General features: G+C 38.1%; 2 protein-coding genes across 3 annotated transcripts; one reads left to right on the forward strand and one right to left on the reverse strand.

The window, feature by feature from the left end:
• The first annotated feature begins 2,303 nt into the window (after positions 1 to 2,303).
• On the forward strand, positions 2,304 to 36,452 carry TSPAN13 (tetraspanin 13). 2 transcript variants are annotated; one of them, XM_058526663.1, is made up of 6 exons: positions 2,306 to 2,550; positions 22,743 to 22,910; positions 23,604 to 23,684; positions 24,339 to 24,452; positions 25,783 to 25,896; positions 35,348 to 36,452. In XM_058526663.1, the coding sequence occupies exons 1-6, from the start codon at positions 2,488 to 2,490 to the stop codon at positions 35,420 to 35,422; spliced, it is 615 nt and encodes a 204-aa protein (XP_058382646.1). In that variant the 5' UTR covers positions 2,306 to 2,487; the 3' UTR covers positions 35,423 to 36,452. The 2 variants fall into 2 exon arrangements, with proteins under 2 accessions (XP_058382655.1, XP_058382646.1); XM_058526672.1 differs by lacking the exon at positions 25,783 to 25,896 and having other exon boundaries at positions 2,304 to 2,550.
• A 6,164-nt stretch (positions 36,453 to 42,616) lies between these two features.
• AGR2 (anterior gradient 2, protein disulphide isomerase family member) lies at positions 42,617 to 51,319 on the reverse strand. Its single transcript, XM_058526684.1, has 8 exons — positions 51,250 to 51,319; positions 50,383 to 50,528; positions 50,060 to 50,123; positions 49,888 to 49,940; positions 48,413 to 48,486; positions 46,228 to 46,291; positions 44,131 to 44,214; positions 42,617 to 42,912 (listed from the first exon to the last, which is right to left on the reverse strand). The coding sequence occupies exons 2-8, from the start codon at positions 50,519 to 50,521 to the stop codon at positions 42,863 to 42,865; spliced, it is 528 nt and encodes a 175-aa protein (XP_058382667.1). The 5' UTR covers positions 50,522 to 50,528; positions 51,250 to 51,319; the 3' UTR covers positions 42,617 to 42,862.
• Positions 51,320 to 72,089: the final 20,770 nt, after the last annotated feature.

A 72,089-nucleotide genomic window follows, 5' to 3' on the forward strand; every position in this document is an offset into this window, starting at 1 on the left:
TAGTGATCTTTCCTGTCTGTCTTGATCTGATCCCAGCTTTTAGCTACTTTTTTTAATTAGGGAAGGCCTGTGAACCTTGAGATAGTTGGGGAGGGAGCACTCTTGTCTAATCACAGCCTTTGGAGCTTATAACCCTTGTACTAAGCGAAGGCCCATGAGTTAAAGCTGGCAAGTAGTTGTAGACTCACTCTGCGGCTGGGGCTCCTTGGATTATAAACTGTCACACTAGTCTACATATAGACATTAAAAGATGGTTAAATGGTCAACTAGTTTCCCTTTATTCTTCTCTATGGCAGTCTTCCTTCTATGGCCAATCCACAAGAGATAAAAGCAACTGTGGACCTTCCTAAGAATGTCTTGTTATTTCCTGAATTTTAATTCCTTTAGGTGTCTTTGGGTCCTCAGTTCTCTAATGGGTTTTTTAAAAAACGATGATTTTGTAGCTTATCCAGCTCATTCTTGTTAGGGTGGGACTAAATGGTCTTTTGTAAATTTCTGCATCAAAATCCTAAGGAGATATCCCACTATGTTCATTTGTTTTCTTTCCCAATTTGCAGTGTGTAGTTCCTCTGTTTTCTCTATTAAAGGCCACAGCTCCTATCAGACAACCCTCCTACAACTACAGCTCTTGCCTGGCTTCTGTAACTGTTCCCTTAAATTGTCCCTCACACTTAAGGGAAATCATAACTACCTGCTCTTACTAGGATTGAGCTGCTTCATCATCCTTTGTTGGCTTCTTTGAACCTTGTCCACACTTTTTAGAATAGTCCCTTTGTTAAACTTTTCTCAGTTATGCTATTCGAATGAGCCGTCTCCCTCCTGCTGGATCCCTGATTGATAGGTGGCATTTCTCTGAGAAAAAGAAAGAGAGTCAACCCACAGGGAGACAGTAGAGAGTATTATGAAGAAGGCAAAGAGAGAGTTGCCATAGTTGGTTGAGTAATGTTGAAGTGCAATGTTGTTGACACCCAGGAATGAGAAGAGGAAGAATAGATCTCCCTGCTAATACTTCTTCTTTAGTAAGCCTCTGGCTTTTAAAATGGAAAGCTGAGCACCAAAGTATTGTTTGGGTTTGAGGGTCATTTTCCAGACTGATTTTTGGAATACTTCTGGGTGTATACAAAAGGTTAAAGTGGAATACAAAGGCCAAAGAATCAATGGGGCTTTCTTGGTATGCTGAGGTTGGGGGAGGTAAGGAGAGGTTAGAAGACAGAGCAGAGAATTCCAACAAGACAAATTATTTTAATCAGCTGCAATGTTTTATTTAACATATATTTAGCATTTTCTATCACATAATTTACTCAACATGAACCCTTAGGTTCCATATAAGTATCTGAAAATTTCTTTATAAGAACGTCTTTTGGTAGAAGGTATTAAGAAATAACCAAACTTTTATTGGCTTAGCTTAGTGCCTGGAACACCATAGCTATTCAAAAACTATTAGATCTACTAATATTAGCTGACATTTATTGAGCATTTACCCTGTGCCAGGCACTGTTAATATTCCAATTTACACGTGAGGAGTCTGAGGATACAAGATGCATTTCTATAGCAGACATTCAGCGAACTGATAAATGAATTGACTGAAGTAAAGACTGTCATTTAAAAATTTTCACAGTTCTTATTTGTGGAAAAAAAGCTTATTGAAATTAAGGATTGGAAAACAAAAATAATCTCTCTTGATTTTCTTTTGCATGCACGTATTCATAAAGTTTATTAGTATTTTGCAAATCTCGGTAAGATAAACCTGACCTGACAAGAGTCACAATTACAGGCCATGTATCTTACCTATTTTCTAAGAGAAGGAGAGATTTCATTCTCTCCTTTTATTCTTTGACTTATATCCTTCCTTGCATTTTTCCCCACTTCCTTCTCTTCTTAAATCTTTCGCTTTCTTTCATTGCTTTATTTAGTCATCAAACCAAGCCAAGTGCTTAATTTTAAAATCTCATTCAAAATGGGACCACGTCATCCGCCGGGGCCACGAACCGAGAGGTGCTGTCATATTTCTCCCTGCCAGCGTGGATCTCCGTGGGGCCCGCCCTCTTCTCCTCACCTGCTTCCCAGGAAACGACAGCGAGCCCGCTGTCACACGCTCCGGCCTCGGGCTCCCTCCCCCACGGCCGCGGGCCCCCTCCCCCTCGCCTCGGGGCCGCCCCGCCCCTCCCGGATCCGGGCCTGCTGAGCGCAGTTATTTGCATATTTCTACCTTTGTTCCCTGCCGTTGGCCAATCAGCGTGCGGGGCGAGGCGGGGGTGCTGGGCGGGGCTCGGGCTCGGGCTCAGGCTGCGGCGGCCGCAGGTTCCAGAGTGGTTCCGAGCCGCCCCGGGGTCGCCTCGCGCTGCAGCCGTAGCCCGGGGCTCACCACCCGCATCCGCGTTTCCGCCTCGCCTCGGCCAGGCCCCAAAGGCAAGGACAAAGAGGCTGCCCGGGAGGCTCCGCCGGAGCCAGATTTACCTGCAGTTGCCAGGAACCACAGGCTCCAAGATGGTTTGCGGGGGCTTTGCGTGTTCCAAGAACTGCCTCTGCGCGCTCAACCTGCTCTACACCGTGAGTATCCCGTGCTTATTCCTCCAGATCTGGGGGCTTTGCACCTGCTCGGGTGCTTCTTAGCTACCCTGCTTGGCCAGCGACTCTCTTACTTCATCCGACGCCCCCTTCTCGTCTTCCCACGCTCTGCGCGCCCCCGGCCTCGCCATCAGTCCCCGGTGGGCACCAGGAGCCGGCGCTTGTCGCAGTCTCTTCCTTTTCCTCATTGTGAAGGCTCCGTCTTGCTGGCTCACTGGCGGCGTCTCTGCCACATTGCTCTACCCCGCCCCCTCACCCACCGCCTTGTTTTTCAGTCATTTGAGCAGACCTTGCCACTTTCCCATCCCTGTGCCTTCTGCTACTCTCTCCTGGCTTCCAAACCCCTCTGGGGCGGGTTTGGAGGCGGGAGAGCCGCCTTGGTTTTGAGAACAGTGTTGCAGAAATAGCGAGACCTGAAGCTGACAAGGCGGCATATGGATGGTGTGCGTCTGGTGAGCTCTGCGTGCTCTTGTGATTTTCATTGACGCCACCGAGTAGGTTCACAGGATATCCGCAGCTTCCGAAGTTTGTTTCGTGCTTACGAAAAGGGATGTCTTTTTTTTTTTTTTTTGGCCAGTTTTGCTCATACTTGATTCTTTTCCCATGTGTCTCTCCTCTTATGAATATCCTAACTCCATTTTAATCGAAATCCTCCAATAAATAAGCAAGCCTCCACCCAAGTCGTTTCTTATCCTGCAACCAGCTTGGGCCTTTTAGTTTTAACGCTGCAGTCTATCTTGGTGAATTTTGAGGTACAATTCTGGGTGAATGGGAGGATGGGAGAGCAGGTTGCCCTTTATTGATTGCCTACCACGTCCCAGGTTTTACATACATGATTTTCGTTCGTCATTGTGACAACCATCCGAGGCATGGGGCATTGTCTAAATTTTATACATAAGATAACAGACCAAAAAGGGTCTTAGTAAGTTTACATAGCTGACAGCTGGTGAGTCAGGAGTGAAACCCAGGCTGTGAAATCCACATCTTTCCACAGGCTTCTGTACCAGAAGGAAGAAACTTCCTCTTTGGTCATCATCTCGCCACCATAGTCTTGCTCTCTTCTATAAATACACCTGGCCCTTTGCAGCGCCCACCCTGAAAACAAACCCAGCTCCCCTGCATTAGCAGAGAGCTAGCCATCTGTGCAAGCTTAGGTTACATCTTTGGAATGGAGAGGCTGCCTTGTGGTCACCAACAAGAGAGAGAGGCTGGGTCATTTTACTACTACTGTTCCTTTGTATGTGAACATGATTGCAAAGCTTTAAAGGCAAAACAGAAACTGGAATAAAGTATGTTTTTCTGGCTAGTGAAGTAGGAATCTAATCAACATGGTCACTAATGGTAGGCTTGTGGAGAGAAACAATTCTAGAACACCTGGTGATACAGCTCCTTGTAATTGGATATCCATGTCAAGCTTCAGATCAAAATCCACCTTTGTCTCACCTAAAGTATGCCTATCACATCGGTTGTTTATTAGATAAATGCTGACCAATTCAGGTGTTTTCTTTTATTAGCATGAATGGTCTGCTTAGAACTTCAAATTCCCTGTTTTGTGCTCTGACTTCTGCGCCCACCCAATGATTTAATCATCTCTTCACCAGATACTTAACCTTATAGTGTCTGCTTACACACAGTAGAATGTCTGCCTTGCAGTTTACTTGACTGAGGGGGTCAGTATAGATTAATGTGCTATATATATATGTATAGGCAAGTTATTTTTAGATCTAGTTCTATTGCTTTCAAGATATATCATTTCTAGTTGTATTTACTGTGTATCGGGAAAGCAAGGAGAAAGGTGATTCTAAAGGAACATATTAAGACTTTAGTATCTCCTAAATTATTGATCTTCAGTGTATTCTATTGATTTTAATAGCTGTGCAGTAAAAATTAATTGGAAATTCACAGGACTATAAAAATGGTTAGCCCTTTTAAATCCTAGACTTTTTAGAGAAAGGTGTATTTCTTAAAATGATTCTTGTCTACTTCTTATACATTGCAAACAAGCTTAAATAAGTTCAGCAGTTTAAACTGGAGGTGAATGAAAGGTAAAAGTTGACCCAGGTCTTACATAGATGCTGAAGGTGTGTCACTGTATTATTTAGATTCTGTATTTTCCCTGGTCTCTCCCTCAACTTTTTAAGATGAAAAAATGGGAGGTGGTTGGGGGCTAGGTTGGGGTTGAAGACTTGGGATAGGTTTCTTTTGAAGGCAGGAATAGGAGGACCCTTTCTAAATTCTAATCCCGCCTGGGTCACTGCCTCTAAATATGCTCAAAGTTGCAGGATTAGGTCTGAGGTCATTTCTAAAAGTATTAGTAAATCCAGGATCGCAATTGGGAGCGGCAGGGGTAAAGGCCATGGCCTACTTTGTGTCATCTCTTGTGTTGAAGCATTTTCATGCGGAATTTAGGACTCTCCCAGCCCAACTGTCCACATACTCAGGTGCCTGCTAATGGCCTGAGATTAGAGCAGAATTCATCTTCAGTCCAGAAAGCATGTCATTAAAATAGGTTGGAAGAAACATCCCCCAAACTTGTCATGGACATTTCACCAACTAGCAGTTGATTGTTGTTGTTGTTGTTTATGGTTTGGTTGTTTTAATTAATAGGATCCCTAGTACTGAGCACCTTTAAGTTAGCATAGTAAATGTAAACATTTTATAGATATGGGAGGAAAGGGAGAAGCTAGTCTCTTCACGAACCTTCATGGTGTCACAAGAAGGAGAATGACTCGCTTCAGGACTTCTGACATTTAGAGAAACTGGACGTTTCTTCACTCAATAATATTTATTGGGTGTGTGCTATGTACTAAACTCTCTTCTCAGTCTGGGAATACAATAGTGAACCCAAATAGGCTTTAAAATCAATTTGCCTTTATGAAGCCTCTTTTTTATTTACTATCTTTTTTACATATGATCTCAAGAGCGTTAGTCAGTCAGTAAATATTTGCCAACTGTGTGCACTCTGCTGAGAACTGTGGGAAATAATAAACACATACGCAGGCAAGCACCTACTCTGTGAAGACAGGATCTAATTGGGATTCATGGAGTGGGGAAATCAAATGCTATATAAGGGAGGGACTGACTTTACATGCCATAACATTTAGGGCTAGGGGAGATATTTGGGGGTTAGAGAAGTCAGAGGAGTGAAGGTGTGATTGAATTAGGGAAATGTAGAAATGTAGAAATGGCGTGGGTCTTTTTGACCCACTTTTGCTTAGGGTAGAAATATAAATTGAAACCACTTTGGGAAAATGGTTTAGTTTATTTTTAATAGTTTATTTTAAAATAATTTGTTTGAAAATATTTTGACAAATAGTGAAAAACAACTTTTTAGAATTATACTTAGTGATTTGTGGGGAGTTTTAGGAAATATGAAATAAATGTTATATTACAATATTTAACATTTTGAAGGTTTATAATATATCTCCTTGTGCTTCTTAAGCAGAGAAGAAAAGACTTTTAGGAATTGCAGTGCTGGTATGTATATACTGTATACATATAGGAATATATATGAATAGTTGTTTTTTTTTTTTTGGGGAGGAAGATCAGCCCTGAGCTCATGTCCACGCTAATCCTCCTCTTTTTGCTGAGGAAGACGGGGTCTGAGCTAACATCTATTGCCAGTCCTCCTCCTTTTTCTCTCCAAAGCCCCAGTAGATAGTTGTACGTCATAGTTGCATATCCTGCTAGTTGCTGTATGTGGGACTCAGCCTCAGCATGGCCGGGGAAGCGGTGCGTCGGTGGGCGCCCGGGGTCCGAACCTGGGCCGCCAGTAGCGGAGCGCGCTCACTTAACCGCTAAGCCACGGGCTGGCCCTATATGAATAGTTTTAATTGAGAATGTAAGGAACAGAAAATAACTCCTGGTCTTAAAATAAGAAGGGTAATTTCAGAAGTTTCAGTTTTGTTTCTTTTTCTATATTCTTCTAAAATTTTTCCAAGTTTGTTTCTATTGATTTTTTTCCTTTGCAATTTTTTTCCTGTACCTTTGATTGCTTTGGGAAGAAGCCCCATGCAGCATCAAAAATTATACTTATTACATTCATTCTAAGACACATTATTGATTTACATTTTAATATCTCTGAAATTGGATTGTCTTAAAATAGGTAAAACATACCATGCTTATTTAAAAAATATATAGCTATGCAGCCTATGGGGAGAAAAAGCACTGAATTCAGGAAGAAAATTCAAGTTTGAGTACCAACTCTGCAACTGGCTTGGAATTTAACCTTGGCAAACAGCTTACTTTATTTTAGCTTCAGATTTTTTTTCATTTATAAACTGGTGAGGATATTTTTCACTCATCCCTCATGGGCGGTAGTGAGGATAAAATGACAGAATGTGGATAATCGCTTCAGATGCACTACAGAAAAAAAATTGTTGTTATAGCTTCAAGTGGAAAAAGTCAAATTATTTTAAATTTCTGAATTACAAACTTGCATGTTATAATGAAGAGATTTTCAAGCTATTGGGATTTCTAACACTTAATTCAATCAGGCCCTATGGAGGCAAGGTTTTATACCCTCAAAATAGTAATATTAATCTTTTCGTTGTAAGAAAAAATTGACTGAGGTATGGTAAGTGTAAATTTGGAATCATTTACCTGAACATTTTTTTTAAGTCCTATTCTGGTCACTAGAGTGCTAGAAAACTATAATTTTGTTCAGTCTCACCTCCAAAATAAATGAAAAACACTAGTACTTCAGCTAAAGAAAAATCTCTTTGCAATTGCTTTCACATTATTACATTTGCCATTTTTCAAAATTCTGATCATTTTTCACGTCATTTGATATTTTAATGTGTGCTTAGGTTTGTGTTATTTCTCTCTCTGCCCTTGTTCAAACTACTGAATGAATTTAAAATATTTAAGTGGTTGCTGAATATTTACTTGCCTTTTGAATTTAAAAATGATTCACTGTTTACAGAACCTGGAATTTTCACATGATGCAGTTATGCTGATATTTATAGTCCGCCTTTGTGCCAAATATGTTTGTAAAATTTCCCAAATTTTGATTTAAAAACACAGTAATAAAAATGTGCCATTCATGCCATTTCTCACTTGAAATGAAGTTATTGACTTTTACAAAATTTACATAATTAAGAGGCATTTACAAAGAAACAATTAATTTTGGGAAAAATTGTATTTCAACCCATATTTGAAAAGTGAAATTTGAACATCTCAGTGGCTTAAGTTTACATACAGTTTTAAGTGGTTTAAAAGTGGGCCGTGGTCACTTCAAACACATTTGAATTACTGGTGAAGGCAGGCTAGGTTTAGTTCCTCTTCCTTTTTGTCACATTTCACCTGGATTCATCCTCCAGACTATCTTACCACTGTAGAATGGATAATCCAAACCCACTTGTAATAATGGATGAAAAGTCTAGGAGAACAAACCCAAAATCCTTTAACGTGCTGTTCAAGATCTTTCACCATCTGCTCCTCCTGTCTGCATCCTTTTATATATATCAGCCACAGAGGATTCCTCACATATTTTGCCCTTTCGCTCTTTGCTGATCCTCTGCTGTCAATCTGTAATGCCTCGCTCTATCTTTGTAAAGTTACTCAAATAAACCCTCCTATTTCTTTAGTCAGAATGAATTGTTTCCTTAAATTTTCACTTGGGAATCTTAATACCTGAATGTCACCCCAGACTAATTCAGTCAGGATTCAGGGAGAGGGGGAGGGCACGTGATTTTTAAAAAAGCTTTCTTAAAGCTTCCTACCTAATTCTAAATTACAGTGAGGGCAGAGAGCCAGTGTTGTTAGGTTTTGTTTTACTTTGTCTTTGCCATTGACCACACCAGTGCTCCATATTGTGGATAGCTCTGTGCTTGCTTCAGCCCGGCGCCCCCCACCCCCAGCCACGGGCTAGACCATTTACCTTTTGTTGGCAAAGATCATAGTTTTCTCCTTGTTGCATCCTTCAGTGAGTGGCATTTTTTTTTTTTTTTAAACACAGAGCCTAAACTCTCTAAATACTTCTTGAATTGAATTTGCAGAATCAGCTCCCCCCTTTTCACCAGAGGTAAAACATACCTAATGAAAACATGCATAGAAATGATACTTTAATCAAAAGTAAATCTAGAAGACAGCCAAATATTGTAAAACATGAAAGTTAGAATTGGGTTAAAAAATAATAATAGGAATTACTTTTATCTATCTACTGTAGAATCTAATATTTTTCTTGGAATAGTCTTTTTTCTTTCATTGTTGGCCAGTCTTTCATACATTTCTGAGGTTTTCCTGTAATCTTTCCCGTGAACAAATCCACTTCCTGTAAGATTGTACTATAATTGTAGTTGGCTGGTGTTCTTTATACTATTAGATTAATATATGATTATTAGTCTAATATAAATGTATTATAAGATGAACCCAAATAATTTTCTTTTGTTCATTCCAGTAAATATTAATGGGGCATCAATAGCAGTGAACAAAATAAACCAAAACATCCTGCATTCATGGATATTACATTTATGGGAGAAGATAGAAGATAAGCAAATAAGCAAATAAATTATAAATCCTATTAGGAGATAAAAAAGTGCCAGGGAGAAAAATAGAGTAAGAAGAATGAAGAGTAGTGGGGCAGTGGGGTGGGTGGGGAGGATAAGTGCATAGTTTTACATATGGTGGTCAGATCAGCCAGCTTGGGAAGACAGCGTTGGAACAAGGACTTGGAAGGAGATATAGGACAGATGTTTGGGGAAAATGTTTCAAGTAGAGAGAATGGCCTTTGAAAAGATTCTGGCTGAGGACTGTTGCTGCTTTATGCAAGGGACAAAGAGGAGTCCAGTGTGCTAGGACAGAGTGAGCAAGGGGTGGATGGAGTGGTAGGAAATGAGGTCAGAGAAGTTATGGGACCCAGATGATGAAGGGCCTTGAGAGCACTGTAAGGACTTGAGCTTTTACACCAAGTGAGTTGGGGAGCCATTGGTGAGTTTGGGCCTGATTTTCATTTGAGAGAATGTCTGGCTACTGAATTGAGAGTCGATTATAGATGGAAAAAGTGGAAGCAGTGAGACCACTTAATAAGGCTATTGCAGTAATTTAGGCAAGAGATGATGGAGGCTTGGACTAGCATGATGACAATGAAAGTAAGAGAAATAGTCAAATTTTGAGTGTGATTGGAAGGTGTGGCCAACGTAATTTCCTGATTGATTACAACGGGATGAAAGAAAGACGAGTCACAGATTACTCATGATTTATGGCCTAAGCTACTGGCAGGATAGATTTGCTATTAATGGGAATGGGCAAGACTGTGGGTAGAGCCCAGGCTTTGGGAGGAAAATAAAGGATTCAGTATTAGATGTGATGCCAGTCGATACCCAGTGGAGATGTCAAGCAGTAATTAGACTAACAATGGCGTTCAGGGGAGAGGAATAGCTGAAGGTTTACATTCAGGGAGCCATCAACATAGAAAATGGTATTTAGAGCTGAGACTGGATGAAATCAACAAGTTAGTGAAGGTAGATTGAGAAGGGCAGTGGTCCATGCATTGAACCAAGGACACTCTTGTAAGAGTTTCAGGAGACAAGGAGGAGACAGCAAAGAAACCAGAGAAGGAATGGCCGGTCAGGTAAGAGGAAAACCTGGTAGAATTCCATGTCCTAGAAACCAAGTGCAAATTGTTTTAAGGAGACGGAATTGACAATCTGTGTCAAATGCTGCTAAGTAAGATGAGGACTAAGACTTGATTCTTGAATTGATCAATGACGAAGTCATTTTTTTCTTTTTGTGTGTGAGGAAGATCAGCCCTGCGCTACCATCCGATGCCAATCCTCCTCTTTTTGCTGAGGAAGATTGGCCCTGGGCTAACATCCGTGCCTATCTTCCTCTATTTTGTATGTGGGACGCCGCCACAGCATGACTTGACAGGCGGTGCATCGGTACGCGCCCGGGATCTGAACCTGCGAACCCCGGGCCACCACAGTGGAGCGTGCGCACTTAACTGCTGTGCCACTCGGCCAGCCCCTGACAAAGTCGTTGAAAAGAGCAATTGCCCTTTTGTTTTTCATATCATAGACTATATGCCCTTCAACAGTAAGGAGCATGTCCCAGTCACTCCTGCTTTCCTGAGTGCCTAGCACAGCCCTGGCATATGGTTGGCATTTAGTTAATTGAATGAAGGAATCAGTGCAGGGCTCTTCTGCCCATAACTCCACCTCTTGTCTCCTAGAACTGCTCCAAAGAAGGAAGAGGTAAAGTGGAGTTGGAACTTTGTTGGCAGCTATGTGTGCCACCTCAAACTAGTTATCTTTGGAAAATGACAAGTCAGCGTCCCTTATTTTGATTCCCTTTATATAATTTCTTCCCAGCAGAGATATCCTATGTATTTTGTGCTTAGAAAGTATAAAATAATCTACTTGGCACCATGGAGAACATCAAGAAGAAAAATATGTGGCAAGGGCACTTCAGGCTTCCTTGTGTCATCTGAAGAATGAAAATGAAGCAATTAAAGAACTTAGGTCTTGGCTTCAACACTAAACGTCTGGATATTGAGCAATATCTAGGTTATTTATAGAATTTTCAAGTTTCCAACCAGATGTTTGGCATTGTAGCGACACATGCTTGATCATCTCTAAAGTGCTATTCAGTTTTCCACATTAAGCAGAAGTTCAGAAGAGGGTTTGGTGTTCAAAGGTAATTCCTCATTATGAACCTTGAAGCATTTAGAGGAAAGATGGTCAGGAGCCCTTGTTTTCTTTACATGTCTGTGGATGCTGTATTACATTTTGGTGGTGTAGTCCTTCTAAATCTTATTACTGTTTTAGATTTACTTGCCCTCCACTACCGTCACAGCTTCTCTCTTGCTTTAGTGCTGACAAAACATTTTTGAGTAACTTAACTACAAAATATAATCTAGTTTTTTTCAAATGTTCTACATTCCTCTTTCATCCTCAAAGCAATTCACTTACCCTGGTAGAATTTGAATGCTCAAAAAATATTTAGCTGTTTTAGAAATAATTCAAATCTGTCTTTGCATCTTGTTTTTGAAATGTGGTGGATATTTGATGAAAGAATGAAAATCTCTTTTGTAGGTAATATAGAGAAAGAATAATCTGGAACATCATTAGACTAGATTTTTTCCCCCCAAATATTGTCTAGCTTAGGGCATTAACATTTGCCTTTTCTTAAAGCATAATGAGCAATGTCACAAGCTCTTTCATTCAGCAGTATATTTTGAGTACCTCTTCTGCACCAGATGCTAGGAATATCAGATCCACATGTGCCTTGATTGTATGACACTTAAAGTATAGAGGGCTCATTAGAAGAATTCAAAGTATGGCTGCAGGTGGGGATTAGTGGCTAATGAATTACCTCCAGGGGTAATCCAGGCCCTTTACGTCCTTGGATTTGTCAGCCTGAGATTTGGACTTGATCCTAAGATTAGAAACAAAAGATCGCCAGCGTGGGAACGACCTGATCATGTTGGCTTTAAAAAAAGACCATCAAAGACCACCATATTAGGAATAGAGTCCAGTTGCAGGTAATAGAAATTCAGCTACCGCTGCTTAAAATAGTAAACTTTATTATTTTCATGTAGCAAGATGTCCAGAAGTAGGTAGTCCAGAGCAGGCACACAATTCAAGCATGTTATCAAGGTCCCAGTCTCCATCTGTTTTCCTGCCCCACCATCCTTGGCATGTGACTTTCTTCTTTGTCACTAAATTACATCTGCAATTCGAAGCATCATGATTTGTTCCATGCCAGAAGAAAGGTGATGCTACAAAATGCTTTTCCTTGTGGAGCTGTGTCTTTTTGGGAGAACAGTTTTATTGAGATATTGACATGTAATAAACTGCACTTATTTAAAGCATACATTTGATAAGTTTAGAGAGATATATATACACCTGTGAGCCCATCATCACATTCAAGACCTTGAACATATCTACCTCCTCCCAAAGTTTCCTTATCCTCATTTGTAATCCCTCCCTCCTGCCCCACAACCCCTGCTCCCTGTCTGCAGGCAACCACTGACCTGCTCAGCAGTAAATTTTAGGCTGGGGTTAAATTTGTAAACCTAGGGAGGGTGTTTGCAGAAAGAAGATGGCCTAGGACATTTCTCTGGCTCATTGATTCCCTTCTTGTTTTGTCCTTGTTTGTTTTAGGGTAGTCTTTTTAGCTAAAAGGGAGTGCTCATATATTTTTTATTTTATTTTATTGAGGTCATAATAGTTTATAACAGTGTGAAATTTAAGTTGTACATTATTATTTGTCAGTCACTGTATAAATATGCCCCTTTTCCCCTTACACCCAACCCCCAACCCCCTTCCCCTCTGGTAACCACTAATCTGTTTTCTTTGTCCATGTGTTAGTTTATCTTCCACATATGAGTGAAGTCATACAGTATTTGTCTGTCTGGCTTATTTCAATTAACATAATACCCTCAAGGTCCATCCATGTTGTTGCAGCGATTTTGTCTTTTTTTATGGCCGAGTAGTATTCCATTGTGTGTGTGTGTATACACACACACACACACACACACACACATACACACACACCCCATCTTCTTTATCCAATCGTCAGTCAGTGGGCACATGGGTTGCTTCCACTTCTTGGCTATTGTGAGTAATGCTGCAGTGAGCATAGGGGTGCATAAGTCTCTTTGAATTGTTGATTTCAAGTTCTTTGGATAAATACCCAGTAGTGGGATAGCTGGGTTGTATGGTATTTCTATTTTGAATTTTTTTTTTTTTTTTTTTTTTTTGTGAGGAGATCAGCCCTGAGCTAACATCCGCCAATCCTCCTCTTTTTTTGCTGAGGAAGACGGCCCTGGGCTAACATCTGTGCCTATCTTCCTCCACTTTATATGGGACGCCGCCACAGCATGGCTTACCAAGCAGTGCGTCGGTGCGCGCCCGGGATCCGAACCAGCGAACCCCAGGCCGCCGCAGCGGAGCGCGCGCACTTAACCGCTTGTGCCACCGGGCCGGCCCCTTGAATTTTTTGAGAAATCTCCGTACTGTTTTCCATAGTGGCTGTACCAGTTTGCATTCCTACCAGCAGTGTATAAGGGTTTCCTTTTCTCCACATCCTCTCCAACATGTGTTATTTTTTGTACTGGTGATTATAGCCATTCTGATGGGTGTAAGGTGATATCTTAGTGTAGTTTTGATTTCCATTTCCCTGATGATTAGTGATGTTGAACATCTTTTCATGTACCTATTGGCCATCTGTATATCCTCTTTGGAAAATTGTCTGTTCATATCCTCTGCCCATGTTTTAATTGGGTTGTTTGTTTTTTTGTTGTTGAATTATATGAGTTCTTTATATATTTTGGAGATTAACCCCTTGTTGGATATATGATTTGTAAATATTTTAGGAGTGCTTATTTTTTTTTAAAGCCCATTGACAAGGTGAAGGATTTAGAGTTAGTCTAGGTTGTGAAGGTAGTCACAGTGGTAAAGGTAGACAGAGTCACTGAAAGTTTGCATGTATTAAAAATTTATGAAAAACACTTGCAAGATGGAGCTTGTATTAATCAGAGTTCTTTATAGGTTATAGAGGAGCTTAAAAGAATGCGTTGGCTCACACGATTGGGAGATCCAATTGCTGGATCATCCATCAAGTATGGTTGGATCAAGGAGCTCAGAAGAGGTCAGAACTCTCTTGCCCCTTCTAGCTACTTCTCAGCTCAGCTGGCCTCTGGTTAGATTCTTTTTGAGGCTAGATCTTTCAGTGTGCAAGATGGCCACTGGCAGAACAATTTTGATTGTATAGGTTGCTATGTCAGAGGAACACTTTTTTTTTTTTTTTTTTTTTTCCTTCAATATCTCTATATTATCTTATGAGACATACAATTGACCTGCTGGTTTATGGTCCCACCCCTTGGACCAATTACTATGGACAGGAGGATGAGCAACTTTGATTGATAGGCCTGAATCTTTTGTCTCTGCTGCTGGTGGTGGTCAGAGAGGGCCAGTGAGACACTATGATTAAGAGTTTTACGAGAAGTATATGTGCTGGCTTCTAAAAGCAACGTATGTCCACTATAGAGGTCATTCTTCCTCTGGGCAGCAATTCATCTAGTTCTTCTTTTCTTAATTCTAGAATATTCTAGCAAGTCCTTCAACATTTGAAAGGCTTAGTGTAGTGGTTTAATATGTCAACACCCACTTAAGCTAGATTATAAAGAACATTATGCACAACACATTTTTGTTGTTGTTCTGTAATGGCGTTGCATGTATTAATCCAAAAGGTGCATAAATACATGTTGGTTAGTTTTAAACAATTTTATTTGCTAGAGTCATCTCCAAGATACTCTTCATCTCTAGTAGAATTTCTTGCTTCCCTGCCTCAGGCAGTGCACTGCACGCTTGTATGTGAACGTAGGCATATGTGACGGAATTTCTGGGTCGGGGAAAAGAAAAATAAAAAGCACAAAATGAATAAGCTAGCATTTGATAGTTAACTAATAGAAAAAGTCATATACGTAGAGGACTTGATCGTTCTTCTGTGCATGACTGTTCAGCCAGGCCTCATAGGGAGTGACTTAAAAGAGATGCTGTTCAAATACATATTGATCTGGCTACAAAACAAGAACTACAATTTCTTATGCATTATAATATTGTTTTTAGTATTATATCTCAGTACTAAAAATTACTTAAATATATTGCTATATTGTATGACTATGATGTAGTCCTACAGGAGAAAAGAAATACACCAAGCAGAAAGTTTACTGCAACTCTGCCTCTGTGTCATTGGGCATGTCATGTTGCTACTCTGATTTATCACCTGTAAAATGAAGGGAATAGATGAAGATCTCTGGCCAGGTAGCTTTGTGCCTTGTTGTTTGGTGAATGTGTGCTATCTCGTGAGCCTTGGGTGTGAATTGCCCTGTCCCTTCCCAAGCGCCCTGCTGTTTCTTCACCTTCATCAGAATCTCCCCATGGCACACTGGTAAGTGTGCCACCACCTCCTCTATCCGTTTAGGATTTGCTTGGAGGCAATGCCAGTTGAGGACACTTTATAATCTTACGTTGGTGGGCCTTATCCATTGTAGCTCCTGTAATCTCTCTTTTTAAAGCTCTTTTTATATGATTCACTTTGCTTTGCTTGAAAGAGAAAACAGGAAAGGTTGGCTCTTCCTGCTCATAAAAACATTGCTATCAACAAGTTAACAGATCCATAATCTGTTTTTATCAGCATTCTGTCTCCCAAAGGAAGGAAACTATTTGTCATAGGTCTAAATTTACTTTCTATTACAATTAGTCTCATGAGGAAACTGTTATTATTATTGAACAAAGGATTCTTGCAATTCCTTTGTCTACTAAATTCTAGTGATAAGCTTATAGCTTTTTAATTATACAGTTAGAATTAGTTTTATTAGAATCAATAATTTTTAGATCACTAGTTCGGAAGACTTCATATAATCCCATTCTCTTCAAAGTTACAACCGAACCATAACATACAATTACCACTACTCAGAAATAAATTGTTTCATTATCTTTAAAAGGCTCCTTTTTAGTAAAAGTTAAAGAAACATTGATAATCAAATCTGATTAGAGGCACATCATAAACCTTTAGGAGTTATTTCTAATTTTAAAGAGTTAATTTTGAAGACGGGGGATTTTTGTTATAATCTGTTAGACACATCAGTCACAAGAAAACACTTATGTTGTTTTCAATTTGTGATTAAAAAACCTAACATACCTTGGGGATTTATCAGAGAATTGATTAGCTCAAATAAGTTTATGTTTGGATAGTTTCACTGTTGTAGTAATAAATGCAAAATTTGTTTTGGATTGGACAGTTAAATCTATGCTCTCTTCCACCTGAGAAATGAGAACATATTTGTGTGTGTGTGTGTGTATCTGCACATGTGTGCATGTGTGTGTATGTGCGCTTGGGAGTTGGGTACAAGATGGGGATGATGGGGGGGGTCTTGTTTCACACGTGAGACTAGCCAAGTATGATAGAATTGGAGCTTTGCTTTCTGTTATAAACAAGTGGAGAGTCAACAGATTTATTGCCAACAGCCTTCAGGTGTATACCACCTTCATTTGAAAGCCTTCCTTTTTCCTAAATAGGAGCAAATTATAGGAGAGTAGACAGTACTTCAAGATGCACAGATGGGAATTAATGTGAAATATTTGAGAGACAGAAGAGAATATCTTGATTTAAGTAGCTATGTTTGAGGAATAGTGGGAACAAAAGCTGGATGAGGAAAGTTGGACCAATTTACAGAGGAAAGCAAAGCAGAAGAATTTAGAATTGGTGCCCTAGTAAGAAAGGGGCTGTGATATTTTCAAGGCTAGTTTTAATTAGGAAATATTTCATATGCACAGGAAATAATGTGGTAGACTTTGTCTACAAACCAACAGCCTAATCTCACAGATGCCAGTGTTTGCCACGTCTCTCTCTTTTTAAGAAGTGTTACAATCCAGCTAAAGGCCCACTCTTCGTCCCCTTTCCCATTTTCCTCTCTTAAAAGTAGTCACTATCCTAAAATCACCATCTGTCACTTCCGTGGATGTTTATATATTTATGACAATTTGTCCTATTAATCAACCACAAAAAATATATATTATTGTTTTTTGTGTTCGAAAATTTATATAAATGGTATGTTTTATTAATATTTAAATAATATTTCTTTTCTTTTATGTTTGAAATTTATCAGTTTAATAGATCAAAATCATTTGTATTGTACTGTGTGATCACACCAGAGTTTATGAATTCCCTAGTCATGGTGGTTTAGGTTGTTTTCAACTTTTCACTATTACAAACCAGGCTGCAGCAAAATCCTCTTAAATGTCTAGTTGGGGACACGGCTGTTTCTCTTGGGTATTAACCTAGAAGCAGAATTTCTGGTTTAGTAAGGGATGCATATCTTAAATTTTTCTGGTGCTGCCAAATTGTTCTGTAAAGTGGCTACAACAATTTGCACTTCTACTTGAATATGAGTTCTAGATTCTCCACATCCCTGGTGTCATCAGGCTTAATTTTTGGCATCTAGTGCATGTGAGATGGTATCTCTTTGTTTTCATTTTCGTTTTTCTGATGTATAATGAGATTTAACATGGTTCACATGTCGATTGGCCTTCTGGATTCTTCTTCAGTGAATTGCCTCTTATTACTTTTCACCACTTTCCAGTGTGTTTTTTGTCCTTTTAAATTGATTTGTAGGTGTTCTTTGATATATACGTTTGCTGGAAATATCTTCTGCCAGTGTCCTAGGCTTATCCTACATTTGTGTGGTGTTTTTTATTGTATGGAATTTTAAAGTTTTAATGTGTGGTGTAGTGTGGTGGGTAAGAACACCAATTCTGCAGCCAGATAGCCTGGATTCATATCCCAGTTCTATCTCTTCCTTGCTATCTTCCTGGGTTTGGTGGTGTGGTTTTCCTGTAACCCCTTACACTGAAAATACAGGTTTCTGGAAGTCCTAGATATGCAAGGGTCTTAGTTCCACTTCCCAATTCTGCCTGGTTTAAAACCCAACTCCCTCCCCTTTAGGGGCTGTTCTGATCCAGGAACTCCTTCTCCGCCCCTCCGTGGCTCCCCACGGCATAGGGTAGATGACTTTCAGTTCCATGAGAACTGTCTGGCCTATGGGAATTTCCCATAGTTGCTCTCCCTTTCTGGCCTATGGGAATTTCCCGTAGTTCCTCTGCCCTCAGCTATATATTTAAGGAAAATGTTGCAATCTTTTTTGATGTTTTTAAAGTATTTGTAGCAGGAAGGATTCTATGGTAACTCAGTTTCTCTTGTTGCCAGAACCCTCTATGATAGGGTGAATAATACCCCTCTCCCCGCAAAGGTGCACATCCTAATTTTTGGAACCTGTGAATATGTTACCTTATATGGCAAAAGGGACTTTGAAGACATGATTAAATTAAGCATCTTGAGATGGGGAGATTATTCTGGATTGTCCTGGGGAGCCCTGTGTAATCATATAGTTCCTTATAAGAGGTATGCAGAAGGGTTATACTCAGAGAAGGAGATGTACTTAGGGGAAGCAGGGTGTAGTCTTAGAGATTTGAAGATGCTACAACTGCTGGCTTTGAAGATGGAGGCAGAGGCTACTGGCCAAAGAATGTAAGCAGCTTCTAGAAGCTAGAAAAGGCAAAGAAATGGAGTCTTCCCTAGAGCTTCCAGAAGGAACATAGCCTTTCTGATACCGTGATTTTAGCCTAGTAACACCCGTGTTGGCCTGCTGACCTCCAGAATTGCAAGAGAATAAATTTGTGTTGTTTTAAGCCACTAAGCATGTGGTAATTTGTTCAACCAACCATAGGAAACTGATACACTCTCCTCAGTGTTTTTGAGGGACAGGTGTCTGGTAGTAATAAAGGGGCAAACTATATTAGACACACAGCAGAGTGAACTTGGCGAGGAGTACTTGTAAGAGAGTTGTATAAAAGGATGTATTAGTTTTCCCCAACCTAGAAGAAAAAATCAAAAGAGAGATACTTGTGTATGTTCTAGATAGTGTTTTCAATAATAGCATAATGCCTAGTTGAAGAGCTGGAATGTCTTCTAGCATTGATAAAGTACTTTTTTCCTCCTTTTTAGTTGTGGCAGTTGTTTTTCAAAGGGGAAAAGATGCTCATTATTAATGAGAGAGCAGAGAGAGCAGAGAACAGTTCTCTCATTTTGCTGAAATGCTGCTGTTGTAAATAAAGGATTTGCGGTTTGCAGGGAGGTTGCTGACAAGGATATCTGAATGCTTCACTCCAGCTCCAGTAGGGATTCCGTTGGTGGTAAAATATCAGGCGACCTCTGTAACAGTTTGCCTTGTGGCCACATCAACCCTTGCCTGTGTCTTTATATTGCCTTCTCTCTGTGTGTCTCTCTAATCTCCCTCTGCCTCACTCTCATAAGGATGCTTGTGATGACATTTAGGGCCAACCTGATAATCCAGGATAAGCTCCTCCTTTTAAAATCCTTAATTTACTCACATCTTTTATTATATAAGACAATATTCATTCTTTTGCTATATAAGGTAATATTCACAGTGGGGTCATTTTTTTCAGCCTACTGTCTGTTCCTTTGCTGTTTCTTTGCCATCTTTGGCCTATTCTGTTTATCTAGATTTTTTGAATTATTGTTCTACTCTGACCCACCACGTAAAAATCTCTGATATAGCAATTATTTGTTCCATTGTAATTTTTCATTCTCTCCTACACTGAGTTCTAGAGCAAAGTTCAGCAAACTATAGCCTGTGGGCCACATCCATTCCTCTGCCTATTATCGTATAGCCTGTCAGCTAAGAATGGTTGGACATTTTTAAACACTTGTAAAAAAATCAAAGGAAGAATAATATTTTGTTATACATGAAAATTACATGAATTTAAATTTCAGTATCTGTAAATGAAGTGTTACTGGAACACAGCCCTGCTCATTTGTTTACATATCGTGTAGTTCTGCTTTCATGTTACAGCGGCGGAATTGAATAGTTGTGGCAGAGACTATGTGATCCACAAAGTCGGATGGTAACTATCTGGCCCTTTACAGAGAAAGTTTGTCAACCTTTGTTCTAGTAGGGATATCTTGTCTCTGGCTTTTAGTGCATAGTGAGCACCAACTATTTGTTGAATATTTAGCTTGTAGTAAGAATTTCATTAATATAGTAAAGATTTGGTATGATTCCCAAAAGGATTCCTTAAAACTATAGGGTTAGAAGAATTTTATGTATCATATTATTCACGTTTCTGACTCAAAGAAATATAGAGTGGTAATCTTGCCCTTGAATTTAATTGAAGTAGGCAATAGGCATTCCCCAGCACTTGAAGTTGGCAAGTGTGATGGTTGATTTTATGTGTCAACTTGGCTGAGATGTGATGCCCAGATGTTTGGTCAAACACTAGGTACTGCTGTGAAGGTATTTTTAGATATGATTAACATTTATACTCAGTTGACTTTACATAAAGCAGATTACTCTCAGTATTGTGGGCCTCGTCTGCAACATGAAATATGAAAGCCTTAAGAACAGAGACTGAGGTTTCCTAAGGAAGAAGGAATTCTGCCTCAAGACTGCAACATAGAAATCCTGCCTGAATTTCCAACCTCCCTGTCCTACAAATTTTGGACTTGCAAGTCTCCACAATTGCATGAGCCAATTCCTTAAAATAAATCTCTCTCTCTAAATATATCCTATTGGTTCTGTTTCTCTGGAGAACCCTGACCGATACAGCAGGTTGCTCTGATGTGTTGGAAATGTGGACCATCTTCAGTGTTTGGTAGCACGGTGCAGTGAGGAAGCTAATCATAGCCCTCTTGCCTTGCCGAGGCAAGGCCTGTCCCTGCATCATCTCGCCCTTCTTCCTCCGCACTTCCTTCAGGCTTCTGCCTTTTATACCTCATGAAAGGAAATGTGTTATATTTCAATACCATAAGTCAGAAATAAGCTCACTCATGATGGGGCAGAGGACTTTTGTCAATCCAAGATGGTGTGAAGTTATGAGAAGATTGTGAGTGAGATGATAAAAATGAGACAGAAGCAAATGGACCTGCTGATAAGGAACAGTTGAGAAAATGAGAGAGACTAGGCAAATTGCTGGGTGGCAAAATTTGTGAGAATTTTTTCCCTTTTCTTCTCCCTCTGAAAACAAAAGCTTTGTGTACTAACTGCAGTGGAGAACACCAAGTCCATATAATTCCATAACTTGGTTCTATCATGCTACTAGTTTCTTTTCATTCTCAAGTTTTATTTATAATAAATGGATAAAAATACAAATAGATGCTGTGGTTGTCAATATTTAGCAGTTTTACTTGTATCTCTACATGTGTAGGAAGTTTTATATACTAAGACATTTAAAATTTGTATCTAATAAACTATGATTACATGTATGAAAAATGTGTTCATTTGAGTAAAAAATCCATTTTAGTGAGTGGTGATTTATATTTTGAACAAAGTTTATTAGGCCTTCAAATGATGCTAGAAAGAGTATGTTATATATTTTTATTCCTCCCAACTGGGAATTATATTGTCAACTTGCTCCAAGAAATGGTTGACTCTCGACTGAATTGAAGATACTATCTCCTTCCTGTTCCAAAGCCCCCACCCCCATCCCTCCCACATATAGTTTAAACTATATCTTCTATCAATTAATTACCATATTTATGTGATGTGGTATTTATTTAAGTATTAAAGAAGTAATCATAACTTTGGGTTTTACAGGTAATGACTGATTTTGAGGCATGTGTTCTATCTCTTCACTTGGTTTTGTTTTATAAGTATAGAAATAAAGTGATTAGACTATAATTTTTTTTTGCTCAGAATGCCATTTTATTCTAAATAGCTAAAATCTCTTACACTCTTCATCCTAGAAGTTTTAGTGGTCTCTCTCTCTACATATGAATTCTAATAGAATACATGATGAAATCTAAAGCAATTCATTTCAGCAACAATTCTGTGAGAATCTTTTTTAATTATGTAAGTTTCAGTTGTACATTACAATTCGACGTCTGTATACAATACAAGGTGATCACCTCCAAAAGTCTAGTTACCGTCCATCACCCTACAGTTGACCCCTTTCACCCACCCCCAACCCCCTTCCCCTCTGGTAACCACCAGTCTGTTCCCTTGAGAAATTTGACTGTTCCCAAGGTTCTGTGATAGGTCTGGGGATATAGACAGGAGAAAAGTTGGAGTTCTTACTCTCAGGTTGCTCCTAGTCTCCTAGAAGAGACTGGCTTGGAAACAGAATGTGTGAAGAGGGAAACAACAGAACTGTATTCAAAGAACAGAGATTGCCCAGAGAAGGGAGAGATTAATTTAGTTTGTTGGGGACTAGGTAGGCATCATAGAGAAGGTTACAGTCCAACTGGGCTTTGAAGGAAAGGTAAGTGATTTCCATGTGAAGAAATCAGTATGTTGGACTGAGATGTATTGGTGTTTAGAATTTTTACATGTTATTATTTCAAAAGCTTAAGCAATTATTTAGGCTTAGTAAACCAAAGGACCTCTGAGGCTTCATAATAATTTTATAGATTACTGTTAGTCCTTTTTTTAAAGCATGACCAAAGATTGATATAATTTGTTAAAACAACACTATCTACTGAGATCTTGTGTGTATTCTAGTATTGAGTATTAACGATCACTTATAGGATACTAAGTAGGTGCCTGAAAAATGCTCATGATAATTATTATATAAATTGATGCTTTTCTCCTCTGTCTTTTTTCCCTGCCTCCTCCCACCCCCCATCCCCACTCTTTTTGGTTGCTTTTGCAGTTGGTTAGCCTGTTGCTAATTGGAATTGCTGCATGGGGCATTGGCTTCGGGTTGATTTCCAGTCTGCGGGTGGTTGGCGTCGTCATTGCGGTGGGCATCTTCTTGTTCCTGATTGCATTAGTGGGACTGATTGGAGCTGTAAAACACCATCAGGTGTTGCTATTCTTTGTATCCTTTTTTAAAGCAGGATTTTTACTCCAACTGAGTTTGTTCTTTTATTGATTACTCTCATGATGACTACAACTAATTTAAAACTTATCATTAGGAAATTAATTGCCAGAGAGCAGCTCCTAGCAAGCTCTATGTGTATTTGTTCAACCAACATTAGGAACATTTCTTAGGGTGAAGTCATGGTATGTTTATGTATTCCCACTCTCTCCTTTTCACATCTTGAAGAATGTTTTCTGCAAATTCAGTATAGTCCTATTTATGTATTGCAAATTCAGAGTAACAGCCAACTGATTCAGTGACCTCTAGGCCCTTTGCAATACATTAATATTTGGTTGAGAATTTGACTTAATACTTTACTTAGTATTAAGAAGGCTTACATATGTTTATCTGTACTTATTTCCTATTTTATGTATGTAAGAATTTTTATTTTAATCTAAATGAAATTCTAATAGATCAGCTTTGATTAAATAATTATCATTAGTATTTTTCTATATAAAATTATATCTACAGCATATTATCAAAATAATAATTATGTGTATTCTTTTTGAACTTTCTCTAAATGCCATTTTTTCTATTTTCTGGGTGAATTCCTTCTAGTGCATTCTAAAGTTGGTGCATTCTAAAGTTGTCTGTACCTCTGTTTTATTTACTTTAAGAGTATCGAGAAACACCCTTAACTTGAATTCTCAGTACATGATTATTCTCTTACTTGTATTTATTGTTCAGTTCTCTGTATCATGTGCTTGTTTAGCCCTGAACCGGGAGCAACAGGTAAGCAAAGACTTTTTCCATCTACTTTATTATGCCACAGAGTATGTGTAGGGAAAAAGGGGAGAAGTAATTGGATTATAAAATAATTTCTTCCTGTTCGGAATGCCATTTTACTCTACATAGCTAAAGTCTTTTGTTCCTGATTGTGTTAGTGGGGCTGATTGGAGCACCCAAACACCATCAGGTGTTGCTATTTTTTTGCATCCTTTAAGTTGGATTTTGCCCTCACTGGGCAAAAAGTGCTGCTGCTAAAAGATGTTCACCCAGGCTTTTCCCACCATTGTGCAATGAAACGTTTACTCTAGAACGTTTGCGGTTCCATTGTAGCAATCACTCTTTTCAGCCTCTAATTTGTAGAAGCACATGGCTCTCTGTCTTGGAGCAGTGGAAAATTTATCTTGTTACACTTTGAGAATTATGCTATTGAACCAAGTGCTTCTCTTAAATTTCATGTAAAAATTCAGACTTTTCATTCTTGGGATAAAAATAGTGCCTTAATTTTTATTGCGGATTGAGACTCTTTGAAAAACTTTAATGGTCTTAAAAAGAGTATTTATTTTAGATACACTCAGTGTTAAAAGTTGCAGGCTCTAGCTTTATACATTTTGTGCAGGGATGACACGTTTTAATGTATATATTAAATGCATTTTCTAGGGTCAGCTTTTGGAAGTTGGTTGGAACAATACAGCAAGTGCTCGAAATGACATTCAGAGAAATTTAAACTGCTGTGGGTTCCGAAATTTTGACCCAAATGGCACCTGTCCGGCTGTAAGTACAAAGTATAAAATAGTTTTTGGATATGTATTGCATACAGATGAATAATGATTAATATGGAGGAAATGGACTTTCTGATGCTGAATTGTATTTTAAAAATGCTTTACATATACCTACATTATATTCCATCTACACTATTGTATCATTTATCTGTTCTCAAATATCCACTCCTGAGAGTACTGAATATTCCAGGGCCCTGCCAGACATAGATCCTTTTGTTTTTTTGCCCCTAATTCCTTCCCATTCAAATCCTCCTAGAACAAGGGGTGAAAGAGAAATAACAGCAGATCAGCCTTAGAGATTCAGAGGAGGCATGTGAATATCTTGGTTTTGAAGCATATCAGGGTAGGAGGAGAGTGGTCTATACTAAAGTGGATTTCTTAACCAGCTAAACATCCCCAGGGGGGAGGACACATGAAATTACCCTCTTTCCTCTTTCCTTTCTTCTCTATCACAACTTCATGCCCTTTCTGCCTGGGAGCTGAGCTAATGATGGGCCAGTTAGAGCCACCCTGTTTTCCCAGGCCAAACTCCTGACCTTCAAGTTCCAACCCGATCCTCTATGAGGACGCACTTGGATCTTGGCTCTCTTAGGAAGTTCACATGTGTTTATATTTTGGGGAAACTCCTATCACCACCTCTCTGAGCCCTGAGCTGGGTATCTCCTCAGTGAGGCCTCTTTTGTGAGATTATTAGTTTTTTCTATTGCTGTGTAACGCATTATCGCAAATTCAGTGGCTTAAAACAACACCCATTTATTGTCTCAGTTTCCGTGGGTCGGGAGTCTGGGTATGGCTTAGCTGGGTCCTCTGCTTAGGATCTCCCTAGGATAAAATCAAGGTACCAGCCAGGCTGCCATTGCATCTGAGGCTTGGAGTCCACTACCAAGGTCAGTGGTTGTTGGCAGAATTCAGCTTCTGTAGGACTTCTGTAGGACTGAAGTCATGTTTTCTTGCGGGTATCTCTCAGCTCCTAGAGGCTGCTCTCACGTCCTAACTATGCAACCATCTCACAACATGGCGGCATCAAAGTCAATATGATAATCTCTTCGTTCTGTTAAGACGGTGTCTTCCATAATACAATACGGGACTGACCGTCCATCATATATACAAATTCCATGCACACTCAAGGGGATGATTATTCAGGGTATGTACACAGAGGGTGGAAATCTTGGAAGCTATCTCAAGAATTTTGGACGCTACTAAAGAACCAAGGCCCCAGATTGGATATAATACTCCAGACACTAATTTTATGTTGGTGCAGTTTTTATCTGCTCTTCATAAATGTACTTTGAAATCAAAATTCTCTTCTTTAATTGATACAGAGCTGTTTTAAAAGCAGCCGCTCATGCTCACCGTGTGCTCCGATAATAGGAAAGTACGCTGGAGAGGTTTTGCAATTTGTCGGTGGCATTGGCCTCTTCTTCAGTTTTACAGAGGTATGTGCAAATAACTCAGTATCTACCTCCTTTGTCATAGGGATTCCTGTTTTATATGGCAAGAGGGTGTAGCATTTTACCTTAGCATTGCATATAACTTTTGGAATGTATTGATGGATATTTTCAAGAGAACTGATATTGCAGTAAGAGGAGCTCTGGCTTGAAATCAGAAGAAATGAGGAGATGAAACTGGGTCGTATCTAGGGTTTCTTCTATTTCTAAAGTTGTATGATAAATTATGATTTTAAGTTTAATTTTGGAATAGGCAGGTCATTCACATTGTTTAATGTATATGTTAATATATAATACACACACATATATATAAAGGTATGCTTTAAAAAATTGCCTTCCAACCCCATCCCCCATTCCCCTTTGTTCCTAGCCTTCCAAAACCTACAGGTAACCACTGTTATTAAATTGTTATCTATATAACATATATTTATACTATATAATATATTTATTATATTAATACATTTATATATAATAGATGTGTCTATAAGCAAAACCACACATATTATTTGATAATTTTTGAGGAATGCTAATTCCTTCCTCACTGTCTTTATTAAACTCGGAATAACTGGACTTTTTTATGTATGTGAGTTGAAAATATGCATAAAAATTAAAATGTTTTTCTTTAACTCATAAATTCTACTTACAGTGCTTTATTTCATGGAGATCATCGTATAACTATGAAAAATAAATAAACAAGAATGTTTATTGTTTGTAATAGCAGACCTTTGGGCCAGCTTGTGTTCTTCAGTAATGAGCTGGTTAAATCAGGGTACGTTAGACAGGAGCAAATAGTTAAGAAATGCGCACTGTCTGGGTTGGAAACCTAGTTCCGCTGCTTATTAATTCTGTGGCCTTGGGCAAATTACTTAACCTTTCTTTGCTTCTATTTCCTTATCTTTAAAAACAAGCATAATAATGGAAAGCCCCTATTTCATAGAGTTGTGATGATTAAAGGAGTTAGCATGTGTAAAACTTGTGATACTTAGCATAGTACCTGGTACATGGCAGGTGCTGAGTGTTAGCTGTCGTTTTGTAGCCATTAGTAAGCCATTAGTAAGTTACTGATGTATAAGTCACCATATTATGCCCCATTAAGAAAAGATGACGGGACCCTTATTATTGTCGTGTTGGTTGCCTATGTCACACTCCTGTTTTAAACAGAGTCTAGAATAGCGTGTATAGAATAATGCTATTAAGTAAGATTGTGCATATGACTGTATAAATATATGGTGGGCTATTGTAAGAGTGAGCATGTATCTTTAAGAGAAAATCAGAAAAATCCTAAGTGTCTTATATAGTTGAAGTTTAATGTGTTCATTTAATCCCTTGGACGTTTAATTTTTCCTTCAATATGTCATTGTGAGAAATAATTTCATAGTCAACTTCCTTGTATGTAATTTTTTATCTATATTCTCTAGTTTTTTTTCCTTAGAATACATCTGTGGCGGTAAAATATGACACACTCAGTATATGGGCATTTTAAAAGAATTTGATAATTATTGTTAAATTGCCTTTTGGGGAGATTCTACCAAATTTTGCTTCAACCACTACTTCTAGATATTTGTATTTTGAAAATATTTGCCAGTTTGATAGGTAAAAACAGTATTACAATTCTATTTGCTCTTTTGAAGATGTGACTAGTGAGCCTGGCAATATATTCATGTGTTTTTTGACCATTTGCATTTCTTCTTTTGTGAATTGCTCACTTGCTTTTGTCTTGATTGAGGCCCTTTGGATGGCATGTAACAAACTCAAAATAGCATATGCCAAAAGGGGAATTTTGTATAAGAATACCAGCGAGGGCCTCAGGACCTGGAAGATGTGTAAGAAGGGAGTGGGCTTAGAAACCGGGATGCAGGAGAGTGTCGCCCACTCCCCTCTTAATTCCTCCCTTTCTCCCTCTTCCTCTCGTTCCTCACTCTACTTGGCTTCTTTATTCTGCTTTCAATTTCTTTTGCACTTACTTAACTTTCTTTATGACTTTTTAACAGAAGTTATAGAAGATTTTATTTTTCATGTAGTTAAATTTATTGCTTTTTCGTATAGGTTTATTCACTTGATTTTTTTTTTTTTTTTTTTTTTTTTGTGAGGAGGACCAGCCCTGAGCTAACATCCAATGCCAATCCTCCTCTTTTTTGCTGAGGAAGACTGGCCCTGGGCTAACATCCATGCCCATCTTCCTCTACTTTATATGGGACGCCGCCACAGCATGGCCTAACAAGCGGTGCGTCGGTGCGCACCCGGGATCCGAACTGGCGAACCCCGGGCCGCTGCAGCGGAACGCACACACCCAACCGCTTGCGCCACCGGGCCAGCCCCTATTCACTTGATTTTTATGCTTAGAAAGGCCTGTCTCATTTTGATTGTATATGTTAAAAAATTATAGAAGACGACAATTTAAGCAATACAAACAAACTTTAACACTTCATAAAGTGGTCAGTCTCCTTCTGGAAAACTGCAAAATGGGGCAGAAGGCGAGAAGCTTTAATGGGATAAAGAATAAAGAACAAGGAAGACATAAATAGAAAATATCTGATTGGCTGGGGCCTCATGGTCAACCTTGTTTGGGGTAAGAAGGCCCAGAGTTGGCTTGGCCTTTGGGGACTGGCTGACTGAACATACCGCATTTCTGGTCACGTGGAGCATTTACAGGGACATGAAAGTTATCTGTTTCAGTTTGCCAATGTGGCACTTGGGCAGGAGCAGCTCCATCTTGGGACTAGAAATTTTTTCAGTAAACACAGTCATGTGTCGCTTAACAATGGGGATACGTTCTGAGAAGTGTGTCGTTAGGTGATTTTGTTGTTGTGCGAACATCATAGATTGTACTTACACAAACCTAGATGGTATAGCCTACTACACACCTAGGCTATACGGTACTAATCTTATGGGACCACTGTCATATATGCAGTCTGTCGTTGACCGAAATGTCATTATGTGGCACACGACTGTATATATATATATACACACACACACACACACACACACACTGTGTATATAAAATATATATATTTTTCAGTTTAATTGAGATATAATTGACAAAATTGTGAGACATTTAAAGTGTACATCATGATGATTCGATATGTGGATACATTGTGAAAAGATTCCCCTCATCAAATTAATACATTTGTGACCTCACATACTTACCTTTTAGGGGTGGGGGGAGTGAGAACATTTAAGCTCTACTCTCTTAACAACTTTCAGTTATACGGTACAGTGTTATCAGCTATAATCACCATGTTATGCATTAGATCCTCTCATTTTGATTGTGTAACATATACATATAATGCATGTATTGCATTTGTGTAGATAATGTATATATTATATATATATGTATATAATGTATGATTGACATATAGCACATTATATATACATGTATGTGTATATGTTATATATTTTATTCTAATTCATTTTCTTTTTTTCCCCTTGAGAATGAAAAATCCACACTTGGCTGTTATTAACAAGTGGAGATAAAGACCAAGCTTAATATTCAGTTTTTAAAAGAAGTTTCCCCTGCCATTCCTTCCTACTCTGAGCATTGTTTCATTTCAGTTTTTCTCAGGAAAGATCTGTCTTACTTGTGGCTTGGTTGTGACGTTGATTCAAGAAGATTCATATACAGCTTTAAAGCAATTTTGTGCATTCTTCCTTAAAAAAAATGAATTTTTGTCATGAAAGCTTAAGAGTATAGATACAGAAAAAGCAGAATGAGCAATCTCCATATGCCTTATTAGCCAGAGTCAACAGTTATCAGAATTTTGCCACATGGTTTCTTTTTTATATCTCGATTTTATTTTGAGAATTTAGTTCTTTTGAACAGCTCCATTTTCTTCTCATCAGATCACACTGGCTTTAATTATGCCTGTTTTTTTTTTTAAAAAGGACTTTATTATTTTTTTTTAGAGCAGTTTTAGGTTCATAGCAAAATTTAGGGAAAGGTACAGAGCCTTCCTATATACTCCCTGCCCCCACACATACATAGCCTCCCCCATTATCAACATCCTCCACTAGAGTGGTACATTTGTTACAACTGAAGAACCCCCACTGACACATTGTGATCACCCAAAGTCTATAGTTTATATTAGGGTTCTCTTTTGGTGGTGTACGTTCTATGGGTTTGGACAAATGTATATTACATGTATCCATCATTATAATATCATACAGAGTATTTTCACTGCCCTAAAAATCCTCTGTGCTCTGCCTATTCATTCCTCCTCCTGCTTTTTTTTAAAATATCAATTCTTTAAGAATATATACTCATGGGTCTTAGATTTCTAAAGTGTTCTTTCACGGAATCCTGCTCTATATTTTGTATACCATGTCCTTTTGAAACCTAGCTAGAGATTTTAATAATAATTTATCCAACCTGATATTTTCTGGATAATGAATATTTTATAGGCTCCCTCACTTTTTAAATTTTTACTTTATTCAGTATTTCACAGAATTCTCAGAGTTTGAAGGGATGAGGCTACAAGACTCAGAAAACTATGAAGATGAAAGATTAAATGTATCTACTCACTAAAATACCTACTCAGAAATAATTAATGTTTATGTTTTGGCATACTGCCTTTCTATATTTAATGAAATTAGTACAGATTTATTGTTGCACACTCTACATAGACATTTCTGTGTTGTGAACTATACTTTGGTGACCTGCTGAATACTGGGTGTAGGTTCTAGAATCAGGTCTAGTCAGTTACCCTTGAAAATCTTTAAATCATGAGCACCTTTGTAAGCTTAAAATCCAATAATTATCTAACTTGGATCTTTTTGCATTTTGGATATGGCCTCCCTTCTATGATCTCCTTGGGAGTGAGGGAGGAGATAGTGGTTCAGCAATGCGGCAAAGGAAAGCATTGTCCTGTTTTGTCACTTACAGCTGAATTGAAGGAATTAAATTTTGGTAAAATGTGGCTCCGGATTGTGAGTATTTAATTTACCCAATTACTTCGTTTCTCCTAAAGACTGTAACTTACACTATAAGCATATATCCAGGGTGATAATTAAAATATGTAACAACCTCAAAAATTCTAACCAGAACTCCTTGTGTGCCAGCATTTCTGAGGGAGGGTCAGGGAAATGATGCTTGGGCAGGTGGGGGTGTCAGAGAAGTAGCTGTTTGACAACAGGTGTGGATTTCAGAATTGTAACAACCAACATAGCTGAAATGATAGGTGGAATGTTAGCCTGAGAACGGCCAGTAACACATCAGATTCTCACATAAAAGCCACAAATGTGGTTAAGAGCGTGAACTCCAGGTTTGAACCCCAGTTCTCCACTCATGACCTGTGTGACTATTACCCAGTTATTTAACCTCTGTATGCCTCGGTTCCCTCAACTGGTAAAATGAGGAAATGATAGTTCCTATCATGTGGGGTTGTTGGGAGGATTGTATGAATTTGTAAAGTGTGTAGAACAGAGCCCGTCACAAAGTACTCTTTGTGTGGTTTTTTAATAAATTCCTTTTTTTCCCGTCATACAGACTCCAAACCAGACTTTCCATTTCCACAAACTATAGTTCCATCAAGCCCTTACAAGTTGTAACTATAGACATTGCCAGTCATGAATTTTATAGTAAATCAGGGATGATTATTGTGGTAAATGGAGAAAATTTGGGACTTACCATAATTTTCTACAGTGGTTTAAAAGGCTAATGAGTGGTTATGAAGTTAAATAAACAAAATTTAAATTAAAAGTTGGCTTAGATCTACAGTGGGAAATATAGTTTGAAATTCATTTTTTTCCCTTAAAATTTTGTGTCTTTTTCAGTCTAAGAATTTTTTACTACAGGCATACCTCGTTTTGTTGTGCCTTGTTTTATTGCGCCCCACAGATTTGTGTTTTTTACAAATCGAAGGTTTGTGGCAATCCTGCGTCAAGCAAGTCTATTGTCACCATTTTTCCAACAGCATTTGCTCACTTCATGTCTCTGTGTTACATTTTGGTGATTCTCACAATACTTCAAACATTTTCATTATTATTACATTTGTTGTGGTGATCTGTGATCAGTGTTCTTTGATATTATTATTGTAATTGTTTTGAGGCGCCACAGACCGCACTCATACAAGACAGCGAACTTAATCCATAAACGTTGTGTGTGTTCTGACTGCTCCACCGATCGGCTCTTCTCCACCTCTCTCCCTCTCCTCAGCCCTCCCTATTCCCTGAGACACAACAATATTGAAATTAGGCCGGTTAATAACCCTACAATGACCTCTAAGTGTTCAAGTGAAAGGAAGAGTCACGTCTCTCACTCTAAGTAAAAAGCTAGAAATGATTAAGCTTAGTAAGGAAGGCATGTTGAAAGCCGAGATAGGCTGACAGCTGGGCCTCTTGTGCCAAACAGTTAGCCACGCTGTGAATGCAAAGGAGAAGTTCTTGAAGGAAATTAAAAATGCTGCTCCAGTGAACACACAAATGATAAGAAATCAAAACAGCCTTATTGCTGATATGGAGAAAGTTTTAGTGGTCTGGATAGAAGATCAAACCAGCCACAACATTCCCTTAAGCCAAAGCCTAATCCAGAGCAAGGCCCTAACTCTCCTCAATTCTGTGAAAGCTGAGAGAGGTCAGGAAGCTGTAGAAAAAAGTTTGAAGCTAGCAGAGGTTGGTACCTGAGGTTTAAGGAAAGAAGCCATCTCCATAGCATAAAACTGCAAGGTGAAGCAGCAAGTGCTGGTGCAGAAGCTGCAGCAAGTTATCCAGAAGATCTAGCTAAGATCATTAACGAAGGTGGCTACACTAAACAATAGATTTTCGATGTTAATTGCGATGTTATTTCCACAAAATAGCCTTATATTCAAGAAGATGCCATCTAGGACTTGCATGGCTAAAGAGGAAAAGTCAATGCTTGGCTTCAAAGCTTCAAAGGACAGGCTGACTCTCTCATTAGGGGCTAATGCAGCTTGTGACTTTAAGTTGAAGCCAATGCTCATTCACCATTCTGAAAATCCTAGGGCCATTAAGAATTATGCTAAATCTACTCTGCCCATGCTTTATAAATGGAACAGCAAAGCCTAGATGAGGAGCACGTCTGTTTACAATATGGTTTACTGAATATTTTAAGCCCACTGTTGAGACCTACTCCTCAGAAAAAAGATTCCTTTCAAAATATTACTTCTCGTTGATAATGTACCTGGTCACCCAAGACAGATTAATGTTTTCATGCCTGCTAACACAACATCCATTCTGCACCCCATATGTCGAGGTTTCATCTCAACTTTTAAGTCTTGTTATTTAAGAAATACATTTCATAAGGGTATAGCTGCCATAGATGCTGATTCCTCTGATGGATCTGGGCAAAGTCAATTGAAAACCTTCTGGAAAGGACTCACTATTCTAGATGCCATTAAGAACATGCGTGATTTATGGGAAGAGGTCAAAATATCAACGTTAACAGGAGTTTGGAAGACATTAATTCCAGCCTTCATGGATGACTTTGAGAGATTCAAGACTTCCGTGGAGGAAGTAACTGCAGATGTGGTGGAAATAGCAAAAGAACTAGAATTAGAAGTGGAGCCTGAAGATGTGATTGAATTGCTGCATCTTATGATAAAACTGTAACAGATGAGGAGTTGCTTCTCATGGATGAGCAAAGAAACTGGTTTCCTGAGATGGAATCTAGTCCTGGTGAAGATGCTATGAAGATTGTTGAAATGACAAAAATAAATGTTTATTATAACTTTTAAGTACATATATTTATATTAATATTTAATATAATATTTAGTTGATAAAACAGCAGGGTTGGAGAGGAGTGACTCCAATTTTGAAAGAAGCTGTGAGTAAAATGCTATCAAATAGTATCATATGCTTCAGAGAAATTGTTCATGAAGGGAAGAGTCAATCGATTTGGCAAACATCATTGTTGTCTTATTTTAAGAAATGGCCACAACCACCCCAACATTCAGCAACCACCACCCTCATCAGTCAGCAGCCATCAACACTGAGGCAAGACCCTCTACTAGCAAAAAAGATTACAACTTTGCTGAAGGCTCAGATGATGGTTAGCTTTTCTTCTTTTTTTTTTTTTTGTGGAGATCAGCTCTGTGCTAACATCTGCCAGTCCTCCTCTGTTTTTTTTCCTGAGGAAGGCTGGCCCTGGGCTAACATTCGTGCCCATCTTCCTCCACTTAATATGGGACGCCACCGCAGCATGGCTTGCCAAGCAGTGCGTCGGTGCACGCCCGGGATCCGAACAGGCGAACCCCGGGCTGCCGCAGCAGAGCACGCGCACTTAACCGCTTGTGCCCCCGGGCCGGCCCCCGATGGTTAGCATTTTTTAACGATAAAATATTTTTTAATTAAGATGTGTACATTGGTTTTTTAGACGTAATGCTGTTGCACACTTAATAGACTACAGTATAATGAAACATAGCTTTTCTATGCACTGGGAGACCAAAAAATTTGTGTGACTTTCTTTATCACGATATTCTCCTTATCGTGGTGGTCTGGAACCGCATCTGCAATATCTCTGAGGTATGCCTGTATTTTAAATAAATCAACTTTGAAGTAGCAGAAACGGCATGAACACATTTCTTAATTAAAAAAAAAAAGTTATATTGGTTTATTTTTTAGTGAACCTGGTGTGGGAAATGGCACAAAAACAACTTATTACTTTTCTAAAATTATAGGTCTCCCCCCCTCCCTTCTTGGAGAGGTAGGAATTATAACATTTTTTATGATCTGTGTTGGAAAATTTATTTATTGTAGGATTGTTCTTATTACTTAATTTTTGGTAAGCCAAGAATTTGTTTCTGAATGATCAAAATATGTGATATTTTAGCTATTCAGACAATTCTGTGTGTGTATTAGTTTCCTATTGCTGCTCTAACAAATAATCACAAATGTAGTAGCTTAAAGCAACACAAATTCATTATCTTACATTTCTGGAGGTCAGAAGGTTAAAATGGAGGCTCCTAGAGGTTCTAGGGGAGAATCCATTTCCTTGCCTTTTCCAGCTTCTAGAGGCTGCCTGCATTCCTTGGCTCAAGCATTTTCTCTCCCTCACTCTGCTTCCTGCTGCTTCTGTCATCACATTGCCTTTTCTCTATATCTCTGATTTTGCCCTTCCTGCCTCCCCCTTATTAAGAACCTAATGATTACATCACTGAGCCCACCCAGATAATCTCCCTGTTTCAAGATCTTGACCTCAATCACCCCTGCAAAGTCCCTGTTACCATGTAAGGTAACATATTCGCAGGTTCTGGGGATTATGACCTGGACATCCTTGGAGAGCCATCGTTCAGCCTACTACAGTGTTCATATTAATTTTTCTTATGGCCTCTCATTTGGGTTACTTGCTCCATTTTAAAAAGAAAAAGAAATCTCTTCCTCTGAACAAATAGTTCAAAGTACTTCAGAGGTTCCAGAGTTATTTTATTGATACATTGAATAAATATACACAACTGTTACTTTCTCTTCTTTTTCTTTCTTCCATCAGATCCTGGGTGTTTGGCTGACCTACAGATACAGGAACCAGAAAGATCCTCGTGCTAATCCTAGTGCATTCCTTTGATGAGAAAACAAGGAAAATCTTTCATATTCTCATCGTGTTCACTTTCTCTAACTTTAAGTTAAGCTAATTTGCCTGTTTAAGGAAATAGTATCTGGAAAACTACATTATTGACAGTGGAATTATATATTTTTACTCTTATGTTTCTCTAAATGTTTTTCTTTTTCCATTGCTGAAAAAGATTTGAAACTTGTGGTCTCCTCTGAACCTCAGTGGTCCCTGTAATCTACTGTATTCAGTGTCTGGCACTATCCACTGTGGCCTTTCTTAGCATTTTTACCTGCAGAAAAACTTTGTATGGCACTATTGTGTTGATCATATTGTGAATCTAAATATACATCTCACTGGAATAATTAATTGTATGTAGCACTGTGCTGTGTAGATAGTTCCTACTGGAAAAAAGAATTGAAGTTTATGAAAGCCAGAAAGTATGAGATTCTTTTATGTTAAGTTCAGTAGGGGAAATCTAAATTCCCAAATTTTTTTGTCTTTTTAGGAAAGATGTATTGTAGTAAAAATTGTTAATATAAAAGTGATAATTTAGTTCTCGTAGTCTTTTATGATTACACTAATGTATGCTAGAAATAGATATGTCTTTAGGAAAGTGTGGTTTAGTTTTTCACTTTTATAGGTAAGTGCAAAGGAGAAATGTTCTCGTGTACATTTGCCCCCAGCCTTCAAAATGGAATGAGTTTGAGAAATTCAGAAAGTCTGTCTATATACTCTTGATATTCTTTTATAATAATTTGAAGTCCAAGCGACAGCATTTTTAAACAAGTTTCTCTAAATGCATTGGCCCACGTAGCAAAAAGATATTTGATTATCTTACAAATTGTTAAATACTTTTTTCATGAAATTTCTCTCAGTATTGTTACAGCAACTTGTCAAATCCAGGCATATTTGAATGTGATCTCCCATAATTTGAAATTGAAATAGTATTGTGGTTCTGTATATTATGTTAAAAAAATTAAAGGATTGAAATCTTTGTTCATGTGTGAATGTTTGAATTAAAAGCAAGTCATGGAAGAATTGATAAATGAATTAAGTGAAGTGGAATTCTTTTCTTTTTGCATTGGGTTCTCTTTGACTGACCTAGAGCTGAGTATTGCTATTTTAGTGTATAATCCTACCATGGAAATGAAGTCCCAGCACTAATGTCTACTGGTCGTCATCCCCAAATCCTTTCTTGAAATGCTTCTGTGTTTAATATTTCTCCATAGTGAGACTTTTTTTTAAAAGAGGAATCATTTATATTTATTTGGGAAAAATATGTTAAGGTATTTCTTGTTACTGAAAATTATTAATTTCTTATCTTGCATTCTATGTGGTATATGGTATTTTATTGGCAATTGTCTTGATGGGTTTTAGACCAAGAAAGAGGGTAAATAGTTGATCTATAGAGTTTTAGAGCATTTTGTACGTGTGTCATTTCTGTGACTCTGGTAGACTGGCTAATCTTTCAAGAAAACTGAATTGTGCAATTCCTATAATATTGTAAGGGAGGAAAAATAATTTTCCCTCTACTCTTCTGAGTTCTTGGCTGAGACCTATGCAATAAGAGATAGATTAAGAAGAGAAAAACAGAAGGTTGCTAACATGTATACCTCATGTATACACAGGATATACCCAGAAAAACTGAGTAACTCCCCCAAATGGCCCAAGCCACCATCTTAAATACGCTCTTCAGCTAAAGACAAAAGAAAGAAAGGTGTGTGTGGGCAGAGCCAGTTATGGGGGTTACCAGGAAAAGCACAGTAAACACGGGTAAGTTTTGTTATAAAGATTTATGTCAGTGCCTTCTACATTAATAAAAGCTTTTTGGGATTTACAATCATCCTTCTCTTCCTGGTACAGATGGAGATTTCCTTTGCAAATGTAAATTTCCCTTACAAAAGGGTCAACTTCTACTCTGTTTTCAGAGCTTCTCCTGTGTCTAGTGTTTCTCAAAAATAATCAGCTCAAAATGATCTTTATGCCAAAGAGGCATGTTCTGGGGTGGCATATTCTGCTATCCTTCCATGTCATATTCTGCTCTGGGCAACCCTGACAATGTTCCCACTTGTGCCGTAAAATGAGATTGTGTATGACACGTGAAGGAGGTGAGATTTTTAAACTCTGCCTTCCTTTAAGGCATTTTGTATTTTCCCTGTTTGCTTTGTTCCATTTAGAAGTTCCCATGAGGTTCTGGCATCTCCTAATATAATACTTTTCTTGGTACAAATGATTATATGTGGAAAGGGCTATTCTGGAGAGAATCAACCCATAGCCTTGGTATGTGCTCTAATTGCAGTGGCCTTGTTTGGGTCAACCCAGTAACACATCAGGGCCTGGGGAGCATGAATCTTCAGACTACTAATCTGTAGGATTATCATAATGGGTAATTACTGATGATTAGCCACTCAAGAAATAACACCTTTTCAAGCACCAAGAGCACTCTTGTCAGATTAATCTGGGCTTTCGGTTTTCTCAGGCAGATCTGAAGGTAATAGATTATCTTGCCTTTTCTAGGAGGTCTCCTGGGATCTTTGTAGCTGGGTGCAGAGCTATAGCTCTCATTCCACTATGTATTATAACACCCACTGGAAAGGCCTCTGAATAGGTCTGTCCTGAATCCCAAATGGCTGCTGGTGAGCCTATGGAAGTCAGGCTGGTCCCAGGATGAGAGCAGACTCACTGCCTGTCTGCGCAGAAATGTTGCCGCAAACACTCGGTGTCAGAGGACCGTGAGTTTCAGATCAGGGTCTGTCCTCAAATTACAACAAATTGCTGTAATGCAAACTCAACCCTGCAGCTCCTTCTAAAGCTGGCATTTATTTTAAAAAGAAACTATATTACTTTTTAAAATTTATCTTATTCCGTTCAGGGGACTTTTTAAAATTTATCTTATTCCCAGTTTACATATTCCATTCAGAGGACTGTTTCTTAGAACATTTACCCAGTCAGCCTTGATCATAAAGGTGAAATTTTAGAGTATAATGCGAATGCAAAGGAAAAATGTTAGGCTATAATTTCTAAAATCTGAGCTCATGTGGCATAAATTCATCTCAGATACTTTATCTAAGCAGCAATGAGTTTGGTATGAAAACCAGTTCTGCGTGTTCGACTTAAGTGATATGCTCCTGGCTGGAACCTTTCAGAGAAGGAAAAGAAACCAGAAGTGTGGCTTTTAGTTCTTAAGTTTCCTTAAGCCAAAAACCTCCTCCTCAATTTTTCTAAATATTTTCTTAACCTTGTTTAAGTTTATTCATCCTTTTGAAAATGCACTAAGTGTATGAAACTATTTCACTTTTTAGTTGGTACCGAAAAAATTAGAATCACATTTTTACATAGTATTTCACGGGAGAAAAACACTTTTAGGCGTTGTGATTATACAAATATGATCATTCACACGTCAGTTGTTTTGTTTTATTAGAGATGACAATAAAGTTAAAAAGACCGATTTTTCGAGGTTTCTGGTTAAGTGAGGGGGTTTGTTTCAAGTTGTTGCACTTGCTATGTTCGGGGCCAGCTGTTAACGCCAGGTACTCTATGCCAAATGCAATTGCAATATGTGTTGGCAAATGTTTTCTAAACAGTTTTAAGGGAGCAACCAGTAATGCCCCTCACCCTACACCTCCACACCACCCAGAGAGAGAGAGAAAAGAAAACAGACCTCTTCGTGTTGAAGTTTTTCTTGAATGTCAAGATCACACCTGTGCAACTGGAGTCACTGAAATACCTCTTGAGACAGTGGGAAAGAGGAAAATGACTCTCCTATCATGTTCCAGGCCACTTCCCATCTACTTTCCTCAGGAAAATCAGCTTTTGGAATTCATTTTCAAATGAAGGCTTGAGGGAGTTGCCTGTGAGTTAAAATATATGTCAAAGCACAGACTTTGACACCACTTAGAGGGTGAAACCACTTTTGCTTACTTTCAGGATCTTTTTCAGATAGAGGTCACAACTGGATAAGTAACCTTTCAATAAGTTAGGCTGACTTTTCTTGAACTTTGAAGTCAGCCTCCTTGGTGAGGCACTTGAAGAAAGTTCTGTTCTTGCCCTAGAGCTTTTTCTCTTCGCCCCCAGCTCCCGTTCTCACTGGGGATTGCTAAATGTAAGGACCTCAGTAGCTACTTAGGATTACTGAATGCATGAAACAAACAAAAAACCAAAACAGAGATAGATGCTCATAGATGATCATGTGAAGACTGCAGTTTTAACACAGGTAAAAATGGTTTCATCAAGCCTGTTAATCATCCATGTAAATGACTTTTACAGATGATTTATGTTACCAACATTTTTAAGTTTGTTCCTTTTTTTCCCCCCTAAGCTATGGGGCCTCAATAAAACTGATAAAAAAGTTTTGTAATGTAGTAAAATATAGATAGCATAAAGTGTATAATTTTAACCATTTTAAGTGTATAATTCAGTGGTATTAACTACATTCACATTGTTGCACAACCATCACCACCATCTACTTCCCGAACTTTTTCATCTTCCCAAACTGAAAATCCACACCTGTTAAACAATAACTCCCTTCCTCCCCACCCTTCACCCCCTGGCAACCACCATTCTACTTTGTGTCTCTATGAATTTGTCTACTGTTAATTACCTCATATAAGTGGAAACATATATAGTATTTGTCCTTTTGTGACTGGCTTATTTCACTTAGCATAATATTCTCAAGGTTCATCCAAGTTGTAGCATGTCAGAAGTTCCTTTTAAAGGCTCAATAATATTTCATTATATGTATATACCACATTTTATTTATCCATTCAGCCATCGCTGGATATTTTAGTTGCTTCCAGCTCCTGGCTGTTGTGACTAATGCTGCTGTGAACATGAGTACACAAATACCTTTCCTGATTTCAGCTGTTTGGGGTACATACTCAGAAGTGGAATTACTGGATTGTATGGTAAAGGTATATTTAATTTTTTGAGGAACAGTCATTTTTTTTTCCATAGTGGCCGCATCATTTTACATTCCCACTATGTTACCAACATTTTTATTCAGCTGTTTGAAATAATACTCTCTCGTCTTATAGCATTCTTCCTCCTCTCCGTAGTCAGAGAAATAGTCAAGGTATGCTTTCACTTAAATTTATTTAAGCACAAAGGAAGGATTGTGAGATGACAATAAAGGGTTTGATAGAAAGAAAGGCATTGCTAAGATTTCCAGGAGCTTACAACAACAGTTTTTTTTTTTTTTTTGTGAGGAGATCAGCCCTGAGCTAACATCCGCCAATCCTCCTCTTTTTTTTTTTGCTGAGGAAGACGGCCCTGGGCTAATATCCGTGCCCATCCTCCTCCACTTTACATGGGACGCAGCCACAGCATGGCCTACCAAGCAGTGCGTCGGTGCGCGCCCGGGATCCGAACCAGCGAACCCCAGGCCGCCGCAGCGGAGCGCGCGCACTTAACCGCTTGCGCCACCGGGCCGGCCCCCAACAACAGTTTTTATGTTTGCGTCTTCACTTCTCTAACTTGTGTATGTACACATTTCCTGTAGTTGCAATTATAGTGTAGAAATTTTAAAATTCTTTTTCATTTATCCTTTTTGTTTCTCCATAATTTTTTATTTTATAGATGACAACTTAGTGCACTTTATGCACTATGTAACCATTATATTTGGAGGTTGCCAGTTTTTTTTTTTTTTGGTATGTTTAAATAATGTTGCCATTGGCATCTTCACAGAACTCTGTTTCTCTTAAATGGTTTCCTTAGGACAAATTCTCAGAAGTAGAGGAGACTGGGTCAAAGTTAATCAATTTTTTAAAAATGATTATTGTTCTGTGTTTAACACTTTTCTTAGGGAGATTCATTTTTCTTAACAATCTTGACGTTTGACTTCCCAGAGATTTATTTATATTGTTACAGTTATGTGTTGTTAAAATAACATTTTATCATTCAATAAATTTTAAGGACTTAATCTTATTTCATATCAGCCAATAAAAAAGATAAACATTATTTTGCCGTACTATAGAGGAAACTTGAATAGCTTAGAAGTTGTCATTCAAAATATTTGTTTATACAAGTGAAAACTTTTTTCCTCTCATTAACTCTCAGACAGCTTTCTAAATGGAATATTTTACCTTTTAAGCACATGTAGGTTATCTGCTTATGAGAAGAGAGTCCAGTCCCTCTGGTGATATTTTTGTTGAGGATTTATATGTCATTAAATCAACAGTATTTGCTCAGAACCTATCAGTGCATACCTCTTTGACAGTATTGTGTGAGCGAAAAGTATTTAAAATATATTATTTGCCCTGAAAAAGTTAATAATGCCAAAGGATCTATTCATAAAAGAATCTATCCAAAAAAAAAAAAAGTTAATCAAGATGGGCAATAGATAATATGCAAAGCATTGTACAGACCACCACAGCCATTCAGGGGCCAAAGTCAGTGGGGCCTGGGTAGTAAAGAAATTCCATATAACAATGATTGTGAGATTAAATATGTAGTGAAGAAATTAATACACAGTACTAATTTTTTTCAGGCAGGACGAAGAGTTAAAAGTAGCTAAAACTGCTCCCCTATCTGATACCACACCCTCTTACAACATATACCAAGATAAGTAGTGACCTCTGATCTCCACCCCGTGCACATGGTATCACTGCCCTTTGCCCTTCCCCCAGCCAGCCACATTTTGGTGAAGAAGGTGGGAACCATTCCACTGAATTTATTCCAGGCCAGTACTCTACAACCTTGAGAGACCAAATGTATTATAAGGCTCGTTCTCATGATTTCTTTAGAGTGTGTTCATGGTTGCAGATGATCTTTTCACAGAATTAGTTTTCTGAAGGAGAAAGCTACCTCCTAGAGGCTTTCTCTGCGCGTGTTCAGTTGGGCAAAATCTAACTGAAATTGAATTACTATATAAATAAATAATAAAGTGTGTACATAGGAGTTTTTCTGCTCAGAGTGGAGAGGGATTGCCTTCATGTAGGTACCTGATTTTCTTGGGATGCCTTTCTCCATACTCTTTCATGCTAAAGCATATTCTTGTTTGATACTTCTGTTGATTAAGCTCATGTCTATGTTTAATCACCCAATGAGAAACAGTAGTGTGGTGAGATGATCACTTTGGTCTTTGTTGCTTGAACTAGTTTTGTCTTGTCTCCTCTTGGAGCGTTTTGTGTGTATCCAAAAGTCCTGTCTGATGAACGAACCTAGTAGCTGTTCTGTGAAAGATCAATTTTGGGAGAAAAAAAAAACAGTTTGAACACCCCCAAAAGGATTTATTTTTTAAAAAATCATGGCTCACTATGGTAGTATACAGTGTTGTTTTCATATGTGTATACTTGAAACCAAATTTAAAAAAAACAGCTGTTGTAACATCAAACCATAATCTAATCAGTAGGTCCACCAGTGCTTCTACATTCTCCAAAGTCGTCTAAAATCTCCTCCGGTTCCAAGTGTCAGGGCCTAACACAGAGGCAAGAGCTTGGAGATTTTGCTTCTTTTCTACAATTCAGTCTTCAGCAACTTGAGAGCTTTCTTCATGTTGTCAAGCACTAATGGGGGAAAAAGTTACGAGAGTGAAGATGCGACCAGAAATTATGTTAATACCTATAGTAAACCCCAAACTTGGGTACTCTATTCATTATTTTAATGGGTTTTATTTTATCATGGGGTAAAGAGTTGGTCATCTTTTGGGATGTTTTTCTAAAATTATAAAATGGCTTCATTACAACCCATTCTCGTCCAATATTTATTAAATGCCTTTTTTATAAGGCACTGTGATATTACCTGTGCAGGATACCTGCCTTTAAGGAGTCCAGAGTCTTATTAAGATATATGCTGTTATTGTGAGAATAGTCAGTACTTGGGATGTACTTCCCCTGGTCCTCCCAGCACCCATCTGAGGCATTGCTAATGGACCATGATGATCTTTCTGCTGCCCAGGCACAGCTGCAAAATCCTTCCTAACATAATGTTCTAGGTAAGTGCTGCCTCATAGAAATTTCTGTGATGGTGAAAAATATTTAGTGCTTGTGCATTGAGTACTTGAAATGTGGTTAGTATGACTGAGGAACAGAATTTTAAATTTGAATTAATTGTAATTTAATATGAAACGGTTACATGTGGCTAATGGCTAACATCTTGGGCAATGCAGTTCTAGGCAGCCACTAGTCATTGAGCAGAATTGCTTCTTAGGACAAAACCTAATTTTCTTCCCAGAAGGACTAATTAGGTGTCACAAGTAGGTACAGTCTCCCATTGAGGTCCTCGTCTGCCTTGAGTCTCGTTCTCTCTCTTTTTTTTTTCTATTTTATAGCAACCTCAGGGGAAGTGAGTATCTTGGCAACTATTTGGAGCTATCTTTCATACTGCTCTTTAAAACTGAACTTGAATTCAACTTCAACAAGCTGGATTAACGTATTTCACTTTTGTTATTTGGAAAAAAATATTTAACAAAGCATGCAGATGACTACAACTATTGCACTCAGTTCTGTGGTAGAAGGAGTTGTGTGTTAGTGTGCCTAAGAGAAAAACCTGAAAAGCAGATAATAGGGTAATAGAATCCTCCTAGAGAAAAAGACACCTCATCTAAATAATTCATCTTCAATTGAAAATTTAAAAAATGAGATCAAAGTGAATGTGATTTGCCTGAGGACACAAGAGTCAACTGATTCTGTAGTGTCCCTGAACAGAGCTTTCTCTCCCCTCACCATGTGGACTCTACTCCCAGCACGACAGCAATAGAGATGTACAAAGGAGGTAACACTTACGGAGAGCAGCATCCGAAGGTTCATAAGCATAGAGACGATTTGAATATCTTCCAGTGATGTCAGCTCTAACCGTCAGGGATGGATCTACAAAGAAAAAACAAAAGGGAGTGGAGTGCTATGTTTTCAAGTAATCTCTACTGCGTGATGAAGCCTACGTATTTATCCACGTCCTATGAAAGGAACACGGTATATGTCCCCCTGGATCAATTTCTCCTCCCTCCACTCTGCAACCCAGCCTCCAGCAGTCAGCACCCAAAGCCAGGCTGAGGGCATTCAGCAGCTGCACAGGGCGATTTGTGGAAAGATTATGAACACTGCTGTCCTATCTATAACAACCTGAAAACAGGATAATAGATATTGTTTGAGCTGTGTTGGTTTTGGTGAAAACATTGGCATTCTCTACTAAAGAATTATTTTAAACTTTTGAAATGATTATATTCTAATTGAAATGTGCTACCAACAGCAACCTAGGTAATTAGAAGCCCATATCCAAAGACAGTTTTCAAAACCAAGGTTTTTTTAAATGAATAAAAGACTGTAAGCCCTTAAGAATAGCAAAGGTCAAATAAGCATGTAGTGTCTATTTTCCACTTTATTGTTAACTAGCTGCATTTTAAAAATAGAGATTTAGGAGTCATCCCTTATGTATACATATATTCCTCTGGTTTAAATCTATTTTTTTATGTTTTGTATTTAACTTGAAGTTATCAGTTAATGAGGGAAAAAAAGATATTTTTCTAATTTTTGTAATAAATTAACATAAGAAAGTCTTTTTAAACACCCAACCATTGGCTTACAATCCTGGTTGCACACTGGAATCACCTGGAGAACTTTAAAAAATACTGATGCCTGCGTCTCACTCCCAGAGATTCTGATTTAATTGGTTTGAGGTGTGGCCTGGGGGGGCTTGATTTTAGAAATCTTCCAGGTGATTCTAATGTGCAGTCAGCATGGAGAACCACCGAGCTAGAAGAGCAAGCTGCCTCAGAGCTGGTTCTTACAATCGAAGGAAACAAATGTGGGTTAAAATGCCCTTAGACGGGAATACCGTGAAAAGAATTTCTGTGCAAAGTGTGACCTATAAAGTCCCTTTCTGAATTTCTAAATCCTAACAAAACAAAACCTATAAAATTTGCTGTAGTTCAGCCTTACTTTTTCCTTCACTTTTTCTCTCTCCTGTTTATATGTTTAGTGAGAACGTGGATGAATTACACAGGTGAACTGCTTGATTAGCGTGAGCTCTGCTATGTGGTTGATTTAATTATGGATTGTCCTTATATCAGTATGACTTTGATCAAAGCCAAACTCAATTCATTTCTTCAATCATTTAAGAAATATTTACTGAGAGCCCATTACAGGCTGGGCTTATGATGGTGAGCAGAAACAGTTACAGTCCCTGCCATGTGGAACTTATCATCCCATGGGGGAAAATATTTATTAAAAATTAACCAATAAATGCAGATTTATAACTGAGTAAAGTGCCCCCATTGAGAGGAACTTGGTGCCACAAGAGCATATAGTGGGGATCTGGCCAGGTCAGTGAATGACAGTGATGACTGGGGAGTTAACTAGGTGATGTGAGCATGCAGAGGGGCATGCAGGAAAAGCTTTTCAGCAGAGGGAGCAGCATATGAAAAGTACCAGGGGCAGGAAGGACCATGGCTCTTTTGATTTTATTTTTTCAGCCCATGTTCGTAACTTGCCTAAAAACAATCATCAAAAATGTCAGAAAGAAAAATCCAACACACAAATCGAAAGTTTGCCTGATTGAAAATAAATATTTACAGGCCTGATGTATTCAGGAAAATGATCAATACATTTAAATAGTTAACAGGGTGCTTCCTTCTCAAATGTATTTGTGGCAGAAGATGAAAAGTTAAAATTAGCAGAGGAAAAAAAATGTGGAAATAGGTAAAAGCTTGCATTTTCTAATGAAAATATGTTGTGAAACTTAAAGGAATGTTATACCCCTTGCTAGAACTTAGTAGAGGCATTGGCCATGGGGCAGCAGATGAGGGTGGGGGAGGACAGAGGAAGAGATATGGCAGCACTTGTGTAATTTTCAGACTGTTGCATCTCATTGTCACTTTTACTTACCAACAAACATAATCCTGGGGACATATTGGCCATCAGGAGAAAGATGTTTGTCAGTTGTTTCATACTAAGATTAAAAAAAAAAATCAGCTTTCAGTTTGTTTACTCTTCAGTCATTTTCAAACTTGTTAATTCAAAAATGTGTCCATTACTGGGCTAGGCATCTTAAGGTACTGTAAGGCACATCTCTTCCACAGAGAGTTTATACTAGAGATGGGAAGGCAAGTTACATGCATGAAACAATAAATAAGATAGAGCAGAATGTGATGCAGAACATGAGGTAAAGAGCTGAACGTATGTGATAAACAAAGAGCAAAAAAGCTCAGGAAGGGAGAATTTGGAAGGAGTTATAGTGTTTGGGGAAGACAGCTTGGATGAGCTAGGAGGAAAGAGATTAATGAAAAAAGCAGAAGTCATTCTTGGAGAAATTACAGAAGCAAACAGGATTATCTTGAGCATTCATCTATCCATTTATCAATTTCGTATTTAGAATGTCCTTTATTTATCAATATACAGCACTTATCTTTAAGTCTATGGGAGATACAGGTAGGAAAATGAATATTGAGGATCCAGTGGGTGAAATGTTATGATGGAGGATATGCAGGTGCAATGGGTGTCCAGAGCAGGACATTTGACCCAGTATGCAAGTTCTACTAGGACTTTCTGAAGTGGGAAAGGAGCAATCTTAAAAAATGAATAGGAGTCAGTTACCTGGAAAAGGAGGTCATTCCAGGCAGGAGGGAGAGATTATGCAAAGGTAGAGGAAAGGCATAGCACTTTATGGTATGACCAAGTGTTTGGGAAGGACTGAAGTATAGGGATACATAAGGCCGTGATGAAAGAAGATGCTAGAGAGCTGCTTCAGGGGCCAGCTCATGAATGGCCTTGCACAGCATGCCACAGTGTTTGCACTTGTTCATAAATAGATAAGAACTCTGGAGGAATATTAAAAGAAGTACCATGATTCCAATTTGGTGTTTAGAATGATACCTTGACAGCCATGTTGGATTAGACAGGATTTATTTTCGAGTCAGGGAGCCATTTAGTAACACTTGCAGTAAGCTAGGCGAAGTGAAAAATTCTTACACTAAAATGGGTCCTCAGTTTACAGGGAAGTGACCAATAGCAAGAATATTTAGAAGTCAGAACCCCAGGCTACCTGACTGCTAGAGTTCGTGAAAAGGAGAGTCCAATCTAGAATAACACTTTCAACGAACTAGGAAATAGAGAAAGAAGAGCCATTTGAAAATCCTGGACCAAGCTGATAAACTCAGTGCTGAACACGTTGAGTGTAAGCTAATTATGAGGTATGTGGACCATAGTTGTTTACACAAGTTGGAAGTTGTTGTGTGTTTTGGCAAGATGTGGGAATTATCAGTATGTGGGTGTTGATTAAAGGCAGATGTAGGTGAAGTTGTCCATAGAGAATATAAAATATAAAAAGAGAAGTAGGTCAAGTAGAGATTCACCAAGGCGCTAACATTAAGGGGTAGAAAGAGGAGGAGGAGCATGTGGAAGGGAGGTGAGGAAGAACTACCGGTGTGGGTGCCCTTTGGAGAAGCCATCCTGTCAACCTGTGAAGAGGACAAGAAAGAGAGAGAGAAGAGGACACCTGGTTGGGTAGAGTAGTTGTTTGAGTTGTTTATTGTTTGCTTGTTTCCATTTGGAAGGAAAGTGGAAACTGTATACTGAGTAGAAAGAACTTGCGAAGGCAGAAAGCTTGAACATCAGGAGGGGTGGTGATGGTGAAGTAAGGTGGGAATTCATGAGGCTAAAGCACAAGTGGAAAGATTAGATTTAGACAGCCAGAGAGCTGTCTCTTCCAGGGAGAGAGGACATGAGGAATAAGAATGGATATAGAGCAGCCAGGACTTCAGGGGAAAAGGGCACAGGAAGGAATTTGCAAAAGACAAAAACCTTCCAATTTTTACAGCAACAGAGGAAATCTTGACCACAGGAGAGTATTTTTTGGACGACCTAAAATTATTAATCACTAAATGAAAATATAGACATGCAAGATAGATTATTAATAAAATAGAATATCTTTTTTCTCTCTAATCTATGAGATGAGATATTTGGAACAGATCCCAGTTAATGCAGTATGACACAGATGCATGGGAAAAATGATGCATCCATTTCCAGTAATGAGCCATGGAGAAATGTCAGTGATGATGAACAGTAAACTCACAACTAGATTGAGGAGGACAAACTGCTCTGCCAATTTCTGGATTTCTTTATTTTCAGCAAACACTTTCTTCAAAGCTATAATATAAAGAAAAATCAGTAAGCATCCATCTCATCACTGGTTACAACCATTGTTCTCTGTTATATTTTAATACAAATATTAAATTATATTTGTATTTTTACTACAATACTGTATTTTTAATACAATATTCTACTTTGCCCCTTCATCAAATGATTAGTGAAGTAATATCTAGGCCATTGACTACCTTTGCTTCTTGCCATTCACTCATTCAATCATTTATTCATGCATCCATTTATTTCTTTCAACCCATATTTAATGAGCAGCTACCATGTGCAGGCACTGTTTTATGCACTGGAAATAGAGTAGTGAAAAAAAAGTTATGTGCTTTCTTCATAGAGTTCAAATGCTTGTATAGGAGACAGACCATAGACAAGTAAAAAAATAAGTATCTAATAATTTCAGGTGGAGACATGTACTTGGAAGAAAAATCAAGCAAAGCAAGAGGTTTAAGAGCTATAGAGTGGTCAGGGTAGACCTCTCTGAGGAGGTGACATTGAAGTGAGAGAGTGATCCATTCTGAGATGTTGAAGGTCTGTCACACTAGGCAGAGGGAACTGCATGAGCAATAGCCCTGATGTTGGAATGAGCACAGACGTTTGAGGAAAAGCACAAAGGCCAGGCTAGACAGAGTGGAGAGAAAACACGGGGAGAGTGGTAAGAAAGGAAAAAGCTAAGGGCCCGATCATGTCCAGCCATGTAGGCCGTGGCCAGGAAATTGGATTTAATTTTACCTGGGATAAGAAGCTACATGAGCATGTGAGTGATTGGATCTGATTTTTATGTTTAACAGCCTCACTCTGGCTTATCCATGGAGAACTGACTAGAGGGTGACCAGTTAGGGGGCTGTCACTGGATTCTAGACAAGATGTTATCTTGGTTTGGACCAGCGCAGTAGCAATGAGGCAACACCAAGTGGCTGGGTTTGGGCAGGATCTATATAACACATGGGGCCCAGTGTAAAAAGAAAATATGGAGCCGCTTGTTCAAAAATTATTAAAAATTTGAAGACAGTGACAACAGAGCTTTAAACCAAGCATAGGAACATTCTAAGCACTGGGCCCTGTGTGACTGCACAGGTTGCATGCCCATGAAGTTGACACTGGCTTTTGGATATGTTTTGAAGGTAAAGCGATGGTATTGGCTGATGTATTGGATGTGGGATATGAGAGAAAGCAAGAAGTCAAGGATGAATCCTAGAGCTTGTTTTTTCAAACTATGCACCAATAGTTAACACCAAACATGGAAATATTTGAAGTTACTTTAAAATACGTTTTTACTACATAAAATATTCTTTTTTATTCAACTGTGCTGAGTGCTAAGGATATAAAGATGAGTGATCTGAATCCCGGCCCTAAAGCTAAAGGCCAAAGGAAATTATATTTAGAAGAATAAATTACCTTGACTGTGTGGGCATTCATCCAAGTGGTGAATAATCATCAAGGGTTTGTTGCTTTAAGAGAAAAAGAGAGATTGGATAATTTTTAATGAGTAGGATTTCATGTATAGCTAAATATCACTAGATGGTGCTCTTGAGACCTTTGGAAGAACTCTGTAACCCTTGTCTTTTACCTTGTCTTGGATTTGTATAAAGCTTCTTCATATGTCTGAGTCCAGATGAGTTGATCACCCCAACCTAGAACAAAACAAACCAGTATATGTAAAGCTATTATAATTTCAGACCCAAAGCTGTTGAAAAGCAATGGTACAACTGGGATAAATATATACTCCCAACTAAAGAAGAAAAACCTCTGGAGAAAGTAGAAACTATTATAAACTTCGATAAATCTAGAAGGAACACATACAAAAATATGCTCAGCACACAACTTTCAGCTCCCAGAGTTAAATCTTTCCCAACTAAGTAGCATTGGAAGCCAGTGAAAGCTGACTCCTACCTCTGGAGAGGGTCTGGGGCAGTTTGGGTCCAGAGTCCTTTGCGTCCTTTTTAGCTCCCGGTCTGACTGTGGTGTCTTTGGCTAGAGTGTAGGAGAGGGCCACCAGGAGCAAGAATGCTGACACTGAAATCTTCTCCATGGCAAATCTGGTATGGAAGACAAACAAATAAGCAAAAAGTCAATAAAACAAAAGGGAATTAGCAGTTTTCAAAATCTTCAGATTGCATCACAACCGTGGGATACAACAGGAATTGAGGCTGAGATGAGATTGAACACATGCAATTGGAGTGAAAAACTACCTTTTTCAGAATTTTCCTAAGAATACACAGTATGAATATCTGTCTATATCTCTATATAGATATGGATCCATATAGATATACATATATGATATAGATCGCCATAGAAATCTACAATATAGAAATATGTATAGATATTTTAAGAAAATACATAGAGGACTATAATCTTATAGCTAAAGGAATTTACTTTTAAATTTTATATTTAAAAAATTTTATGTGCTGGCCCTGTGGCTTAAGTGGTTAAGTGTGTGCGCTCCGCTACTGGCATCCTGGGTTTGGATCCCAGGCATGTACCAACGCACCACTTGTCCAGCCATGCTGAGGTGGCATCCCACATACAGCAACGAGAAGGATGTGCAACTATGACGTGCAACTATGACATACAACTATCTACTGGGGCTTTGGGGACAAAAAGGGGGAAAAAAAAAGGAGGAAGATTGGCAATGGATGTTAGTTTAGGGCCGGTCTTGCTCAGCAAAAAGAGGAGGATTGGCATGGATGTTAGTTTAGGGCTGATCTTCCTCACAAAAAAACAACAACAACAACAAAAAATTTTAGTTCTAGAAGTCACCTTAGGGATTAAATCCTCTTTTCCCACCTCCCCAGTGCCTCATTTTATGGATGAAGAATCTGAAATTCAAAGAAATGAAGACTTATGAGATGGGCACAGAAGCAAGTCTTTTGGATCTTGTCATTTTGCAGTGCTGGCTCCCATCTTCCCATTCTGAAATAATTACCCTAAACTTACATACTTCTGTAGCATTCTGTTAAAATAGGAACATGGCCATTGAAGAATAAGATCTGAGTAACATGATTCCTTATTTCATTTAGAACCTGCCAACCTTGTCACTTAACTGAAGACTTATACCCATACAACTCTCTCCCTAGCGTAACATTTACTCAAACTCTATATGTTGGTTCTGAATTGACTAAGATACGTCAATGCAAGTTCCTTCCAGTGAAATAATTCTTTGACTCTCTGTGTGGGCCTGTCTAGGTAGGTGGTTGTGGGCATGCACTTTAGTGCACAAAAATATTCTATGGGACACATAAAACAGAGAAACCAATCCCATGGATGTCTCTTTGTTAAATTTTTTTTCCTTTCCAGTATTACACAGTTAATTCTCAGAGAAAGTTACACTACTGTGAAGCAGATGCTTATGAATAGGAGAGTGAATGGCAAGATATGATCCAAGAATGAGTGAGGGCATGAGCTAGCTAGTAAAGTGAGTTGCACTAGCAAATCACTAGGGCTATCCAGGGACCATAACATGCAAGGCTGGAGACTTGGGATTCTAGTAAAGCCAAAGACTGAGATTACTTAAAAAGAAATGTCTAACTCTAATACTGGTATAGGCTTTGAATTAAATCAAATGAACTCTGCAAAGGAAGCAAGATGAACTATCAATGCTTTAAGGGAGAAAGTTTCTTGTGTTCTGATATCTTGAGTGGGATCTTTGCTAAGCATTAGCTGATCAAAAAAAAAAGTGTTGCTAAGTTACCAAATCCAGATGATGCCTTATATTAAACTGACTAATTATCCATGTCATAGTTGTAGCCACAAAATGTCTCACTCAAAAAAAACATAAGCAAAAATCAGGGATACACTTTCATCATTTTCTACACCCATAAAGATGCAGAAATGCCAATAACAATTGTAACTTAGAGTCCAGCAGAAACAACTCAAGTGTACTACAAGTCAACAATTCTTAGCCCCCTTAGTATAAAGACTTCTTTACAATGTAAAAAAAAAAGACCTTTTATGTGAGAATAATTATACTTTTGTCAGAAACATATCATGGCAAAGAACTGCTTTAAATTTATCAACAAACATTTGATGTTGTATTTTATTTATAGCAACAGCATCTCTGTATATTGGAAAATTAATAGTAAACTGGTGGTGAAGTATTTTATTTACTTAGTCCATTGACAATTCTTGTAGTGCAAGTGGCTATCAGGACCCCTGCGATAGCTCTGCAGCTTACGGTTGGAACTATTGATATAGTACACGTGTTTTATGGAAGGCTGACTAACATGACTCCTGCTGTACAAACATCCTGCTCTGAGCTGACTTTCTGAGATTCACTCCACTGAGTTTTCATAATATGCATAGACTGTGCTCTGCAAACTTCACACATAAACCACCTCGAAACAGAACGCTAAACATGGAAGATACTGATAATTTGGAGACACACACACACACACACACACTCTATGAAACCAGCACTTTTTACTGCTCACTGTAGCTCTGTCTTACCTTTAGCAAGAAATGACTTGCAAGAAGTTTCAGTGTCCCTATTCATAAATGCTTCAGAAAAACAACCAGATTTCTCCTTTTACAGCCTAGCCCATGAATTTAAAGACTGAAGAAGCAGCATGGCTATCTTTAAACCGTTACAGAAAAAGAAAACTGTTTTCTGATTTGCAATAATATTCTGAATTGCAATTTCAAGCAGGCACTCTGAGCTGAGATTTCACAGTTCTGTGGGACTTTGCTTTAGCCCGTGGGAGAAAAGCACAGCATTAGATGGTGACCAGGGCACAGTGACTACGACAGAAGACCCTGGGCCCTATCCCAGGCTTGAAAACTCCTAGAGTTCACCCACTCTTAAACCTCTCATTTCCTAAGGGAGAAAGCATTACCTTGAACCAGCTCAGGAACATAGTGCTCTGCCAGCTCTGACCAAAGAGAGGCTCCAGTAAGCCTTTGGTGGAAATTCCATTATTTCCTCTCCAAATCCCACTTCATTGTCCTTGGAACTACCTTGCATTTTTCTGGCTGTTGATTGCCTGCAACTTTACCCAGTATTCAGAAGCCAAAGCTCAATCTAACAAGTGCCCTTCCAACACTGTTGTCAGGAGCCTTACCTGGATCTCCCCACCCACCTGTCTGTGTGAGCCAAGTGGCCTCGATGGGGTCCAAGCTTCCTAGTGTGCTAGCTCAGCCGGAGCCTCTATTTATGCATGGGAGCACACCTCAATCCCACCCACTAATCCCGTATTTACATGTTGCAAACTCGGAAAGGAACTTTCCTTTTCCCAAGCGATTGTCTTCCTTGGGGTAAAGATTCCCTTGTTTTTAACAATAACGTTGCAGAGAGTATGCTTTCCAGTATGCATGTTTTTAACTATTTGTAAAAGCGCATTGTTAAGAGATTTGAAAAAGATGGGCAGAATGCCAAACCCAGGTAAGCTTTAAATGAAGACATTTGATTTGCCTGAAGGCTGATTTGTCTTTACGTGATTGGATGGAGTGTGTGGTTTGTAGATTTTTTTTCTCCCCCTTGGGCAGATTGCCTTTATTTAGTTAAAAACACACCAGAGATGATTCACAGTTCTAAACTCTGCAGTCATATAACCTGCTATCCTCCATTGGGGTACAAATTATTTTCTATGATACACTTCCCTCTTCCTGGTAAACCAAATGTCCATTCACTATTGGTATGAAAAAAATACAAATCAAGTACTCACATAATATTTCAAAACTGAGAAAGTTATTATTGAAAAAAGATACCTAACACTATGAGTTTTTATTAATTATGTTGTAGTTGAATATATACAGCAACTTCCTCCAAAGAGTTCAAAGGTATTTCACAGATATTCTTTCATTTAATAGCAAACTTTAATAGCAGCTACGCACGCAGGAAGCCATTTACCCCATTTTTCAGACCTAGAAACTAAGGTCTGCAACAACTTTTTTTTCGCTCAAGATTATGCAATTATGCACTAAAGATTTTAAGCCTGAACTCATTTTCTGTAAAAAATTTCAATCCTGAGTTTTGTTCATGAAGCTATGTGCAATCCTTAAAAGCACAGAATGGGGAAATCTTTAACAACAGAAAATAAACTAATGAGATGCAAGCCCTATAAAAATAACTTTTGAAATGAGTCAGGATCCTAATATTTAAAAATATATATATATGTATACATATATTTTGATAGACTCAAAATACTTGTGGGCAAAATAGTGATTCCCAAAATATTGAATTTTCTTTCAAGTCTAAATGAGTTTACAAAGATAATTTCTTTAGGAGTTTGACTGAAAACAATGATTTGATCTACACTTTTAAAACTGGAAAGGCTTTTATATAGATCCTTAGACTACTCAATTCTACCCCCTCATTTTGCAGATGAAAAAACAAAGATGTTAAAACATTAATGACTCTAAAGGTCCCACAACTAGTTTAGGGCATTGCTGGGACCAAAGCCCAGGTGTCCTCTAGTCCATCACCTGCTGACAGCAGGAAATGGGCAGGATTTGGTGTCACAAGATTCTAGTCTGAGTCCTGCACCCTGGTGCTTGCTCACTGGACAATCTCAGGCATGTCATTTAACAGCCCTGACCCTTTGGTTTCCCTATCCATAAAATGGGGATAATATTACTATACGTGATTGTTTCGAGTATTAAATGAGGTTTTAATGAATTAAGAAATGAGAAATCACTTGGTGTATTTGTTTGCTAGATCTGCTGTAACAAAGTACCACGGACTGGGTGGCTTAGACAACAGGAATTTATTTTCTCGCAGTTCTGGAGACGGAAGGCTGAGATCAAAGTATGAGCAAATTTGATTTCTTCTCATGCCTCTCTCCTTGGCTTCTAGATCTTCTTCTTCTTCCTATGCCTTCACATGGTCATCCTTCTGTACTTGTCTGGGTCCTAATTTCCTCTTATAAAGACACCAGTCATCTTGGATTAGGGCTCATCCTAATGACTTATTTTAACTAAATTGCCTCTTTAAAGACCCTATCTCCAAATATAGTCATATTCTGAGTTACTGGGGTTTATGATTTCAACATGTGAATTTTGGTGGGACACAGCCCATAACACTTGCTATTTAAAAACATCTCTGGTTTGTTATAATTAAAATGGTGTCATAATTATTCTGCCATACTCCTGTGCCTAATTCTGTGTCAATAAAAACCCAGTATTTGTCATAGTGGCTAAGGTATGGAGGAAGGAAGTAGTTACCAGAACATACCCTACACACACATGGTGACTGGCATCTTGGGCGTACATATCTGTCTTGGTGTGAAGCAATTAGAGTTTTGTAGATGGTACAAGTTTTTATACATTTGTGTCATCGTAATTTTAGAGGTTTTTATTCAAGCAGATTTTAATCAAGCAGATTTTAAAGTAGGTTATTTTCAAAATTTGGAGACATAATAATAATAACTAGCAATTATTGAGTATCCAGTATGCACTGGGTACTCAACTGTATTATTTCATTAATTCACTCACTTATTCATTTCTTCACCAAATATTCATTGAACCTACTTATGTAGCAAATATTATGCCAGACATTAAAGATATGAAGATGAAAAAGACATGGTCAGTTATTGAGGTAGCCAGACACATAGATAAATAATTACAGTTCACGTTGGTAAGCCATGCCATGGAAAAAGACAAAGACGTCGAAGATATTGTCCCTGCCCTAAGGTTACTTACAATTTGATTGAAGAAGTAAAATAGAACCTCACTAAAAATTAACCATCTACATGAGAATAGCATGCAGTAGGGACAGATAAGTGGTATAGACATCAGCTGTATTATTTTTCAAAGGATGTAGAGATTACTATCCACTAGAATGCTCAAATTGGTAGTAGAAAGCAAGATTTCCAGATGGAAACAGTGATAAAAAATTTGGAAAATATGTTTGTTGGATGTTTAATGTGACTAGCCTATTGGAGTGAGATCCATCTGGGTAACTCACAGACAGTATGTTTGGAAGGGCGTTTTGGGGCTATTTGCCTGGAGTCTTGAATGCCGTTATCAGGAGTTTAAACTTCACCCTCAAGAGGAAGTGTCCTGTGGTGTTTAAGAGGGCAAGTTGTGGATTCAGATTGTTTCAAGTTCAAATTTAACTTTACGACAATTACATACTCTACTGACCCCTGCAAATTATTTAACCTCACTTGTAAAGATACCTCACTTGTAAAGTGGGGATAGTAAGACCTACTTTATAGTAGCTGTAGAAGGTTATATAAAAAATTGAGGTAACGTGCTTAGAATGGTACATAGCACATAGTAATCACTCAAAAAATTAGTTATTATTACAGAATTTGTCACTTGCTTCTCTGTTTGATAATCATTTAGGTCTCAGTCTATTTACTCTATTAACTAATATTAAGTCTATTTAGTCTATTAACTCCTGACAGCAGAATCTTTGATTCCTCTTTAACTATAGCCTATCATAAGACTTAAACTTTCAACACATATTATTGGAAAAATTAATTTGTCATCATAACAACCTCACTAGACATCATTATTTTTTTTGAAAAACAAGGAAATAAGCTCAGCTGAGTGGACATAATTGCCCCAGAGACACACAAAACTGATAAGAGTAGAGAGAGGATCTAAAATCTTCTATAACTACTGATAATCAATCCAATATTCCTTTCGGGCTACCAAGCTGCCCTCTGATGTCAGGAGGTAAAGAGATAAACCTGTAGGCAAATGCTAACCTCACAAAACTGAACAACAATGAGCCTTATGCAGAGGAAAATGAGAATAGCTTCTTGTACTCAAAGACTTTGCCTCTAGAGGAACCTTTCAAAAAACACGCATCTAACTGCAAACCAAGTTGCTGAATAAATAAGCTCTCCTCAAACTCTAGCTTAGAGAAGTAGACACAGAGCATTAGTGTTTTGACGTATAGGAAGAGTTGATTGCCATTTGAGTTTATCTTAATATCTGAGGGGGCTTCTGTGTGCAAAAGTAATTATTTCCTACTTCTTGGGGTTTAATTGCTGTTGAGTGTATTAAAGGTTAAACTTTAACATCTAGTTCTTTCTAAATCTTCAAGTTTAAGTTTAAAATTATACAAATTTTGAATATTTGTATAAAATATACAAAAATATTTTGTTTTTGAATATAATACTTCATACAAAATGGAAAATCTATTTTAACTTGTTTCTTTTTCTTTTTTTTTTATTGTGGTAAGAACAGATAACATGCGATCTCCTCTCTTAACAAATGTTTAAGTGAACAATACAGTATTGTTAACTATAAGCACAATGTTGTACATCAGATTTCTAGAACTTATTTCTTGATGTTCAATTAAAACAACTTCAATAGATTAAATTCACCTAAATTAAATAGATTATATTTCAATAGGTTAAATTCAATCTACTAAAAAGCCCCTTTTACAAACTTCTTTAATAAAATTCCCTTAAATATTTTTAACTACATTTACAAATTTAATACCAATATTATTTAATACCAATAATCTAATTCTTTTAAACTTTTAAAATGCCCAACAGGGCAGATTTGCAAGCATAATTAGAAAAACCTTTCTAAGCAGTTTAGCAATTCTTATAAATATCATAAATAAAAATTACTGGATAGTAATTCAAGTTCTATTAATCATATAAATATTGCTCACAGTCAAATATATTGTATTTTCCAAATTAAAATCCTACTTCTAGTCACATTTTAAATTAGAGTCACAGACTAGTATTCAGATTCTCTAAAATATAAGCTTCTCTTATATCTTACAAACACTTAAATAACAAACACATAAAGGTTATTCCAATATTTTCAGAACTTAGTCGTCAACTCCACATAGAAATCTTATATCATGGATTTGAGTAACTTCATCAGCTTTATTCTTGCTTCTGTTCCTTCTAGGGGCTAGCGAAGAGGGAGCAGATTTCCCCCAAGGTGGCCCAAGTTACCTGAGTCTAAAATTTGGGACTCTGATATTGAATAAAGGCTGTGGACCAGTCACTGGTATGTTATATTTAGAGTTGTACAATTAGATGTGTTTCTCAAGGGAAAGTGTGGAGCGGAAGGCTCAGCACCAAACCTTGGTAAGACTCATCCATTTAGGAGGGTGAGGAAAAGAAGTGCTTCTAAAGCACAAAAGAATCAGAGAGAAAGTATGAAGACATCCAGGATGTACCATGCCCCAAATCCAAGTTTAATAGGAACTGCAAAGCACAAAGCAGCAGCCAGCATCAAATGCCAGTAAGAGAGTTTAGGACTAGAGAAGAGTACCCATAGGCTTCAAAGCGTTTGTATGGTTTCCAAAGCTATCTGACTTGTAGCCAGACACTTGGAGATTACATCTGATGGTATAAAAATAAATTGCCTTAAATCAAAACTCATGAATGGCACTTGGGTTGAAATAATGAAAAGCCAAATTCTCTGGTGCAGTCCTGTATTATCTTCTTGGGTCATAAATAAAGTGACTGTACTCTCAATTTGCCTAGAATGGTCTCAGTGTAAGCCTGTTGCTGAGCATAATAATTGAGAACATCCACTTTTACTCTCAAAAGTATTGTGATTTGGACAATAAATTATATGATCTAAATGATGAAATCTATCCAAGTTCTCTGCAGGAAAAACACATACACACACACACACAATTTTATAATTATTTCAGAGGGCTCATTTAGATACTAAATTTAATCCAAGGAGCCCTTTGTGGGATCCGTAAACCCAGCTTAAAAACTCTTGCTCGAGAGTTTAAGTCTCTATGTGTAGCCATTCTCAAGGAGCCCACAGCTTCAGAATTTGGCATTTATCTCTCTGCGCTTGTTTTATAGCATAATCGAATATTTCTTCCTGGCTATCAGAAATTTTATACCTTGTGCTAAACTGGAAGGAATCCGAGTCTCACAGCAATTCAAGTCTCTTGCTTTCCCTGAATAAAGGCCTACAGTCAGAAATCCTTTGAGATCATGGTGGAGGTAGACATTATAGGGAAGAAGGAATAAAAAGTAACTTATAATGTATGAACCTCCAAAGTGGATGAGTGATTTCCCCATGAACTCTATCTTTTTTAAGATGGATATTTATAAAGGAAACATTAACATCATTCTTTTGGAATTTTAAGTGAATAATTTCATAAATATTTAGAACTTCCCATTGAAGTGATATGCTATTAATGAATTTGGATAGGCTGGAAACAGGGATCATTTAAAAAAATATATCTGGATCTAGTAACTACTTTAGCCGCATATGAAAGAAGGATTTCATATGCATTAAGGAGACGTGTCCTTAGCAGATGGAGTCTGACCCTAGAGTTAATATTGTTACATGACAAATATACTCCTTAGGGTGGAGCCCTGAATAAGCAGAGATGCTGTCAGAAGCTGTCATTCCTCCTTACACATGCAAGTGACTTTAAAAAGCTTAATCCTACCATCTGACATTGCTTTACTTTGACTCAAGTTCTATGAAATTTCTTCTCATAATTTTTTTCACCTTCTTTAAAAACTGTTATATCATTATTTTCCTACCCAATGTAAGCAGCTTGTCTTCTGGTCATGACTAGAATTTTCTATCTTATTATTTAGCCATCAGTATACTGAAATGACAGGTGTTTTGTAAGGAACGGTGGTAAATGAATACCAAAGTAATATGGAAATAACAAATACATTATATATCAATATTATCTTGGTAAATATAACATGATATACTATATCCTGTAATATAATACTTCAAAGTTTGTGAAGTTTTCTTTAATGAGCAAAAAACTATACATTTTAATATTTTGAATCTACAGCAGAAAACATGCTTTACTACTAAGCAAATGGGCTCAAAAAAAAAAGTACTATTATGCTTACAATTTTCTCATGTGTCAAATAGTAATAAGTAATTTTCTAAGACCTTGAATTTTTTTGTGCATATAATTGAATATATTTCTCGGAAGAACAAAATAATCTTTCTGTGATCTACAATTCCAAATTTACCTTGAGTGTGCTTGTGTGTGTCTTTTATATCAACAGATTCTGTTACATTTTGTCTCAAAATGAAATAATTAGTTTCAAAAATCAGACTGAAAGTTTTTTGAAAACCCCCAAATTAATCAATGGTTAAAAAAAACTTCTGTAATTGTTACGTAAAGAAATACAATCACATTGCTTTCACAAATTGATCTTTTCGGAACACTTTGCACAATCCAATTTTTATGTTTTATCCTTAAAATCAAACACCAATGAAAGGATAACACGTACTCATATTCTCAGTATTCTTCGGTTTGCCTGTGTTTTCCATATGACTCATTCTGTAATAACTTTATTCTCATAGTCCTCAGCAAGAGGTCAGCCCTGAAAGCAAACAGAAAGGAAACTTGTCACGTTTACCTTCTTCCTGATTTCTTTAAGACCTCGTCATCATTTCAAGACTAAGCTTTGCTGTGTTCACCACATTGCATTTTTTCTAATCTGTGCTTATAGGAAAAGATCACATTTGTTCATTACTTATAGGCTTTTAGACTCTGCATGATGGGGAAAAATGGGTTCCAGTTCAGTGAATACTTAGGTTGTAATTTTAGAAGTGTTATCTTAATTATAGTTAAACCAGTTTTCTATTATTCCTATTAATGTTGGGTTGCCAAATAAAAGTCTCTAGTACAAGAAATTCTACCAACTAATTACTATAAGTGTTAAACCTTTGATTAATTTGGTAAATTTCCTGAGGCTGTAAAAATGGTGACGGATATTTAAATGTATCCAGGGCACGAAATGCAGATATTCTATAAGGAGATTTCCATATGGAATCATTCAGGTTACTTTGTTTAAATTACTAGAATTAGCACTAGCATGATTTTTGTTTCTTAAGCACCAAACTATGGATACAATTTTTTTTTAAATTTCAAATGAATACATGGACATCTTATTTATGACTTAAAGATTAATCTTATCTGATTCATTTCACTAGCCCTGCTCAGGCTCATTTTATACTGCTCTTAAATGAAAATCTTCATTTACTCATAGTGCTTTCAAGTGAGTTTTGTTGACGTGTCCAAAACGTGTATCATTTACAGCTAGGATTAGTTTAGAAAACTGAGATTAACGACTTCCTGAAGATGTAGAAAGGAAATAAAGCCAAAAAGTTGTGAAAATAATTAAAATTTATGAAATCATACATTTTAGTATATGTCTTAAATTGTTATTAATAAATATAGCTGTGATTTCTGAAGTTTTATTTTGGTGCTAATTTATTAAGCACAATATTCTTAAAATGTGATTGGTCACTCATTTTATCTTCTATAGTCTCCTTATTCCTTGTAGTCAATTGGTTGTTATGGTTAGACCACTTTTGTTGTAACACAATTTGTCAACTTTTTCATAAACTTTTCCTGCATAATTTTGCCTATTAGAGTCATTTAGGTAGTTTAGTACTACTGGACTATAGAGAAGTGGATAAAAGGACCTAAAATGATTGCTTTGGGATTACTAAACTAACACATGAATTTTAATGAAAAATGTTTTTTCTACAAAATTATTCTTATAAGTAAAAATGAAATTTTTATTTCTATTGGTTTTGCCTGTTCCTTTGGTAACCATTTCAAACAGTATGTGCTACCAAATTTTGGCAAAACTGCCTCTTTTTGTTGACTAACTACATGTTCTGAGTTAGAGTAAACCATCGACCATGTATGAAGTAATATAATATTTATTCTGGCACATGTGATCCAAGAAAGATTAAATTTAAAAAACTAATCCCCAAAGCACCTCGGAAACAATAGTACATCCTTTGACATCTTGTCACTCGGAAACATTACAAGTTTCGGTGGAACTGAAGATTGAACTAGTTCACAATTTTTAAAAATGACAGCTTTCGCAAGGGAGCTTTGCACACCATTCTGAGGTTCTGATTTTGTGGCCATTTTCCCTTTTGCAAGGCACACTGGAGGAACATTTCAGGTTAGGTAATGACGCAACAAAGATTTATTAATCTCAGAAGAAGGAAGTTACCAATGCAAAAGTGGTGCCCGGGGGGCCAGTTTACGCTAGTTAATTTCCAGAATTCCGGGGTGTTGGGTTAGGACAAAGAGTTTTTCCAACCGCAGGTCAGCATCAAAGATATGCCACAAAAATGCATTGTTTAATCTGTCTTGTTATCTAAAGTCCAAGAAAGAAGTAGTTCCAGAGTCATACCTGTACTCAGTACTTATTGGAAAAGAAGAAGAAATAAGATAGTGCTTCCTCCATCTAATAACATGACCCGGAAGACCCTCTCGCCCTGTTTATACCTTTAGCAGCTAGACTTGCTATCCTCGAAAGCTCCTCTTCCAAGGACGTCTGTGTATTCAGTAGGCGGAGCGCTATGTTACAAGAAATTGTGTCAACTAGAAGGGAGTCAGGATCCTCCTACGTCGTTTCTCTGTTAGCATAATGCCAGTAGGGCTTTCAAGAGAATTATTACGGCTTCTCGTGGCTAAAATTGGGGCAGAGTGCTGTTTTTTTTGACATCCTCGGAAAGTTTCCCTTTTATAGAATGCAAATAGAATTGCTTCAAGTCCTGCTGGGGAGCACCACGGTGATGTTCCACTTTCACCATGCCATTTCAGGATCTGGCACGCTCTGATCATTTTTTAATGGTTTTATTTTTCATTTCAAGAAGTTTTATTGTATACTTTCTCAATCCACCTGTTTATTTTTATAGTGTTCTACTCTGATTCTTTCTTTCCTTTTCAACATTTCTTTAACAATTTCAAACATACTTATTTGAATTGGCAGTGCTAACCAAACCTATGTGTTTTGCTTGGTGACTATCCTTTGGTGGGACATATTTTTTGCAATGGTCTATACTTTTTATTTGTGAACTCATCTATCACTGGGATTATTTTTCCATAGGAGTCCAGTGTGCTGGATTGTAGACAGGTTTCTACAGAGAATTTTTGAATTTCTGTCTGGCAGCTGCCTGAGTGGTATCTCTGGTCCAGGGCGGATGTTACATTACTTGCTCTCCTCTAGAAGATTCCAGCACAGTGAGGATAGTATAAACTTAGGACAGGCATAGAGATTTGGTTTTTCACAAGACCATGTTCATTTTATTTTGATTTTTTCTACCAGGTTTCTGCAAAAGACAAGTTGCTTTCCTGTGTTTCTTGGCCATAGGTGGAATCTTCTAGCCCCTTTTCCCCAGGGCCCTGGTTTCAGTAGAGTTCTCAGTTTTAGCTCACTTCCTTGTACCAAAATCACTTTTTCTAAACCCATTTGGCACTTCTTAATGTTCCCGGAAGTGACAGTTGGAAATGAGTAGGGTATAAAAGCAACCCAGTCTCCTGCAATATCCAGGTGGGAATTGATTTGCGTTCATGCAGGCTCTCATGATTACTTTTTACTCAGCATTTGCTCCCTGAAAAAGAGGATCCAGTGGGGCATCACAAAGAGTGTTGTCTAAGGAGTGATTATTGCCATGGTGACGTGGGAGTGACTTTATTTAAGGTCCTGGTGGAGCCTGCCCTGGGCTTTATTCATATTGATTGGTGAGAGAGAGACTTAGGAAAGGAAGTAGGTGAGGTGGGGAGCTGGCAGCAAGCCTGGGGCGAGTCAAGTGGTGATTACAAATGTACTGCGCAGCAGATGGGTGCCCAGAGAGAGGCCTGATTATGGTGGGTAGAATGACAATACCCCTAATTCTTTCTGGAGAGGTAGAAGAAGGCCTCTATTTCCTGCTTTTATATATTTATCCTCAGAATGAGAAGTGATAACATTTGGGATATGTGTGCCCCAGTGTAAACATCTAAGAAAATAAGCTGATGGGATGGAGAGTGAGTTAGGCTATTTCCCAGGGCGTGCCATCTTTATTCCAAGAAGATTCAGTGTTTAGTATTAATCATGTTCTTAATATATCTAACATACTGTCCAGGAGTGTGTGTACATGTGTGTATGCATATATGTATACATATATATGCATATCTATATGTGTGTATTTATCTCTATCTATATCTATGCATGTAACAGGTGCTTAAGTATCTTTGGTGGTAACGAATCATTAGTAAAGATGAAGGAAACTTCAACCAAAAAATAATTGTAATGTGTTACCATTTCCAGGCACAGGAGATTCAGTAGTGACTAAAATAGAGCAAAATTCCTGGCCTGTGGAATTTATATTCTAGTGAAGAAAGGCAGACAATAAACAAAATAAGTTAGTAAAACATATGGTATGTTAGATAGAGGTAAGTAGGACAGAGCAAAATAAAGCAAGTGAAGGGGACATAGAGCGTTGGTCGTGGGCATCTGTCATTTTAAATAGGGCACTTAGGGAAGGCCCCCACAGAGCAGGAGGTGAGGGCACCAGCCAGGCAGAGGCCAGAGCAGGGCAAAGTGCTTAGGTGGGAGTGCCAAGGGTGGAGGAGGCCCTCTGACTGGAGCCGAGTGAACGACGGGGGAAGAGTAGGGGATGGAGCCAGAGAGATTCCAAGGGGCTGTGTAGATTTTGTGGTACAGTAGAAGGCACCACGGCCAGTCTCCGTGGAACTGAGAACACTGGGCAAAAGTGCTACAATGTCTGAGTGAACTGATTCTTTGGATCAAAGTGTGGAGCAGGATTCTGGGTGGGTGTTGGAGAGGGCACATTTTATTCCCAGGGTCAGCCCATGTGCAGAGCCCATGAAGCTTCTCTCCAAAGGCCACCTCACCTCCGACTTCAGCAGGCCCAGCCTGTCTTGCATCCCCACAGCATTGCCTCAGGATCCTGTGCTCTGCTGTGATGCCTCCAAAGTCATTTGATAAACTGCCCCTGCTCAGGTCCTGGCTGATACTGGTTTCACGTAGTCACCCACTTTGCCTCTCTAAGATGCTTGAAGAGAAACGTCCTTTAAGACTCAAAGATAATTTAGATTCCTTGCACATAGAAAGTTACTTTTGTACTTAACTTTGTGTATGGCATTGTGCTACTAGGTACCTCAGGGAGATACAAAGGGGAGTGAGACATGAAACCTGCCCCCAGGGAATTTACTGGATAAGACAGGGGCGGAGAGGAAAAGGACTTACACAAATAACCATAAAATTCTACTAATGATAGAATGTCTAATGATAGAATGTCAGGCATGGTTACTGACGGTATGGGTGATACCGTTTGAGAGGAAAAACTTACTGGTGATTTTTAAAACATAAGGACATAGCAACTGTGAAAACTGGTCTTGTGTTGAGTGAGCTGTGATCGTCAGTGCCCTGCTTCAGGTGGATGGTCTGCAGCGCTGCGGGATGGTATGACACAGTGTTAAGAGCATAGGGACAAAGAGAGCCCGGGTCTGAATCCTGACTACTAGCTGAGGGACCCTAGGTAAATTTTTTAATCTTTCTGTAGTTCAGCTTTCTCATGGGTAAACTATGGATAACACAATAGCCACTGCACAGGGTGTTTTAGAAGAAGAAATGAGTTAACATCTGTAATGTACTGACAACTGTGCTTGGAACACAAGGTAGCCTCTGCAAATGTTACATATTATCCCGAGCAACAAACTCACTCCTCCTTCCCCTTTTCTAGCTATTACTTCTCTCTAGTTACACTCTTAGAGTGTAGACAAAATATTTGAAAACCACTGGTGTAGACCAAGCCTTTTGTTGTTGCTCTATCCACCACCAGGCCAGTACCTAGGATGGTGCCTGGCACACGGAAGGAATTCAATGAATGTGCATTGAGTGAATGAGTGGAGAGAGGAAAATGCACAACATTCATTTGTTTGGAGACTCATATGATTCAAGCTGGGCTTTTAAGCAAGAAAAATAATCTGTCATATTGTTTTAAAAGGGGATAGAAGGTAGTGGAGAAGACTATTTGGGACTTTAGATGAGACTCTAATGACAGCTTAAATTGGGTTGTGCCAGTGGAAACGAAAAGAAGGGGAAATGAACAGCCTGGATTGGCAACTGGTTGGTGTGAAAATGGGGAAGATGTATTTTACTATAAGATTTTGATCCTTGAAAAGCTAAGTGAAAGAGAGTAAACATGAGATGGACATATTGGCTCTGAGGGGGTGGAAGATGAAGCCTGAAAACAGACCACAAGATCTGGCAACAGGGAGACCTTTGATTTAACCTTCAAAAGAACATTTTCTTTTCTTTATCTGAACTTGCCTAGTATTTGCTCTCTGCAGCTCCAAGATTCAGACCCAGGAGCTCAGCCACACCTTGGTGTCAAAGGACCAATCCTGGTATCAGATGGAAGGGGTAAAGGCGTTTCTAGCTGAGCACATTGAAACTCAGAATCAAGTCACAATTGCTTCTGTCAGGCCCTAATCTCATGTCCTCACTAGTTACTGGACTTTTGCTTCATCCTCAACACATATAGATTCTGTGAGTTACCTTGATTTTGGTAAATGGATTTCTGTGTTATTTCCTATGCTTAAGTCTTCATTTTGGTCCCTGTGCCTGATTCACCTCCTCCCCCAGAAATGGGGCACCAGCCTTGCTCTTCCAGACCCTTCCTGAAACTGGCATTCAGTAACTAGGGCACTGCTGTCTGCTCATAGAATTCCCTCATGCTGCCTGTTGAAATCTCTGAATGTTGCCTGATTCTGGGTATTTCCATGCTGTGTTTTACTTGTTAGGGTGCCCTCCATGTTGGAATTCTCTTCTGGAAGTGTTTGACTGAACTGAACTGCCACTTCCAGATAATGTTTTCTGCCTGCCAGACTAGATTTCCTACTAAAACTAGCATCGGAATCCGAGCATGCAATGGCTGTCTGACTCCAGTCGGCCTATTTTCAGGGTCCTTGGTCCCTCACTTTATGCCCTACCTGCTGAAATGAACTGGGTCATTCCTCAAACGCACCAAGCTCTATCTTTCCTCAGGTCTTTGTAGAGCTGATTGCTCTATCCTAAAGGGTTACCCTTCATTCTTCTTAGAACAACTGGCTATTTTTTGTCACCATTTCAGAGAAGCCTCCCTGACCACTGTCCCCAAGTAGCTAGGCTTCCCTTGCTGTCATTTATCACTCTACTTGTTCATTTCCTTCATAGCATACCTCATTATTTGCAAGTATTTTTCATTTGTTTACCTGTTCCTCAGCTGTCTTCCCTACTAGATGGTAAGATCCAAGTCACCATTGTATTCTAAGCACTGAGCACAGTGCATGCTCTAAAAGTATTTGCTGAAAGAATACATATGTTCTGATATAAGACACGAAAGTAGATGATTGAAAGCCAGTTTTTAGAGTTTTAAGATGTGATTGGGTGGAGAATAATTTGTAGAATGTGAAATATTGATAACTCAAGAAAATATTGATAACTCAAGCAAGAGGGGGGATGGTAGTTTAAGGGAGTAGCAGGACTGATGAAGGTTTACTTTAGAATTGAGCCCGTCTGAGCTTGTTAGAAAAAACAGGAAAAAGATCCCAAAGGGCTGGAGGAATTGAAGAAAGACAAGGAACTGTAGTGAAGCAATGGAGGAACTTTGATGGAAGGGTTTTCCTTGACAAGAAAGTGGAATATCTTTTCTTCAGTAGCAGGTGGAAATTTGGAGGAGTGGGGGAGGGAAGTTGATGGAGCTCGGTGTGGTTGTTTTTAGTGTCCTCTGCACATAGGAGATGGTTTTGTCTGCTTAAGGAAAGTGGGGAAGTGGAGAAGGAAAAGGTTCAAAGCAATAGTTGTGAATGAGATGAGACTCAATATCAGACAGTAAGGGCCCAGCTGAGGTCAGACAGCTAAATATTAAATGCTCAGATAGCCGATGTTCATGCTCTTTCTTCAGAAAAACAAATTGCTTTTGAATTAGGGAAGTTACACAGCAGAGGCTGTGGAGTTACAACTCACTCTTAATGATTTTCCCATTTGTTTTTAACCTGTTTTTAGTTACCTGGGTTTTTTTTTTTTTTTTTCTTTTTTGCAATTTCATATTAGTATGAGATAAGCTGATAGTGTGTTTTATGGGTAATTTAGCAGACAATTGGGGTAAGGGGAAAAGGAAATTGAAGAGATAGAGAAAGAAGAATTTCTTTCATATTAAATAACACAGTAATATTTTTTATTATCTGTCATTGGATTCATATTCTATCTGAGCCTTTTATTTTCCTGCTAGGATTAAATCTTTGCATGGTCAGTTATACTTAGGTGATAAAATAAAAAGGAAGCTAAAAATATTATTCAACTTGATGACTTAGTTCTCACTTGACTAACAGAGTAAGGTTAGCATTGGTGGTTACACGTGATGAATTGTGTATGCATCGGGACCTCAGCTTCTCCATTTCTAAAAAGAGTATCATAGTAATGAACTACTTTGGTTGGCTAAATAAACAGTAAGATTGTAAAGGGTTGGCTAAATATTAAATGCTATACAAATACCTTTGGTATTGCTATTCAAGAAGGACTCATGACCTTTTAGATAAAGTTTATTAAATTTCCAAGAAAGAAAATGAGTGAAGTTGGAAATCAGTCCCCTAACACTTTACTGATAAGTAGACTGGTTTTCAGTTATACTTTCCTTTTGAGGAAATGCAAACACTTTAGTAACATGATCTTAGGAGTAGTCCTAGTTTCATGAAGTAGGGGGCCATTTTTGGAAAGAAGGAAACTTGAGCAAAGAACATAAGTGACTTGATAAGGATCAGCAATATGGCAGGTGAGAGGGAGAATTTACATTAACATCTGGTTCTGTAGGTAATGAATCACATACTCCATGAGTCAACCAGGGGTGCATCAAGAACAGCTCCTGGTACCTAGTAGGTGCTCAATAAATGTTTGTTGCTTGAGTGAATATTGTTTCCAAAATGTTCTATTGTACAACCACAGGTCTGCTAATCGGTGTGATATATGGTCTGATTTCCTCTGCAACAAAATATTTGTTTATGACTTTGGGTTTCATCTGGGTTTTAGGATTAGAACTGCAATTCTGAGGTTATATCCCACAAATAAAGTCAGCAGTGACCTAAGTGGAGTGACAAGCTCCACTAAGTCACATGTTACCAGTTGCAGAATACTTTTATATTCATTTTCTCTGTTGATCCCAAGAAGTAAAAAGGGTGGGTATTTATTCTGCTTTTCCAAAGAGGAAACTGAAACTTTAGAGGTTATATCCCTGCCTAAAATGCTATGATGAGTACTTTGTAGAGATGGAACTAGAAATGAGGTCTCCTGGTTCATATCCCTGTGTTGTTTTTCCTTCCTAAAAAGATCTTCTAGTAAAAACAAATAAATGAATACATAAATAACATTTGACAGTCAGACATTTGATAAAACTTAGGATTAAAGTACCAAGAGCCTTTGTTAAATAAAGATAAATTGCCTAGAAAAGGTCTATCATTAATACTCCTCATAGAATATTATGACGTATTTGCTGGAATAATAGGAATAGCAAATACTCACTATGTGCCAGACTCTCTCGTAAGTGCTTTACAGATATTAAATAATTTAATTCTCATGATGACTCTGATGTAGGTACCACAAACATTGCTCACTATCAGATCTATTTAGTTATTGAGTTTGGATAGCAAAGTTGGATAACAAGGGATATCATACTATCCAAATCAATATGGTTTCCGATTTTCAGACAGCAAGTAGTGGGAGTTTGGATACCAAGGGATTTATTCAAATTTATTCAGTTCCTAAATTTAAATAGTGGGGATACCTATATTATTATATTTACTCTATACTGGAGAAGACTGAGGCCAGGGAAAGTGAAGTAACTTGCCCAAGGCCATCCAGCTAGTAAATTGTGGGTGCTGAATGTGGGACTTGAATCCAGACAGTCTGGCTGCCAAGTAAGTTCTTTGTTTGTGAGGAAGATTGTCCCTGAGCTAACAGCTGTGCCAGTCTTCCTCCACATTGTATATGGGATGCCACCACAGCATGGCTTGATAAGCAGTGTGTGGGTCCAAGCCTGGGATCCGGGCCTACATACCCCGGGCTGCCGAACCAGAGTGCACAAACTTAACCACTACACTACCAGGCTGGCCTAAAGGAAGTTCTTATTTACAATGATATGCTCTCTTTCACTAGGACCCCCAATTGTGTCCAAGAAAGTTTAGGACCTTAACTTTTTAATAGAAAAGAGAAGGAAATAGTTAGAACATAGAATATTAGAATATGGATTGCGGGAGTGAGAAGGGAGAGCAGTTCTGGTGATGTGGGTGTGTGAATTTAGGCCAAATGACATCCGCTTACTTATGGTTTTACTTTAAAACTTGAGAAGCAAAAAAATGTCTTGTCTCTAAAATATATGCTGCGCAGAAGCCCTATTTATTTTATTGTTCTTAGAAAAGTGATTAACCCAGCTGGACTCAGTGTTAGCTACTCTGGCTTTTTTCTGTATATCTGTCTGGAATTCCAGCTCTGAGGCATATGCTGAATAGGTTCTGCTTCATTCAGCAAGTTGTACAAGAAAAAAGATTTTATTAGTGCTCTGTTTCCTAATGATACTCGCTGGGCATTATTGCCAAGAGATGTTTCCTAGGAAAATGGTTTCATAGTCAAATAAGCTTAGAAATCACTGCATTATATAGTACCTGTAGAGTATTGCACATTAGCATATTAAAGACATTATGAAGTTCTGAAGGAAAGAAGTCTGTTTAATTTTGCTTAACCAAGTGTTTTTTTCAGACTATTTGATCAAAAAAATTCTGGAAGGGGTTTCATTGTTGCTGTTATTTGCATAATATCTATTAACGTTCCATGGAACAAACTTTAGGAAATCTTGAGTTTGTATAAAAAAATGTTGCACTAAAATATATATTTTATAGAATCAGACCACTGCTTAGTTGATATGATAATGTGCAACATATTTCTAGAAAGATAGATCCACTTATACATTTCCATGTCAATATACTTCTGTGTGCACAAAGTTTTTTTATGTACATCATATCATTTGACTCTTAAAACCACTGTTTGAGAAAGTAGGGCAGCTGTTTTTATCCCGTTTGACATAAGGAAAATGTGGCTCGAAAGGGTAATGTTACTCCAACTCCTGAGACATCCAGAGCTGGCTGACGGTCGTCACTTTATTTCACAAATGTGTTGAATCACTGTTGGGGGTACTTGCACTTTGAGTTGTATTTTTCATCATGTTGACTAGTTTGTGTTCATCTATCAATATCCTTTGTGGTGGTTCCCATTAATGGTCACTGGGAAACATCTTATATAACATCTGGCTGATGTGGAAAGAGAAGTTTATGGCCACAGAACTGAAAATAGAAAAATAAGTATTATATGAGAAAATAGTGGTATTGATGTGTATTCTAGACAGTTGAAATAACTAAACAACACTAAAGCACTAAAAAAATTTTACAGATTTGTCATTGTGAAGCTGTGTAAACTTTCACAAAAATTACTAGACAGTGAGTAATAACCCAGAAGCCAAAAGGAATTATAAATATTGTATTCTTTAAACAATCAGGACTAGAGGTTTGTCTCTAAAATATGTTCAAAAGGCTCATGGGATTTTACATTTGAGAATGATTTTAGTGATCAGTTACTCCAGATTCCTTATTTTACAAATAGGGAAATAGGCTTAGAGGAGTTAAGGGGCTTCCCGAACACTCACTGTGTTAGCACAAGACTGGACAAAATCCCAACTTGCCTCACTCTTCAAGAAAAGGCTGCTTGTTACAGTGAAAGACAGGTGAGGGAATTTCTAGGGCCAGATCTGGATTGTTTTCTGACATGGAGATATATTAAGAGCCCTCAAGAAAGTGAATAGAAACCCAGCCACTGTATCAGAATCTGACTGTAAGACTC

Source organism: Diceros bicornis, chromosome 3 (genome assembly GCF_020826845.1).
Source record: "Diceros bicornis minor isolate mBicDic1 chromosome 3, mDicBic1.mat.cur, whole genome shotgun sequence".
Taxonomy (NCBI): domain Eukaryota; kingdom Metazoa; phylum Chordata; class Mammalia; order Perissodactyla; family Rhinocerotidae; genus Diceros; species Diceros bicornis.

What these genes read in the sequence shown, in the direction of transcription:
- TSPAN13 (XM_058526663.1), top strand. Translation starts at nt 2,488, where the DNA reads ATGGTTTGCGGGGGCTTTGCGTGTTCCAAGAACTGCCTCTGCGCGCTC. An exon ending in ATCAGGTGTTGCTATTCTTT is followed by an intron (nt 22,911 to 23,603) that starts GTATCCTTTTTT and finishes TTGAATTCTCAG; the next exon opens with TACATGATTATTCTCTTACT. An exon ending in TCTTCTTCAGTTTTACAGAG is followed by an intron (nt 25,897 to 35,347) that starts GTATGTGCAAAT and finishes TTCTTCCATCAG; the next exon opens with ATCCTGGGTGTTTGGCTGAC.
- AGR2 (XM_058526684.1), bottom strand. Translation starts at nt 50,521, where the DNA reads ATGGAGAAGATTTCAGTGTCAGCATTCTTGCTCCTGGTGGCCCTCTCC. An exon ending in TGAATGCCCACACAGTCAAG is followed by an intron (nt 48,487 to 49,887) that starts GTAATTTATTCT and finishes TTTATATTATAG; the next exon opens with CTTTGAAGAAAGTGTTTGCT. An exon ending in TTGTCCTCCTCAATCTAGTT is followed by an intron (nt 46,292 to 48,412) that starts GTGAGTTTACTG and finishes TTTTAATCTTAG; the next exon opens with TATGAAACAACTGACAAACA.